Source organism: Cornus florida, unplaced genomic scaffold, assembly GCF_030987335.1.
Source record: "Cornus florida cultivar Cherokee Brave unplaced genomic scaffold, ASM3098733v1 CherokeeBrave_3.0.0_Hap2_Chr03, whole genome shotgun sequence".
Lineage (NCBI taxonomy): Eukaryota > Viridiplantae > Streptophyta > Magnoliopsida > Cornales > Cornaceae > Cornus > Cornus florida.
In genome coordinates this window covers 31,357,670-31,429,758 of record NW_026775573.1, presented here as the reverse complement: position 1 = coordinate 31,429,758, position 72,089 = coordinate 31,357,670, and the positions used below count along the sequence as shown (strand labels likewise).

Genomic DNA, 72,089 nt, shown 5'->3' with positions numbered 1-72,089 from the left:
GTGAATCCGCCTCCATCCCTATACATATGCTAGATTAGACCTAAATTGGGGGAAAAACAACATATGATGGTCAAGACTTACATAGCAACACATGGTTGCCATATAAGTAATCAAGAGGTACATTAGGTCTCAAACAAGTATAATCCATCAAAAGATAAACATGCTTAGACTACCTAACTAAGGTGTAGCTTATACACATTTACTTAAATGAGAGACTATCAAGTTCTTGACAAAATGATAAAGCACATGGAGTTAGAGATTAAGCATACACCATCAAAGGATTTCCTAAGCAATGGTCTATCAAAGTCACCTATCAACATGCCATGAAACCATTTCATAACCTTGCTTCCACTCTCACCATGAAAAACTCAAGCAATATGATTACTCTAAGACATCATCTAAGACAAGATAATCAACTTAAAGAAATCATCCATACATGTATCAACATTCATTACAACAAATGAGGTGCTCTTGGTTATGAAAAGACCATAAAATATACATGGCAAATCCCCAAAATAGACTATCCTAGGACATGCTTACAAGGGAGGGACTTCATCACCTCCCTAGAGAAAGAGTTAGTTACCCATTGCTAAGCTAGAAGAAGGAAGAAGCTCCATCCAAGACTCCATTTTCGTGCTCTTACTGTAGCACTCAAGAACACCCTCCTCCTTGCTCTCATCTCTCTCCTCTATCTTGCTAGAATATATCATATCAAATGTGTGGCCTTTGGTAGCCTTTTATTCTCCAACAAAACCCTCTCTCTCTCCTCCAAGGAACACCTCCAACCACTTCATAAAGAAGGAAGATGGCATTGAGGAAACCAATGTGCAAGTGGCTGAAATTGAGCCATTTTCGAGTGCAATCTGCCTGATTTTCGAGCACTCGAAAAGTGGTCTCAAGCACTCTAAATTAGTGTAATGTGCAACATGCTCTTCTTGCTCAGCGCTGACCTACTTTGGTAAAACTACTATAGTGCCCTGAATTCCGAATGCTGATCTGTTTGAAGATTTGGAGAGCTGATTCAGTGCTTTAAAAACTTCATGTTTTGATGAAGACCCAATTCTCAAGTTTGGTTGGTCGAAAATGGGGAGAAAGGCAGTACTTCAGTGCTGCCAGGCAGTTCTGCACACCTCTGTTAAGAAGATCATAACTCTCTGCTCCGAACTCCGAATAATGAACCGCTTGAAGATTTGGAAAGCTGATTCAGGGATCTAAATCTTTCATGTTATGATAGAAGTCCAGTTATTGAGTTTACTAGGTCGAAAATGGCGACAAAAGTAAGGATCACTGCTGCCAGAAATTCAGAAATGGCACCCTTTTTGTTCAAAATTCCACAAGGCATCATTTTTGCTTCCTTTTTGCACTTTAACCTGAAAATGCATAAAAACATGCAAATGGAGTTAATCTACATAATATAATCAATAAATGGACTTTGTTAATGTAATTTAGGGCGCTTGAATATACAGTATTCAGCGCTTATCACACCCCCAAACTTACATTTTGCTAGTCCCTTAGCAAAACCAAAATGCAAAGCTCAATGGAATGAAAACATGGGAATACTATTACAAAAATATTCACCATGGCAAAGATAAACATAAACATAGCTCAAATACAACTTGAAACAGATAAAGAGCTGGAGACAGGATCATTGGGAAGACTACCTTGCATATATGAAGCATTGATACAAAAATTGGGAACAACCATTTCAACATGCATGCATCAACATCATAGTCCATATAAATAATTCAATTGTCATCTCTTAAATGGAAATAACTCAAACTCCAGTGAAAGTGAATTGGATTCTCAACATGCGGCTTTTATTTTCTTTTCCAATTCCACAGCACAAGTTTTCAAATCATTGAATTCCCCTTTAAATGAGGTCCCTAAGGCATGATTTTATTTACAAGACAACTTTTGTTGCTTGTTGACAATTTATTGCAACCCATAAGCGACACATAGAATGGTTGTGCAATGCTGAAGTCCCTTAAGCTTTCTAATCAACCTATGTAGCAAGCGTTAGGCCAACAACTCCCAAACTAGATGGCTTTAGGGTGTTAAGGGTAGAGACACTCCTAGGGCTTAATAGCTCAAGTTGGAAAGGCTACGAACTCCAACGAACCATGTTTATTACAATTTTTTTTTTTTTTTTTTTTTGAATGACCGTGCAATGTTTAAGTCCCTTAAGCTTTCTAACCAACCCTTGTAGCAAGCGTTAGGCCAACAACTCCCAAACCAGACGGCTTTAGGGTGCTAAGTGTAGAGACACTCCTAGGGCTTAATAGCTCGAGTTGGAAAGGTTACAAACGTCAACTGGTCATTTTTATTTATTTATTTATTATTATTATTATTATTATTATTATTATTATTATATATATATATATATATATATTTTTTTTTTTTAATAGAAATATGCCAAAGGTATCCATCTATCAGGTTCATCAAATCAGATTAACTAGGCCAAGGTCAAGGTCAATCAAGTTGCATGCCTCACAGTTAAGTTTCCAATGTGCATCTGTGCATTGTGAAGCTTATAAGAGTGTAAATCCAGCAAGAATCTAATTGAGGCATTTATACAGACTACATTGTATTTGCATGATCACATCAAATTCAAAAATTCTTTATTTTCAAAAATTTCTCAATTGCTTCTATACACAAGGTATTAAACATATGCTTTGTCTTCGACAAGTTCCAAGTTACACTATCATTGCTTTACAAAAATATGATACCAAAACTATGCCAAGAATGCTTTGATGCACCCCCAAACTTAAACTACACAGTGTCCTCAATGTGGGACATGGATGTAAGTTAGAGACAAAAATGACAAAGAGTAAAAAAAAAAAAAGGAACAACAATACCCAGGGGGAGGAAACGGCATCTTGATACAAAAACCCCCAAACTTGAATTGGACTGCGCAACCTGGAGAGCATCATGAAGAACAAAAAGAAACAACCACAAACAGCATTAATAACACAAGCATAAATATAGAAAAAGAATGTACTGAAAGTTAACAGAACAGAAAGAATTTGCATTGCAAAAAGAGTTTACATGATTACAAAAAGAGCTGTACAGGGATCATGTCTACTAGAGCAACCTATACATAGCAAATTCTTACAGTTCAAAAGGAAAACAAAAGATACAAGAGAAATAGGTACATATGAAACAAAAAGATAAGGTCCACACTCACAACAAGCTACGGTCCAGAGGGTAAACGGGCGAGGATGGAATGGAGGAGAGATTGAGTCTTACGCCGTTCAGCGGAAGCCAAACGACGTTCCTCAGCGGCGACACGGCGGTCTTCAGCAGCAAAACGACGATCTTCTTCAGCACGTGAAGAAGTCTCACAGAGAGTCTGAGTGCACGCGGACAAAGAATTCTCAAAATGATCCATTCGCTCATGAATACCGGCAATGCTAGCCCGGATGAAAGCCTGGTCCTAGTGAGAGTCGACCGGAGGCTCTACCCTTGCAGCGGCTGCTGCGATGGAAACATCCTCAGAAGGAGGAGGAGGTGGAGCGTGGATGAACAGGGGGGCAGGAGGCTGAGGGGTACTAGAATGGCTAAGAACATTGATCCACCGGCGCTTGGTAAAAATTTTAATTTTTTCGCCTTCTGGTTCATGGGGAGGAACAACGAAACCCTTGTGCTGAAGGAGCCGAGTGATGAAAAACGGCAAAGGCAATTTCCGGTTTGCAACTCGCGGAACCCGTGCATTATGAGCATCATGCCAAAACTTCATAAATGTGGTCCAAATGAGCTCTGGGATGGAGAACCATTGGCCTTGGTCCATGGCATATAAGGCTTGCAAAAGGAGGCCCCGACGCTCGGTGCTATGCACCAAAGGGCAGACATTGTGCTTGAAGACAGTGTCAATGAACCAGAGGCGTTCCGGAAGATTGGTTTTGCGGATAAAAGACCGGGGCCTAGTAGGATCGTCAGCAGTGCAAATGGCAGCGGCAATCTGCTCCACAGTTAATGTATCCGGCTCCTCATATAAGGGAGACTCTCACGATTGACAATGTCATCGGGGCACTCAATGGGGCAACCAGAAACCTGAATGATGTCAGTCATAGTGAAAGCATAGGTGGTGCCATCAATGGATGTAGTGAGAGAAATGGGTGGCTCTTCAGGGCATTGGAGATTCTGATAGAAGAGGCGCACTACACGGGGGTAGGCAACCCTGGCAAGGGGCGCGCAAATGTGTTGCAGACGCCAGTTAGTCAATTCGGCTACAGCCCACGAAGTTGTGGGTAGAATGTCAAAGGCATCCGTGAGCGGAAATGAGAGTTCGTAGTTGAGTTGTTTGCGATCCTAAAGATCACGTGGTCGCTCACGATCGACAGCACGGGCACCCGAAAAGGGTCTAGGAGGGCGAGAAAAACCGGCACGAGACATTTAGAGAGGTGGACTTGGTTGAGGAATTTCAGCGAACACCTGGCGTGCACCATAAAAGAGAGAATGTGAAGAGGAGTGGGATGGAGTATCAAAACCCAAAAATTTTGTGCACAAACAAGGCTCTAGCATAGAGCAACATCAACAGCACCACAAAACCTCCTTAAAGGTATTTCCCATACTCCTCAATATGATCACAACAACTTAACTAAGAAAGTGAAAAGAAAAGATAGCATAGGCATACCTTGAGTGAGAGTGTAGCCTAGAGCAAGAAGGACTCTATCCTAGGTGGGGGGGGGGGGGGTGGTGGTGATGGTGGGTTAAGGTGGTGTGGGGTTTGTGGCCTAGGGTGGTGGAAGAGTTGGGGAAGGAGAGTGGGGGCTTGGTTTGGCTTGCAGCCGAGAGGGGGAAGGTGGTTGGGTGGGGATTGGTTTGTGGTTGGTGTGGGGTGGTTTTTAAAAGAGGGGGGGGGGGGGGGGGGCTTGGTTCGAGCACTCGAAGTTGGACTTCGAGTGCTCTAGAATGGGGCAGTGAGCTCGGTTGGTTTGGGTGAGAGAGCTCGGGCAATGGCCAGCACTCGAAGTTTGGCTTCGAGTGCTCTAGAAATCGGCAGAGATGGTTTGGTTTGGGTTGGTGTGGTGGGTTTGTTTTGTAGATAGTTTGCATGGGTTTGGATGTTGATGGTGGTTGATGGGTTTTGGTGGGTTAGTTTCGGCCGAGAGGGGGGTGAGGGTTGGCATAGGCTCGAGGGATATGAGGTGTGGTGGTAGATAGGGGTGTGTTGGTTGGTTGGAGAGAGAGAGGTCGAGAGATGGGACAATGGGAAGGTTTGAGATGGTTGTTGGGATGGTCAGTTGGGTTGTGAGGTGAAGAGATAGAGAGTTGGTGAGGGAAGTTTGAGGTTGCAAGCATGCATGGGGCTTGCATGCATGCATGGAGGTGTGGTTTGCATAGTTTGAGGGTGGTGTGGTGTGGCTCGGGTTCGTGAGGTTTATGGTTGGCATGATGTTGGCATGGTTGCTTGCTTGCATGGTGAAGCTTTGGTGGGTGAGATGCCGAGAGTTGGGAGCTTGGAGTGAGGAGAGAGAAAAGGTGGAGGAGGTGAAGTTGGGTTTGCATGGGGTGGTGAGCTTGGGGGTGGGGTTGTGCATGGGAGTGGGTTACATGGTTGAGGGGTGGTGGGCTTGTGGTTTGCATGGTTGATGGGGTTGAGGGTTGGAAGGTTGGGGTTTGATTTTGATGCAGACAAGGCTGCATGGTGTGTGGGTGGGTTTTGTGTGGTGTGTGAGGTTGGTGAGGTGGTGAGTGGGGGTAGGCATGGGGAGGGAGTTGTTTGGTTTTTGGAGTTGTTGTCGAGCACTCTAAGCATGGAAGTAGAGTGCTCGAATTGGGACCAGTAGCCTCAGCAGCTTTGTGGTTCAAAACTCAAGCAAGGTCGAGCACTCCAGATTGGAGGTTAGATTGCTCGAAATGAAGCCAGAGAGTTTGGGTTTGCTGGGATGAGGCTGCGAGCACTTGAAGCTTGGTGGTAGAGTGCTCTAAACTGGATCAGTAGGCTCAGCATTGTGGGTCGAAGAATTTGGAGCACTCAAATTGGAATTTGGAGTGCACGAAATTGGCTCAGTAGCTTGGAAATGAACTGGCATATGGAGATTGAATGTTTCAGCCAACTTGAATGCATGGATGATCTTGCATGGATGGATTGCATGGCTGCATTTTGAGTGCATGGATGAATGCATTTGATGGATTGCCATGCATGGTGCTTCCAACCATCCATCCATCATGTAAGATTGCAATGAAGAAATGCATGGAATGCATGCAACATAGAAATGCATGCAACATAAAAATGAATGGAATGCATGCAAGCAGGGTGTCTAGGCATGCAAAAATGCAATATGGAATGGATTGCCATGCATGGTTGCATGGATTTGGAACTCTCTATAAATTTTATTATTATTATTATTATTATTATTATTATCTCATGCATTGCATGACTGCATGCATTTTTCCTATACATGGATTGAAATTTAAGAACTTTGCATGGACGGAAAAGTTGAAATTTTTCATGGAAAATTTTTTTCATAGAAATTTTTTTTTTTTTCTTTAATGATGCATGGATGAATGAGTGTAAGAAAATTTTCAAACTTTTGCAACATAATGCAAAAGGGGTGGAATTTTTCAAAAATGAAATTTTTATGCATAGAGAATTTTTGAAAATTTTCATGTCAGTCCTAAATTCAAGCCATACATGGAAAATGTGAAACTTTGCACATTATTCCAATCCAATGCATGGATGATTTTGAGAAAAAGTTGGAAAACTTTTCGACTTCTTTCTAATGCATGGATGATTTTGAGAAACCATGATCCAACAATGCATTGAAGATAAGAGGCTATGCATGTGAGAGCCATGTCGAAAGTCCGAGAAAATTGCCTGATAGAGCCAAAAACTTCCGGGAATGAAAACAAGAATTAAGAAGGTCTAAGAAGCCAGTCTAAAAATGTGGAACACAACTTAAGATAGTTCCAGAGAAAGTTAAATTTTGGCATTTCTACACCGTTTCCCAGAAAATTTGCAAGGCACGAGCAATTTCAAAGAGAAGGAAGCTTGGAAATTGAAAGAATTGCTTCCCTTGCTTTGCTAAATTTACTGTCGATAGCTAGACAAAGCTAGAGCAGGCACTAATCCTCATAAATTGGATCCGTCAAGAGGACTTCCTCAACTTTTCGGGTTAGGATGGTGCCGTCAATGCAAGGCTTAAGCCTTTGGCCATTTACCTTGAAGAGTGATCCACTTGCAGGATCATGAAGTTCGATTGCTCCATGAGGAAAGACGGTAGTGACAATGTATGGACCATCCCATCTTGACCGGAGTTTACCGGGAAAGAGTTTCAAGCGGGAATTGAAAAGCCAAACCTTTTGTCCCGGGGCAAAAGACTTCTTGACGATGTGTTTGTCATGAAAAGCTTTAGTCTTTGCCTTGTAAATTTTTGCGCTTTCATACGCGTCATTACGCAATTCCTCAAGTTCATTTAATTGCAACACACGATTAAAGCCGGCTTGTTTGAGATCAAAATTGAACCTTTTTATGGCCCAATAAGCACGGTGCTCTAATTCTACCGGGAGATGACATGCTTTGCCAAAGACAAGTCGATATGGTGACATGCCAATGGGTGTCTTATAAGCTGTCCGGTAAGCCCAAAGCGCATCGTTTAGCCTTACTAACCAATCTTTGCGGTCCGGTCTAACCGTTTTTTCCAAAATGTGTTTAATCTCCCGGTTAGAAATCTCTACTTGACCACTCGTTTGAGGGTAGTAAGGTGTAGCAACCTTATGAATGACGGAATACCTAGCAAGGACGGATTTTAGATAACGATTTCGGAAATGAGATCCGCCATCACTAATGATTGCTCGGGGCGTACCAAAACGACTAAAGATGTGAGACTGAATGAAATGGATCACGACTTTATGATCATCGGTTTTGGTAGCCTCGGCTTCAACCCATTTAGACACATAATCCACCGCTACAAGGATGTACTCAAAGCCATAAGAAGATGGAAATGGTCCCATGAAGTCAATCCCCCACACATCAAAAATTTCAACAATTAAAATGTTGGTGAGGGGCATCATGTCTCTTCGGGACATGGATCCAAGTTTTTGACATCGTTCACACGATTTGCAAAAATTGTATGCATCCCGAAACAAGGTAGGCCAAAAGAATCCGCTTTGAAGAACTTTGTTAGCGGTCTTTTTGGCACTAAAATGGCCTCCACAAGCAAGAGTATGGCAAAAATTTAGAATGCTTGTGGCCTCGGTTTCAGGAATGCATCGCCGTATGATTTGGTCCGGGCAATACTTGAATAGTTCCGGATCTTCCCAAAAGAAATGCTTGACTTGGGAGAAAAACCGGTCCCTCTCTTGTTTGGACCAATGAGCTGGAATTTTGCCAACCGCAAGATAATTGACAATATCCACAAACCATGGAAGAGTAGAATGTGAAACTTGAAGAAGTTGCTCATCCGGAAAGGAATCACGGATGGCTGCGAATTCTGAAGATTTCTCAATAAGTAAGCGAGAGAGATGATCGGCGACAACATTGTCGATCCCTTTTTTGTCCCGGATGTCAATGTCAAACTCTTGAAGTAAGAGGATCCATCGAATTAAACGGGGTTTTGTCTCTTTTTTCGCTAACAAATGCCTAAGAGCGGCATGATCTGAAAAGACGATGACCTTGGAGCCAAGAAGATAAGAGCGAAATTTATCCAAGGCGTACACCACAGCTAGCAATTCTTTTTCAGTGGTGGTGTAGTTCAATTGGGCATCGCAGAGAGTTTTGCTAGCATAATAAATGACATGTGGAAGTTTATCCACACGTTGGCCCAAAACCGCCCCTAATGCATAGTCGGATGCATCACACATGATCTCAAAGGGAAGAGACCAATTAGGGGGTTTCATGATTGGGGCAGAGGAGAGGAGAATGCGAAGTTTGATGAAAGCTTCCATGCAAGCGTCATCAAAATTGAACAGAACATCCTTGGCTAAGAGATTACACAAGAGCCGTGAGATTTTGCTAAAATCTTTGATGAAGCGACGATAGAATCCGGCATGGCCAAGAAAAGAACGGATTTGACGGATGGAATTCGGAGGAGGAAGGTTAGAGATTAACTCAACTTTTGCCTTATCTACCTCGATTCCCCGCTTAGAAATGACATGTCCTAAAACAATGCCTTCTTGGACCATGAAGTGGCTTTTCTCCCAACTTAGAATGAGATTCGTCTCTTTGCATCTTTGGAGCACAAAAGATAAATTTTTGAGACACGAGTCAAAGGAGGAGCCAAATACGGAAAAATCGTCCATGAAAACTTCCAAGAACCTTTCAACCATATCGGAAAATATGGACATCATGCACCTTTGGAACGTTGCCGGTGCATTGCATAGACCAAAAGGCATGCGTCGATAGGCAAAAGTACCAAAGGGACATGTGAATGTTGTTTTCTCTTGATGATTGCCACTTGGTTATAACCGGAATAACCATCAAGAAAATAATAGAAGCTTTGGCCGGCTAACCTTTCTAGGATTTGATCAATAAATAGGAGTGGGAAATGATCCTTCCTAGTTGATGAATTGAGTTTCCGATAGTCAATGCACACACGCCACCCGGTAGTGGTTCGTTATGGCACGAGCTCACCCGCTGAATTTTCAACAACGGTGAGCCCGAATTTCTTGGGGACAACTTGTGTGGGGCTCACCCACTTGCTATCAGAGATAGGATAGATGATTCCCGCATCTAGCAATTTGATCACCTCTTTCATGACCACTTCCTTCATATTTGGATTTAACCGGCGCTGGACCTCTCTAGTAGGCTTTGCGTCATCCTCCATATGAATGCGGTGCATACAAATGGAGGGGTCAATTCCTTTCAAGTCTGCCACTGTCTAACCAATAGCTTCTTTATGCTCTTGGAGCACCGCTAAAAGGTTGGTCTCTTGGTCTTTTTGAAGATCCGAGGCAATAATGACTGGAAAGGTTTGCTTTGGACCAAGGAACACATACTTGAGATGGGCCGGGAGCGGCTTAAGCTCAAGTTGTGGCGGAGATAACAATGATGGGACCGGAGGAGTGGTGGAAAGTTGGGGAAGTGGTTCTTTTGGAATTTTCCAAGGAGGTACATCCATGATAGCATTAATATCAAGCAAGGAATTTACTTCTTGAATGGCTTGATCAACATCAAAGTTTGAGAAGTCAAAATGGGACATGCAAGTTTCAAGAGGATCTTTGCTTAGAATGAAAGGAAGAGATTCTTCGACCACTTCATCAATGACATCCACAAGAAAACAATCATCCTCATTGGAGGGATGTTGAGTTGCATGAAAGATGTGGAGTTTGACTTGCATGTTTCCAAAAGCAATGTCCATCACCCCGGTTCGGCAATTAATTGATGCATTAGCCGTGGCTAAAAATGGCCTACCAAGGATCACGGGAATGTACTTTTTTGGGTCATGGACCGGTTCCGTATCAAGAACCACAAAATCTACCGGGAAGTAGGATTTGTCCACTTTGATGATAACGTCCTCGAGAATACCTCGTGGATGCTTGACCGATCTATCGGCAAATTGCAAAACCACGGAAGTTGGCTTAAGATCTCCCAAACCAAGTTGTAGGTAGACTGAGTATGGAATTAAATTCACACTAGCTCCTAAGTCAAGGAGGGCCCTCTCGATTTTGCTGTCACCAATGACGCAAGAGATTGTGGGGGCACCCGGATCCTTATACTTCGGGGGAGTGCTGTGCTGAATGATAGCACTAACATTTTCAGTCAACCTCACTTTTTTTGGCAAATGATTTTTAGAAGTGCGCTTTTGAGTGCACAAATCTTTGAGAAATTTTGCATAGGGAGGAATTTGCTTGATAGCATCCAAGAGGGGCAAGTTAATCTTCACTTGCTTGAAAACTTCCCACATGTCTTGAATTTTACAATTCTTGTTCCCAAAATGTGTCGACTCTTGAAGACATTGAGGAAACGGAGCTTTTGGCTCATAAGTAGTTTCCACATTTGGGGTGACATGTGTGGGATTTCCGTGAATGGTATTTGGACAAGAATTTGGATTAGAAGAGCTTGAATTTGGATTTTTCAAAGGAGAAACTTCCTCACTTTTGTCTCCATCGACCTTGTTGTCAACCACTCTACCACTCCGAAGGGTGGTGATAGCTTGAACTTGTTCATGAGTCGGCCCACTCGGATGAGGGGTTTCATCAATCACATGCATTCCTCTAGGATTTTCAAAAGGTTGAGAGGGAAGCTTGCCCTTGTCCTTTTGAAGCAATTGATTCACCGAGTTAGCTATTTGGCCCACTTGATTTTCGAGATTAGCTATGGATTGAGTATGAGAGTGAACCATTTGGAGAGTAGGCTACAAGGATGTCAAGAGTTGCTTGTTGGCATCCATTATTTGCTTATTTAATGATTCCATCACTTGTTTGCTTGCAGCTACTATCTCGTCAGTTGGACACACAGGAGGTTGATTGGAGACATTTGGATTGTAAGGAAGACGGTAGCTTGAAGAGGCTTGGAAAGGTCTACCCTGATATTGAGAAGAGGGCTGATTTTGCCGCCCTTGGTTTTGGAATTGGGAATTTTGTGGGGCTTGTTGCCGCCACGAGAAATTCGGATGATCTCGCCAACCCGGATTGTAGGTGTTGGAATATGGATTGTTCCCGGGCCGCGAGAACATGGCATTAGCTTGCTCTTGGTTGGGATTGGGAAATTGCTCCGGTGTAGGGCAATCTTCCGAGAGATGGAATGGACTAGTACATGAAGCACAAACTGAGCTTGCCGAATTTTGAGATAATGAAGGAGGAAGATGTGGTGCCATCAATTGGTAGAATTTATGAGCGATGGCATCCACTTGAGATGATTCCTCCCTTATTGACTTTGGTTGACAAGGGTTGGTGTTGTTTGGAGTGGTTGCGGTCGGAGCCCTACGAGAATTGTGTTGAAGTGAATTTTCACTCAAATTCTCAAGTAAGGTCCAAGCCTCATCCGCATTCTTGGACATGAACATCCCACCACAAGAAGAATCAACCATGAATCTATGGGTTTCGGTCAAGCCAGCATAGAAAGCTTGCACTAATTGCCATTTTGGGATCAAATGATGAGGACATTTTCGAAGAAGATCTTGTAGCCTTTCCCAAGTCTCGTGGAGTTGTTCTCCATCAACTTGAGAAAAACTTAGAATGGAACGCCTCATTTGGTTGGTTTTACTCACCGAATAATACTTCTTAAGAAATTCTTGTTGCAATTAAGCCCAAGAAGTAATAGAGTTGGGAGCGAGGGAGTTCAACCAATATTTTGCCCTATCCTTTAGGGAGAATGGGAAAAGATGGAGATGAAGTGTATTGTCCGGAAAACCTCTCAACCGGATGGTCGAACAGATTTCAAGGAACTCATCAAGATGCTTATATGGATCTTCATTATCAAAGCCATGAAATGATGGAAGCATTTGAATGGTACTAGACTTGATCTCATATTGAGCTGCATCGATGTTTGGCATCACTATACAAGAAGGAGAAGCATAGGTGGTAGGAATGAAATGATCTCTAAGAGTCATTGGTTCTACATTAGGAATTTCAGCCCTTTCATTCCCCGGATTTCCTACGTTATCCCCCATTATATTGAATTCAGTTTCAAGATCCCTTGTAAGAGTGGGTTCCCTAAGGTTCCGTCTAAGAGTTCTTTCAAGTGAATTTATATCAATAGGCGAGTCAAGTGTGGGTAGAGAGAGTGACCTACGGCCAAACATCAACAATTCACAACAACATCATCACAACAAATCTTTATCATCAACTCCACATACGATGTTCCCTTTCTCCTCAATTATCAAGACAGAAAATAAATAGCCACGACAAGGACCGATGCTTGGAATTGAAACTACACAATTGAAATAGCCCCGACAAGGGCTTGCAATTTATCTACTTCTAAGCTTAACACATGCACGATATTCACAATTCGAAACTAGAAGTCACGAGACTTACCTGGGGTCCTCTAGACTTACAATTTGCTAGCAATCCCACGGCGAGCTTCGAGTCCCTAGAGTCTTACAACACGAAGATGATCAAAACACACAAGGAATATTCACAAGACACAATATGCACAATCAAACTAAAATTTAACCTTAAACTCTTGGTCGCTAAACCGTATGCAAGTCCCCGGCAACGGCGCCAAAAATTGATCGGTTGATCAACTAACATCAACCTTCGCAATAGCACGAATCATTGTAAAATAGGGCTATTGGTCGGGTAAGTCGAACCACTGGGACTGCGCTAGTCTAAGGCAACCTAAGTGTCTAGAGTCATTCTTAGGATGATGAAGGGGTGTTCATAGAGGTTTTGTTTGTTGTCACTTAAATTAGGAATTCAAAGTGCATAAAACACTAATTTGCAAGGAATTTAGGATGAAAAGATTAAGAAGATAAGACTAGGGAAGTGAATCCGCCTCCATCCCTATACATATGCTAGATTAGACCTAAATTGGGGGAAAAACAACATATGATGGTCAAGACTTACATAGCAACACATGGTTGCCATATAAGTAATCAAGAGGTACATTAGGTCTCAAACAAGTATAATCCATCAAAAGATAAACATGCTTAGACTACCTAACTAAGGTGTAGCTTATACACATTTACTTAAATGAGAGACTATCAAGTTCTTGACAAAATGATAAAGCACATGGAGTTAGAAATTAAGCATACACCATCAAAGGATTTCCTAAGCAATGGTCTATCAAAGTCTTCTTGACAAAATGATAAAGCACATGGAGTTAGAAATTAAGCATACACCATCAAAGGATTTCCTAAGCAATGGTCTATCAAAGTCACCTATCAACATGCCATGAAACCATTTCATAACCTTGCTTCCACTCTCACCATGAAAAACTCAAGCAATATGATTACTCTAAGACATCATCTAAGACAAGATAATCAATTTAAAGAAATCATCCATACATGTATCAACATTCATTACAACAAATGAGGTGCTCTTGGTTATGAAAAGACCATAAAATATACATGGCAAATCCCCAAAATAGACTATCCTAGGACATGCTTACAAGGGAGGGACTTCATCACCTCCCTAGAGAAAGAGTTAGTTACCCATTGCTAAGCTAGAAGAAGGAAGAAGCTCCATCCAAGACTCTATTTTCGTGCTCTTACTATAGCACTCAAGAACACCCTCCTCCTTGCTCTCCTCTCTCTCCTCTATCTTGCTAGAATATATCATATCAAATGTGTGGCCTTTGGTAGCCTTTTATTCTCCAACAAAACCCTCTCTCTCTCCTCCAAGGAACACCTCCAACCACTTCATAAAGAAGGAAGATGGCATTGAGGAAACCAATGTGCAAGTGGCTGAAATTGAGCCATTTCCGAGTGCAATCTGCCTGATTTTCGAGCACTCGAAAAGTGGTCTCGAGCACTCTAAATTAGTGTAATGTGCAACATGCTCTTCTTGCTCAACGCTGACCTACTTTGGTAAAACTGCTATAACTTTGTGCCCTGAACTCCGAATGCTAATCTGTTTGAAGATTTGGAGAGCTGATTCAGTGCTTTAAAAACTTCATGTTTTGATGAAGACCCAATTCTCAAGTCTGGTTGGTCGAAAATGGGGAGAAAGGCAGTACTTCAGTGCTGCCAGGCAGTTCTGCGCACCTCTGTTAAGAAGATCATAACTCTCTGCTCCGAATTCCGAATGATGAACCGCTTGAAGATTTGGAAAGCTGATTCAGAGATCTAAATCTTTCACGTTATGATAGAAGTCCAGTTCTTGAGTTTGTTAGGTCGAAAATGGCGACAAAAGTCAGGATCACCAGAAATTCAGAAATGGCACCCTTTTTGTTCAAAATTCCACGAGGCATCATTTTTGCTTTCTTTTTGCACTTTAACCTGAAAATGCATAAAAACATGCAAATAGAGTTAATCTACATAAAATAATCAATAAATGGACTTTGTTAATGTAATTTAGGGCGCTTGAATATACAGTATTCAGCGCTTATCATAACACTATATATATGTTAAAACATCAACTCCCTGTGAAAGGAGTTGGCTGATCTTGGATAAGGTAGAGGCCTCCTTGGTAGAAGAACTCTTCATTCTTCTCCTCTCTTCTTTTTCTTTGATCTCTTGCCGCAGCCTCTCTTCTTTTTCTATAAAAATTTGTTGCTGCAAGTTTTGCATTTTACCGTTCACTTCAGTCAGACTATCAGCAAAATTCTTTTTAATTTTATAATCTCTTATCTCCATACATACTATGGCTCCGCCAGGGACAATAGCATTATAATGTTTTAAAATTCTATTTAAAAATGTTCAAAATCAGTTGAATAATTGGAATGCTTAATTTGGCAGATAGATGGGCAATCAATTCCATGTAATAAACAATGTGTTTGGATAGTCAAGATACAATAATTAGATTGATCTCCACCTTTAACTTTACTTGGCATGAATGCGTGCATCCAAAAGACACTTTGATATGCTAGGTGCTTGGATTATCATCCTTCTGTCGCCCACTAGGTGCATTAGAAAAGAATCCTGACTTGAACTCCTATGGTGACTAACTAAGACTTTTATTTGTCTTCACATGTCGGCAAAATTATTTTGGGGAGGGACTCAATTTGTCTAACAAATTTACAATAAGAGCGTCCCAAAAATCTACCTTCTTGGTCCTGTTCTACATCCTCATCCGGATTCTGAGCTTGTCCAGCTAGACATAAAAATTGATTACCTTGGCTGGTTGCAGAGGTTGCTAAGATCATTGATGAATCATCTTGAAAAGAAGATGATACGGATGTGAATGAATTGATTCTTCATAAAATCCATGCATTATTACCAATTATGATTCAGTAATGTCCGAGTGATGTTGACGGATCATATTTTTAATGACATCAAAATGATTAAAATCCTGATTATGTTTAGTGGATGAAATTAATTTTTCCTTGGGTAAAAGCATCCTTATATGCTTGAGTTATGGCAAGAATTTCTTTAGTGACATCCTCAATTGGATGTTCTAAAACGGGTAGTTTTAAAGAATCATAATTACTTGGTAAATCACATTTTCATATCCAAGGAATTCTACAACACAGTTTTAAAGAGTCATAATTACTCTCTTCCATCCGGATTCCGAATTAAGTGATTCTTGAGTCTAACTTGATTGCTTTTTCACTGTCTTTCCAATGATGTGCCCGGTAGCACCCAGATCTTGCTAAAAATTACTATTTTACCAGTAGGGCTAAACTTGTTCGGTTTTCTTTTTTTAAAAAAAAAAAATTTCTTCTGCTATTCTTTATTAAGAGTTTCGTGACTTTATGGAAAGTCACGGATGTGTCTTGGCAATGTAAATCACATTTCCATATCCAAGGAATTCCAAATTATGTGAAGAATAATATGACTGATTTGCCTATATTTCCCTTTAATTGAGGATGAAACTGCTGTCATGGCAAAAATATTAGGACTGATTTGCCTATAGGATTTTTTTCCCTCTTAATTGAGGATGAACCTACTGCCATGGCAAGAATATTTGTTTGAGTTTCTCCGCTAATATATCCAAATCAGACCATATTCGTCTCCTTTTCTTTGAAATCACAAAGGGTGTTTTAATTTATAAAGATTGAATTTTTGAATAAAAATACCTTAATCAAGGTACATTTGAAGGTACATTTCAATATTAGGACTGATTTGCCTATAGGATTTTTTTCCCTCTTAATTGAGGATGAACCTACTGCCATGGCAAGAATATTTGTCTGAGTTTCTCCGCTAATATATCCAAATCAGACCATATTCGTCTCATTTTCTTTGAAATCACAAAGGGTGTTTTAATTTATAAAGATTGAATTTTTGAATGAAAATACCTTAATCAAGGTATATTTGAAGTCACTAGTGTGTTTTTAATATATAAAGATTGAATTTTTGAAAAAAAATAAATTAATCAAGATACTAAAGTCACTAGAATGTTTTAATATCCAACTTGTCTTAATATTTTATCCTTCATTTTCTCAGCAACCAAACAAAATTCCTTGTAACAATGAAAAAATCAGAGGTAAAAATCTAAAGTGGTGGACAACCTGTGGATCTACATTTCTAAGGAGACAACAAATCATGACCAAAATAAATAAATGGGTAAAACCTAAATTGAGATCAAATCACAGCTAATAATCAAAGAATTGAATGATCTAAGTAAAATGTAATTGAATAAACGACCAATTCATCATCAAAGCAGAGCTCAAATTTTGAAGGGACGTGAACAAAACTTAAAACACGAATAAAGAAACAAAATACAGAATTAAAGTAATGAAAAAAACAGGATCTGACAACCGAGATCACAACCAGTAACGATTGAAGGTAAGTTAGCAAACCTGGGAGCCTCAATCTTCTGGTAGAGCTCGTCTTCTCCATCTCCCTCTTTTGACAATCTGACGTTACTCCTCCATTTGTGTGTGTGTGTGAGAGAGAGAGAGAGAGAGAGAGTTTGGAAGTGAGAGAGTTTTAGGAAGAGAGTGCGTGCGACAGTGTGCGTTTTTTTGTGTTTGAGTGTCTCGTGGGTCGTTAATTTTACATACTCCCACTGGTTTGTGACCGTTTCAAATTGTCTCGTCAAACACAAACTAGCCGTTAGCTGATGAGTTGGATCCCTGACGTGGGTGACATTGATTCGGTGCGCCACATATTTGACAGTCAGAGATAGGCTTGGCCCCACCACTAACTCACACTCACCTATTGGCAAAGATTTGAATTGTGAAATAAGTGCGAAGGCGACGAGAACGCCACCATAATATAAGTGATACAGAATAAGAATGAAAACGAGAGCACGCAAATAAATTGATAAAGGGTTTATTGGAGTGGTTTCATTGTTCAAATAACCGTTTCATTGTTATGTGGTTGAATGTATGTTATTATGTATTGATAAATTCAGGGGACTTAATATATATTTTTTTCTTTATATATGAAAAAAATTCATATAATGTCTCTTAAAATTTTTATTTTTTAAAATTAACTTTTAACTTTAAATTTTTCTTTTCTTTTCTCTTTTTAGTCTTTAAATTGGTTTAATTTCCGTAAAACAAGTTACATTTTCCTTTTTGAAATCAACTCTAATTATCTTTTTTTTTTTTTTTTTTCCTTTCAAAGTTCTCTCTCTTTTTTTTTTTTTTTTTGTCAACTATTTATCTTTCTTATACTATATATTATTTTGCAACTAATTTTTTCCTATTTATATTTATTGTCATGTTTATTGAATTTTTTTTTTTACACTGTGCCTCCCTAGATTTAATTTCTTTGGTGATTAATGATAAAGGAAATATTGAACACTTTCAATTTTTGTTTTCTTTAATAATTTAATAAACCATTTCTTAGATTCAGAAGTTATTCCAGACAATTACTTGAATAATAATATCATTCTGAATTATTTTTATTTTTTATTTTTTATTAAATTCTGTAATTTTATTTTTTTCATATTAAATTCTTTTTGAACTTTCTATTATTTCAATGCCAAATAATTATCAGGAAAATTTTAAGCTTCTTCTACATTATCTGCCGTGTGAGAGACACTGCGTATGGCTGGGACTTGAAATGGGTCGATTTGACCCATGATCCAATATGATTTGAAGTCCGATTTATCGGGTTAATATTTTAATTTTGAATTCAAATTGAAAATGGATTGTATATCTACATATATCATCCTATTTAAATTATATCGATTCCATATGAATCATATTGGATCCATTCATTTTAGAATTTGAATATGTACCCTCACGTTAAAATATGAATCTAAGAAGGCTAAAGTGCCAAAAAAAATAAAATAAATAAATAAATAAATATAATAATAATAATAAAGAACTGTTATATAAAAAATTTGCAAGAAGCACCCACTTTTTATAAGATGTATATAAATTCTAGTATTTTAAAAACTCTTCAATTGTGACCAATTTTTTTTTAATAAAAAATTCTAAAATACCCTTAAAGTAATTTTAGTTATTTTTTAAAAATAAAAATAAATCAATAATAATAAATTTAGTATTTTTATAAAAATTTTGAAAAATGCTCTTAATTTTTATTATTTATTTATTTGTATATTTGTTTTTTATTTTTTATTTTATTTATTTTATCTTAAGGGCATTTTGGATATTTCAGTCTTCAAATTGAAGAATTGTCCTTATTTTACTCAATTTAAAAAATGTAAGGAGTTTTGAACACGGAGGATATTTGCACATTATATATATATATATATATATTTTGCACTTTACCCATCTATAAATTCGCATGGTCTGAATTATGAGAGGAAAGTGTAAATACTTTAAACTCAACCTACATTTAAAAACAATCGAATAAAACTAATATGGGAAATGATTCTTGCACCGACTAGTTGCAAGGAATTGCTAGACATACTTTTTTATGGCCAATTATGCAAAAAATAAGAATATGTAACTCTCCACTTAGTTGTATTTGATATAAATAGTCAATTAAAAATTATTCGGATAGACAATTGACTCTAAGTATTCAGTGTTAGTATCACTATTCAACTAACATATTTGTTTACTATTTTAGTTTCTTTAATTTAGGAAATGCACTCCAAATATTTTAGTTACACATTAATATTGCATTGAGTATGTCTTCTTTTTTTTTTTTTTAATTGGCAAAAACACACATTTTGTCGCAACTAGGCTTGAATCCTTCCTTTTGTTTTGAGAATGGAGAGATTATATCATTGAATATGTCTTAAATGTTATACAAAATATTTTACAAGCTAATTCTGGTCGAAATAATAATAAATACAGTAATAAATTAATAAAATGAAAAACTAGTGATATGTTTTTAGGCAAGAACACATCTGCCTAGATAAATATGGTCTAGAGGCCAAAAGTTCTACTCATTTAATGGAAGGCCTGGGCCCAATCGGAGATACAACTAACAATCCTGAGTTAAGCATTTGATTGGGCCTAGGCTTGGGCCCAATCGCAGATACAATGAAATGGGTTTATTGCGATCACGAATTTTTTTCGACGTCACGAGTGTAAAATAAACTGCAATATCTTTACAAAATAATTGAATAAAAAATATTTTTTAGTAATTTTTATTGAGTTTTTGAATATTATTTAACATAAATAATGATCTATTCATGATTTATAAGTTATTGACCTTATTAAAAAAAAAAACTAATTATATTATTTTATGAACTAATTATATTAAAAAAAACTAATGATCAATTTTTATTATGCTTGTCCACAATATTGAGTTTATAATTAACTAATGGTATTGAATAAAAAAATTAGCACTAATAATAGAATCTTATAGATGAGTGGATTTATTTATTTATTTATCAAAGATTCAAACTTGAGGGTCAATTTTAGCTCAAGTGTAAAATTGTTTCGTGTAGCGATGACAGAAGCCATGTAAATTGAAACCATGCTAATTATATTGCACAGTAATAAAGTTTGAATAAAAATTTAAGAACTAAATACAATCATTATCGAATTCAATACATGTGAAAGGGAATTATTGGACAGTACTCTAAAATTGTTAGACAGAATTTAGAAAATGCCAAATATTTTCAGTACGCTATCACCTTTCACTCTTGCGACTTGACACTTTTGAGCATTAGTGTATTGGGGACCACTGGTAACAACCAATGGTTTTGTTAAAGCAAAAATAATGCAACACCACCTATTGTCAACAATTTATTAAATTTATTAAATGGACAACATTTTCGGTTTGTAATATGGGGTGAGTTTCAAAGGTGCTGTTCAGGAGAGTTTCGGTGCTAATTAAAAATAAATAAATAAATAAATAATTTATTGTTTGAAAATTTTGCCAAGAGGACTTTGGCTGTTTTCCGTATTGAACAATACTAGGGTCCAATTCAGGTTCATCTAACTTGTTAATTAATGTGGTTCAATAAAATTACTATAAGTGTCAAAATTAAATAGGGTATTACTTAACTTTTGTTTTTAGATATGTGTTTTAAATACTAATTTTTACTTTTGGACATTTATATTAGATTTATTGGGCCACATCAACAAACCTGGGTTGGACCCAAGTATTGTCGTTCCAGGTTTACTTCGTTTTGAATAGGAAGCGTGGCAAAGTTTTGGCCTTCTCTCTGTGTTCTAAAAGTGTGTTGTTCTCATGTTAAAATTAATAGATGACATTCTCAAGCTTTCGCTTTTGTTTTCCCTCTATATGGCTTAAATTTTGTCGTTTTCACACTCTCACTCTCGAATTCACTCTTGATACCGCTATGAATGACTTACGTCTGAATTGTAGGTTATATCTAATATCGCTGTGATACCCTAAGAAAAATATATGTAATTCCTTGCTTCTTACCCATTTTAGGTCGAAACTATCACGATGGAATCCAATTGCTTTACTATTTAACTGTATTTTTTGTTGGATGTGATGTGGCAGGCTTTGGATTTCAACTATGAGTGGTTTCAACCCAATCAGAGTGCATTTTAAGGTACCTTTTTTTTGGTCTTGGCTTCTATGATTGAGTGGTGCACCCGTCCATCTTCTTGCTCTCCCTTGTATGTTCGCGCATGGGCACTGCGAACTTGTGCACTCGTGTTGCTCATGTGTTATTGGAAAACAGATCCTTTGGCTCCATGAAGATCCATTGAGATATGATTTGCTGCTCATGTTGATCTCAAAAATAATTCCTATTTAATTTTGTCTACGAGAATTTTTTTTGTTATGTTTGGGAGTAACAATTTTGCGGTTTAGTTTGAAATTGAAAGATCCCAAATTCAAAATACTGACCCTATACTTTCAAGCACAACATCAATGAAATCAACATAGTTTTGCACTGGAAAGAAACCTCAATGAAATCAACTTGTTTAGTATTGTTTTTGAAAATTGATTTATGTTTTTGGTAAATAATTATAATAAAAAAAATGTAAATAACACCAAGGATAGTGTAGTGCTCAAGAGATTGAAATTGTATGTCTATTAAACTCTTTAAATTGGTCCACTCTTCCTACCATGGCAGTTGCTAACATAGTCAATGATATTGCCTTTCTCTCAATCCAGCGGGGTTGGCTTAGCGGGTTAGAACTCGGATTCTGATGTCTTATGAAGTATGAGATCTCAGGTTTAAGATTCTGAGTAAATAATTTTCATGGGATGCTTATACGGGAAGCGTCGGCCCTAAACTTTTGGGAGTTATGCGAAAAATAAATTAGGACCTACTTAGCATAGTCTCTCTCACTCTCACATAAAAATATAAAAATAAAAATAAAAATTATTGTGATTAAATTAATGTCATAAAGTAAGTTTTATAATTGAAATTTATCAAGTGCTTACAAAATTCACTAGTCACTTGAACCAACAGAATAAAAAGTATCAAAAAACCATTCTCATCGTAACTTGTTGTTTATCCTATTTTTTATTTGAAGAGTTGAAACTACTACCAGACCGTTTACCAAAAGAAAAAAAGACAAGGAATACAATATTAAACTCTGAAAATTTATCTTCTTGCATTCTTAGATGCAAAATCTTCAATTAAACTTTCAAAATCAAGCTTTGCTAAAAATTCATTTTCAATTGAAATCAAATCTAGTCCATTTAATCTTTCTTGTGACATGGTTGATCGCAAGTAAGATTTTAATAACATCAAATTTGTGCCTAAGTTTATCTTCATTTAAAGTAGTATATCATATTCTCCACCACTCAAATTGGGCCTAAGTTAAAAAATAATAATAATAAAAAATAAATAAATAAAAAATAAGAAGTTTACAAGTGGGATGACTCGATTGGCAGTATGGGCTGCATTAAAAAGAAGCCAGATGTATTCTTCTCCCCGGGTCTAAGTTTATAAAAAATAATAATAATAAGTTACAAGTGGGTTGTATTAAAAAGAAACTGTATTTACATGGCCCTTCACCAATTGAGTTGCAATTCGTTTTATAAATATAATATTTTTCACACTATATATACTATATATGTGAGCTCACAAAAAAATTTGGGGGTCTTGTGATGTGGCACCACTCACATCACCCAAGGGTAGACTAGAGGTCAAATTATAATCAAACTGAGTTCTGAACCTGTCCAATCTTACACGATATATGCCTTTATATGCCTTTATTTCCTCGTCAAGCAAACAAGGCAACTTGGCATTTCATTTGATTATTGATAAATTTATTGACGAGGGCATTGCGAATCTCCCCTTAGTAAGGTTAGAGGTTCTTTGATGGTAACTCTTAATAAGTTTAATGAAAAAGGGTAAATAAATAAATAAATAAAAACTTTAAACTAAGGTGGCTAATTAACGGATATAACACCTTAAATCCATTTAACGTTTAAAATGTATTAAAAAAAAATTATAATTAGTCCATTAAATTATTCGTACTATTCCATCAAAATAATTAGCAAGTATTTATTTATTTATATATTTTAGTAAAGTGTTTTAAATTAAGATTTATATAAAATAAATAAATAAAAAAGGAATATTCACAGCGAGGATTGTGGTGCATGTAAGACCGATGTCATTGAACAAAATAACTCGTAAATTGACAATGAAATGAAATTGTTGTACTATACAAATATGATGTCCCACTAAACTCTTGGGAGGACTTACATGCCCATACCTGATAACCGTAAGAGATGTTGCATTCTTAGGTCAAGGTCAAATTTCAGCGGCTGCCAACCATCTTAGCAACCAATTTTGTCCACATTTATGACTTTGCACCGCCAATAATACAAACATTTCTATATGTCAATGACAACAACCTCTTAAATGTCACTAACAAGAACCATTAATTAGCAATAGAAAAATGTTAGAGGTCTCCAAGAAGATATTCGGTGAGCCAGAAGTACGATATTATTAGTACGTTCATTTAGTGGAAAAATACCATTTATATATAAGATCGACTAATTTCATTGAATGATGTAATTTTTATTGAGTGAAGATATTTCCGATTCCAATATCGACTATGACCGCTAGAGAAGAGGGCACCTCAATGAAAAATTACCATTTATATATAAGATCGACTAATTTAATTGAATGACCTAATTTTTATTGAGTGAAGATATTTTCGATTCTAATATCTACAATGACTGCTTGAGAAGAGGGCACCCCTCTCGCGGTCTGAGTCTGGACTTATAGCATACAACGTACTCTTAACAATAACCACTCAAAAGCATAGACTACATAGTCAAAGAAAGGCATTATCCTTGTTCTTGCTTAAAACTATTTTCAGTCTTTACCAACTTATGTCCTATGTTCTTTAAAAGTCTTGCTTACCCTTTTGTTTTTTTTCCAAGTGTGAGTGAACATAATCGATCACATTATTGACAAGTTGACTATTTAGGAATAAGGCTCACATTCCATTTTGTTTGCACACTATAGTATGAACTTGACTATGGAACAAAAAAAAAAAATTCCAACACAAAAATATCATTTGTACCATTTCCCACACACCTTACAAGAATGGCATATGGAGGAGGGTTGCGTAAAGAAATACTATCACATTTAATATTTAATAGAAAATTCAAGCGTCTATACTTAGTTTAGGCTTATTTTAGTTTAAATGGTAGATGAAATGATCACCTCAAAAACATATATGGCTGTTATCTTTTAAGAGTAAAGAAATGGATTAACAAGATATTTTTTGGTTTGGTTAGATGCAAATTGAGAGTGGAAAACTAAGTCACGTAAAGCAGGAGTCGGAGCAGAAGCGAGAGCGAATTTGAGAGAGAGGGAGCGAGAAAACGACAAAATTAAATCACAAACAGTAAGAATAAGAGTAAGAGTAAGAGCAAGAGTAAGAGTAATACCCATTAAAAAGGATTGTGTTACTTAAGTGGAAAGTGAGAGTAGAAGAAAGTAAAGCAAATGAAAAGAAAAGAAAATTTCTATCATGTATTTGCTTGGCAAGAAAAGTTTTCAAATTACTATTTTATGAAACTTGCCATAAAAGAAATGGCATTATTGTAAATTCATAAAACTTTCTCAAGAAATCAAAAAAATTATGTTCTTTTGTTGGAAATTTTAGGAAAGTTATGGAAATTAATTTTTCTTCAAAATTTTCCTTAAACAAACTTCTAAATTATTAAAAAAAAATTAATTTGCTCTGATTCTTTGGTGCGTCATGTGTGTGTATATATTGGCCTAGAATTTAGAGGGGAGGGGATAGGCTTTGGTTGTAAATTGCTAAGACACACATAAAATGAATAAAATTAACAACCCTACTCTTCACTTAATCATCTTCACCTAACCATTGCTTGAAGTAAACGAATCTTGCAAGTTTCTGTTTTCAACAACTCCCTGATTTCGCTTTCACACCATGAGTGCACACACGCATTGAATTATGGGGAGTAAAGATTTTCTTGACAAGCATATCTTATATATTATATTGAAATGGTTTGTAGAATCTGTGTGTTACACGAGACATTTATTTAGACCAATATATATATAAGATTATAAAAGTCAAAATAGGGCAGCATGACCAAGTTCTTTTTCTTTTCTTAATTCTAAATAAAAATATTTTTCATACTGAAACTAAAGTGTCAAAACTATATATATGTTCAAATAATATATATATATATATATATATATATATATATATATATGAGTGGTGATATTCTGAAAACTACTCCAAAAGCATCTCACACAGCTGGATGTTTTCAAAAAATGATTCGATCTATTTTGGAGGATCAATCATTTTTGTATATATAGTAATTATAATACTCTATTTTTTTTTTAATAGTAGTAAGAAATAAGGACAACAAACTGTTTGAAAATTGCTAGTCAAAATCTAAATATTTTTGCCATGTAAAAAGAGAAAAGATAGATTGAGATTATTGATACCTAATGATGTGAAATGACGTAACTTAAAGTCCACCGTTAAGGTCGCAATACATCATAATCAAATTCAATTCATGAAAACCATATTACGTGTTTCCAATTTCAATCACTCTCTCCCTATATATATATATTTATATATATATAGCTGTGTGTGTGTGTATCTATATATATATATATATATATATATATATATATGACAGCACTTTTAAGTTTCAATTGATGAAGAGCATTTCCGTGGTTCCAACTTCAACCACAGCAATAAAAGAGTGTCAACAACTACCACTTTAATTAGATTTTTGCTTACAATTGTAATAAACTTTTCTTGAAGGGGTGGGAAAAAAAACGTGGAGGAAAGTTTCGCTCCAATTTCGTTTATGGGGATTTGGCTTGGCATAAAACTACACTACACATGTACAATGTGCATCCATTTTAGTAATATTCCAACAATTTTCACACAAAAAAAAAATAATAATAATAATAAAATAAATTCACAAGCCATTTGGATCTATTGATCTAAAGTCATAATCTCGTTTAAATCATGTTTTATCTTTTTTAACTTTCTCAACTCATGTTAGTTTACTACATGCCCATTTAAGGATATTGTTTTTTTATACATGATAATATCAACTCAGACTCACATAAATTAGTTTAAATTATCTGACTTTCAAATTTCAAATCATTATCTATGAAGTGCTAGCGGTGCAGACTGCCACTTTTTAATTTGTGAGGCAAACTTAATTATATAGTGTGTCTATTTTTGTAATTTCAATGCAATTTTTTTATAATTTTTAAAAATTTAAAGTATAAAATGCCAAAAAAATAATAATTTAGTAGGACAAATTATAATTTTAGCGGGGCATCTTCATGTATTCTCAAAAATTTAAAGTGCTAAAAAAAAAAAAAATCCTAGGTCGGTGACCAACTGCTTTTATCCTTTGAATACTTCTTGAAGTTATCAATTAGGAATTTTTTTTTTTTTTTGGGTAAAATATTTAGTAAAAAAACAAATTCCTTTTTTTTTTTCTTTCAATCTCTATATTAGCTAAATCATAATTTTGGAATTTGACAAGAAGTTTTGACTGATTTATTGAATTGGGATTCAGGTAGACATCTTAGATCTATGAGACGTAGCTTGTTTTAGTGTTTTTATCTAAATATTGAATTGTCAAAATTGTCATCGATATATAAAAATTACAATTGTGCATGGAGTGAACTGTGAAACACATTGATTTATGCAGTCCTAAAATACTAATTAATATGAGTTGACCTTCTCATTTATTTATATAATTAATTAATTAAAACCTAAATATTTGATAAAAAATGATAAAATTAATCTCAGTGGCAACAACTCAAACCTTGTATTACGTGACAGTCTGTATTAAACTGTTGACTTGACCCATCTTTTTACTTCGTCTTTACTTCATGTCAAATTGTCAATAGTTTAATCTAGTATGCTAATTATTTTATATTTGTTTACTACTTAATCAGATTTAGAGAATATTTTCTTTTACTTTGATTTTAATTTTGTGTTTTTAAGTTAATGTAGTGGTAATTGTTTATGATATTCTGTTTGCATTATAACATCTAAGACCTTGAATTTTGTTTAACATTTTATCTGAATTGTTTTTAGTCCCCACAATTGACCAAACTAAGCCTTGCCCAACAACCCATTCTTGCAATGAGAAATTTTCTAGTGCAACACTTTGACTAACGTCTCTTCACTCTCTATTTTATTTCTTGCCCCATGATGGAGAAACATCATAGATCATGATAGCCAATTTGATGGTAGATAAGCATTCAATAATCTTAGGCGGGCTTGGTTTGTCTTCAGATAATTGAAAATTTCTATTTGATTCAATTTTTTAATAATTATTTTTTAAAAACTATAAAAAAAAAATCTATTTTTAAATAACTATCTTGTATAGTTCCCTAAAATTGTTCTCTATTTTATTAATTTCTGAGAACGATTTCCAAAACTACAAATCAATTAAGCAGACTTGTTACTTTCTTAAAAAATAAATAAATAAATAACTACTTTCCTTTTTACCGAACTCATTATTACTATTATTATTATTAAATAATATCGTTTGCTTTTGTTTTTGTTACTTCCATCCAACCAAACACACCCTTAACTAATAAATCTAAGAAATAAGAGTCATAATATTCAGACCAATTAGTTAGGCGTATTTGTCAAAATATAACAATTAAGGTCATTAATGGCTTAAGGTACCCAAAGAGTCGAACCTAAGACATGATACTTCTCGAAACACCAGAACCCAAATTCTCAAACCCCGGGGTTTTAGGTCAATGTCCATATTATTTTTCTTTGACGAATAGGACTAACTAATAGGCTCGAATATCATTTTTCATAAAATAATATCAATAGTTAAATATGTCTTTAAGGCACAAATAGAACATGAGATCTAAAACTTCTTTGAGACACCAGAACCTAAGTTCTTACCCTCTGGGCCAACCTCTCAGGGTTTCAGGCCATTAATGTACATAATTATTTTACTTTGACATATAGAGCTAACTAATAGGCTTAAATATCATTTTTCATAAAATAATATCAATATTTAAATATGTCTTTAATTAAGAAACAAATAATTATTCTTGAAAGAAGAAGAAAAAAAAATGAGTAAAATGATAGGAGTTCGACATTCGGATACATCCAACTAATATTATGTGAGTAAGGACTAATCGAAATTATGTAACTTTCAGACTACAAATCATTATTTAAAAAACATTATATTACGAGGTTTGAGTCATATATAGATCTCCTAACATTACATCCTAACATTAATAGTTTGGAGACCAAAAAGAAAGAAAAAATGATATTTATCTTTAGAAAATGTAATAAGAAATTTGTATAATTCTTTTTAACTATTTAAGTGAAGGTTATTATTATTATTGTTGTTATTATTATTTTGATTATGTAAATACTTATATATTTATACTATACAGAGTTTAAACTGCACACTTCTTTTTGAAAATGGAAAAGTTATACTGACCGAGCTAATAATTTTAATTCGGAAACAACCACATAAATTCAGTCTCACCATATATAAGCAATTAAATTTTGTTTTTTTTGGTTGTTAAATTAAATTCTTTTTAAATAATTTACCAAAATGAAAAATTATAATACCACGTGTCCATGTTTGGCGAGTCTTAACTCTTACTTTGTACAGCGTTACACTGCTTTGTTACTTTGTATAGCGTTAGACCCAAACACGACCCCTCATTTTTAATAATAAAAAATTGTGGTAGGCGCATTCACGCCTTTATTATGGAACGATATTGATTTGCCTATAAAGGGCGCCATGACAGTTGTAAACCTTCGTTCCAACGTTCAAACACGTAGAAGCAAGAAGCATTCTAGAGAGAGAAAGCTTTAGAGCGAGAAACAAAACCGATCATCCTCCTCCTCCTCCTCCTCGCATTCTCTCCATGGAATTGAAGATGGTGATGATTGATGAGTACTTTCTGGGAGGAATTGTTGCTTCTCTGTTAGGGTTTGTTCTTCTGTACACTACTTCAAGAAGGAAATTGATGAAAAGCAGAGTTTCAATGGAGATCCGAAAAGATGATCAATGTGTTAAGAGTTCTGAAAATGGTGGACGCCCGCCGCAGACTGCCGCCGGAAGTAATGACGTCATCATCGTCGGTGCCGGTGTCGCCGGTTCTGCCCTTGCTTACACTCTCGGAAAAGTAATTTTCTCTCTCTACCTACCTAGCGTGTGTATATAACTATTATCTACCTACCTAGCGTGTGTATATATATATATATATATATATATGTGAATATATATAGCACCCATAACGAGGATCATAGTGTTCCTTTTGGGGATGAATTTTTTTATTTTATTTTAAATAGTCTAGGAGAATTTTGGGGACGGTTTGATTCAGTTTTTTTGGAACAATTTTATGTTTTTAAATCAGAATTGTATAAAAATGTGTTTGATTAACAAATTCTGAAGAATTAACTAATAAAATGTTTGAACAATTTTCTATTTTTCAAATTAGAACTGTTTTTAGAAAACTAACAAAACAGACCATTTCATTATGCAGATATCTAAATGTTTTTGGTTTGAATTTTTAATTTGATGAAACTATTCATAGATTGTTGTTTTATTAATATTTTATTATATATCTTTTTGGTTGATCGAGTTAGTGCAGGCATTTAGATTTTGTTTCGACAAAGTGTTCTAATTTATATGTTATTTTTTTGGTAGTTGTTGATAAGTTTATTCAACTTGTTAAAGGCTAAAGCCTTTTTGTATGTCCTCCTCTTTCGGGTTCCAAATACAATATTGCTATGTTTGGAACACGGAATCCGTGCTATAGAATTAAAATCGGAGGAAATTTAATTAAAAACGCAATAATAAACTATCTGTTCCGGTAGTCTAGAATTCATTTAGTCATCATCCTAATTTTTTAATAGAGGGGAAATTGAAATTATGACTCAATATTCTTTTTGATAATTAATTTCAATTCTATCTTGCTAAAAAGTAAAACTGAATTTTTGATTGGATAGTCCTCTTTGTTGTGGATAATATTCTGAAAGCTTTAGCATTTGTCTGATGTGACAAAAGAGTGAAATAATTTGTAAGGTAGAAATTAGTGATCATACGTTACGTTTACTGTTTTTGGATTTTGTATTTTCCAATTTCTACGGTTTTTATCAAAGAAATGATAATACTTCAGCATAATATCACCAGGACTACGACTGTATTAGACTTTAAATCCAGAGGATAAGAGAAATCTGACCTTGAATAAGCATCATGATGATGACATATTTTGTTTGTTTTATTTATTTTTTAAAAAAATTTGGTAATATTTCGGTTTTGAGTCTAATCAGCGACCTTTCTTCTACTATTGGTTGCAGGATGGACGCAACGTACATGTTATCGAAAGAGATTTGAGTGAACCAGACAGAATTGTTGGTGAGCTTCTTCAGCCCGGAGGCTATCTCAAATTAATTGAGTTAGGTCTTGAGGGTAAGTAATTGAGTAACTAAAATTGAAAACTTTGTACTGTTGCACTCAAAACTTGTTACTATGATTTCTTTTTTTGTTTAGAAATTAATGGTTTTTACTTTTATTGCTTACTTTACTTTTACAATTGGATGTGCTTTGTGACAAATATTTTATATGTTTGTCTGCAGATTGTGTGAATGAGATTGATGCTCAAAGAGTGTTTGGATATGCTCTCTATAAGGATGGGAAAGATACTACACTGTCTTATCCCTTGGAGAAATTCCACTCCGACGTTGCCGGAAGAAGCTTTCACAACGGGCGTTTCATACAACGAATGCGGGAGAAAGCTTCAACTCTTCCAAAGTACTGTTTCTGTCTTTAACCTTTTACCGCGTTTGTTCTATTCTCATAGTCCAATTATTTGTTACAATCTTGATAAGACTTTCCACATCATGATTAAGAAAGCTGGACAACCTTGCAAGCTTGTGTATCTCTATATATAGCTAAAATCCACCCAATTAAGTAGAAAGAAAAGAACTATTGTTGAATTTTGTCCTAATTTGATTTTTCTGGTGTTTTAATAAGAATAAAATAAAAGAAATTCCCTTTCTGTAGTGCTCTGCTTGGTACGATTGACTTAGTTCATCAGCGTATGAAGTTAATTCTATATTCTGTTTGATTTTTGAGCCTTAATGTACTACAGTTGATTTATCTGAAATTCTATCTTTCCGCAATTTCTTATTCATGTCGCTTCATTAATTCTCTATTCAGTGTAAGACTGGAGCAAGGAACAGTAACATCTCTGTTTGAAGAAAAAGGAACCATCAAAGGGGTGCAATATAAGACCAAGGATGGCCAAGAAATGACAGCATACGCTCCTCTCACAATTGTTTGTGATGGTTGTTTTTCAAATTTGCGACGCACTCTCTGCAATCCTAAGGTGAATATGCTGTCTTACTCATTTTACAACGATGCTATGTTATTACAAATATATTCACCATTTCAAGTTGTAGATTACTGATTAAGCTTATAATCTGTAGTTCCGATCTTACTTGTAGCAGACGGTCAAGTTTGAATGCATGGATTATGTGTTCAGAATTTGATTTTTGGTACTAACTCTTCCACATTGTTATAATATTCTATAGGTGGAAGTGCCTTCCTGTTTCGTTGGTTTGGTCCTAGAAAATTGTCAGCTTCCTCATGTAAATCATGGGCATGTTATACTAGCAGACCCTTCGCCCATCTTGTTCTATCAAATCAGCACCACCGAGACTCGCTGTTTGGTTGATGTGCCTGGACAGAAGGTGCCTTCCGTTTCTAATGGTGAAATGGCACAATATCTGAAGACTGCGGTGGCTCCTCAGGTATCAATTTTATAGCGATCAATACGATCACCTCTCATTTGTTTTCACTTTTTACGCTCTGCTACGTAATTCACTGAATTTTGTATTGACTAAAACTCGTGTGCTTCAGATTCCCCCCGAGCTATATAATGCCTTCATAGCAGCAATTGACAAAGGAAATATAAGAACAATGCCGAATAGAAGCATGCCAGCTGATCCCCATCCCACTCCGGGTGCACTTTTAATGGGGGACGCATTCAACATGCGACATCCGTTAACAGGAGGAGGAATGACGGTAGCTCTATCAGATATTGTTGTACTTCGAGATCTTCTTAGACCTCTCCATGATCTGAATGATGCGCCTACCCTATGCAAATATCTCGAGTCCTTCTACACCCTGCGTAAAGTGAGTTGCTGCATTATTTCCAAGCTCATAACATAGTAACCAATTATTTTTCTAGATTTTGTTGCATGATTACCAAATTCATAACATTGTAACCAATTGTTTTTCTAGATTTTGTAGCAATTTTCAAGGAAAAAAAAAAAAAAAATTCAACACAAAATTATTAATTCTGTGTGAAATCATAATGGATCTTAGTTTTAAGCAAGATTTAGGGCTATTAGCTAATGAAATGGCATTTTGATTTTTGCAGCCGGTTGCATCTACTATAAATACATTGGCGGGTGCCTTGTACAAAGTTTTTTGTGCATCACCTGACCCAGCGAGGAAAGCAATGCGCGAAGCATGTTTCAATTATCTGAGCCTCGGAGGCATTTGTTCAAATGGACCGGTGGCTCTACTTTCCGGTCTGAACCCCCGCCCATTGAGCTTGGTTCTCCATTTCTTCGCTGTGGCTGTCTATGGCGTTGGCCGCTTATTCATTCCATTTCCTTCACCAAAACGAGTGTGGCTAGGAGCCAGATTGATTTCGGTAGGTATCTCCATCTTTTTGCAGCAAATTAACATAATTCATTCCTTTAATGCTAATAAAATTTTCTCCTTAGAAATAAAATATCATTTTTTTTTTTTTTTTTTTTTTTGACTTGTATCTCATTTCAGGGTGCATCTGGTATCATTTTCCCCATTATAAGGGCCGAAGGAGTGAGACAAATGTTCTTCCCCGGGACTGTTCCAGCATATTACAGAGCACCTCCTGTTTATTGAGTTAGTAAAATATACTAGTAATCAAGAAAGAAATAGTTTATACAGTATTTGGTCCTCCATTTTAAAAAAAAATTGTTAAGGTGGAGATCCAGCTTCACTAAGGATGGGATGTTGTCGCGCATCGGCTGTATTTTAGATTCATAAGTTTGTTCTTTAACTTGGAATATGTTTTCCTATTGAATTTGAACTGTATATTTCTTCAAGGAAAATAAAATTTTAATGTATTCCATTATAACTTTCTCCATGTACAAAGTACTTGCAATGCTTTGAATTGTGTTTTTTTACCCTAGCGCGGAATTGCGCAGTGGCGGAGATTTGAACTCATGTTCAAGTACAGAGAATTGAACCCACACCCAAGTTTGGATACGATTTGCCCACGACTTGAAGACTTGTATTTTGGTTACTAAATTTATTTCATTGGGTGACTGGTTAGTAAAGTGTGCCATAATGTGAATAACTAAGAGATTTTAGCAATTCTGCTCCAATGATGTATTTTATGTAAAATGCTATTTTTTTTACACAACCACTATATTTTTTTCAACTACCATTCCCACCATTCATATTTGGATAAGTAAATGTTAATATTAGACACATTCCAAGTCAAGTTGTAGACATTAAAAGGAAACTAAAATTAAACTTAATTAAAAAGAATCAAAAATCTAAAATATCTGGTCAAAAAAGGACCCAAATATATATATATATATATATATATATATATATAGGGCAAATCATTTCAGCCTCCTCGTCATATATATTTTTAGCGCAAATCATTTCAGCCTCCCCAATCGCCTCCATCTTTATTCTCGTTCAACCCTCCCGTCCCTCGCCCGGGAACTGCAAACTATAACAAGAATCAGAAGTTCAAAACCCATATCTTTCAGTTTCCATCGCTCGCCGTTCTAGTTCGGGATCGCCATTCGCAAGCTTCAGCCTCTGTCTCTCAACTCTCAAGCTTACCCCCCCTCTCTCTCTCTCTGCAACTACTAACTTGCACGTGTGGGTTTTGTTTTAATTTTTTTCTAAATCAACTAAAATCAAGGTATGTAATTCTTGTTTTGCAAATTAAATCCTCTTTCGTGAAATTTTTTATGATCTTTTTAAAATATATATGGCCTCTGAACCCCGCCTATCTCTCTCTCTCTGAAATGACAATAGCTATTTCTTGTGCTACAATTGGCAAAACTTTTGACAAAGTTAAAAATTTAGCATTGCATTGAAGAACTCCTTTTGAAGTCCCCTTGTTATATTTTAGAAATGACAGCCCTTTTAACATTGGATTGGAGATGCTCTTAGAGCATCGCCAACCCACCTGCTATATGGGCTGCCAATTCAAAATATAGCAGGTGGGTTAAAATTAAGTCCTCCAATGAGCTGCTATTTCACCTGCCAAAAATTGCTTTTGCTATTTTTGGTGCCAAATCTAGCAAAACTTATAGCAACAGCTATTTTTATATCTCTCAATTCTATCCGTCTCTCTTTCTCTTCCCCTCTCATCCTCATGTGTGTGTGTGTGTGTGTGTGTGTGTGTGTATATCTTTTTCTTCTCAGATCGATTTTGAAAAAGATCATAAAAAATTTCACCAAATAGGATTTAGTTTGCAAAACAAGAATTAAAGGCATTGATTAGTTGATTTAGAAAAAATAAATAAAACAAAACCCATACGTACAAGTTAGCAGTTGCAGAGAGAGAGGGAAGGGGGGGGGGGGGGGACAAGCTTGAAAGTTGAGAGACAGCTGGAACAACGGGCGATGGAAACTGAAATATATGGGTTTTGAACTTTTGATTCTTGTTGATTTTGTAGTTTGCAGTTGCACAGAGAGGGGAGAGAGAGAGAGGGGGGGGGGGGGGGGGGGGGCGGGGGGGGAGTTGAGAACAAGAATAGAGATGGAGGCCATTGGGGAGGCTAAAATGATTTACCCTAAAACTATATATGGCGATTTGGGAGGCTGAAATGATTTGCCCTAAATATATATATATATTTTTAATAATAATATAATCAAATATATATAATATACATACATACATATATATATATAATATAATATAAATTTCTGAAAAAGAAAAAAAAATTATATAAAATTTTTTTATATAATCAAATATATATATATATATTGATTATATATATATATATATATATATATATATATTTGTGAGTCCTTTTTTGACCAGATATTTTAGATTTTTGATTCTTTTTAATTAAGTTTAACTTTAGTTTCATTCTAATGTCTACAACTTGACTTGAAATGTGCCTAATATTAACATTACTGATGCAAATATGAATGATGGGAATGGCAGTTGAAAAAGAATAGTAATTATGTCAAAAAATAGCATTTTGCATAAAATGCATCATTGGAGCAAAATTGCTAAAATGTAGTATTTTGACATTGTAACACTGTCAAAATATATATTTGGCATCCGAATTTAGCATTTTACTATTGGAGATGTTCTAAAGGTTTTTTTTATTTTTTTTTTTTATTCTATTTTATTTTTTATGATTTTTTGGGTGAGATGCCTGTACAGTTGGAAGTTGAAACAACTTCTTGAGGGGAGGTCCCAGTTAATGTCCACAGATAAGACAGTTGCATTTCATAATCAAATTGAATGATTCACGTGTGTGTGTGTGTGTATATATATATATGTATACTTTAAAATTTGAAATAGTTCTATACTCATCCAGAGATAATTTTGTATTGGATACGGTTTTTGGTGGTGTAGCGTTTTGTAGATGCGGACAACACACTAAATTGAGACGTGACATGTTTGATTTTTATTTTTATTTTTTTCAAAGCCTTAATTTTCCTGTAGGCTCCCAAATGGAATCAAACAAAAGAATTTGACAGACATTTGGATTAATTTAGTGTCAAGAGAGAGAGAGAGAATGGTTTGCATTTGATTGTGATTCCCATGTCCACCTTCGCTTGATCAAAGACATTATGATATATGTATAAATATAAGGCTGGAGCACAGCTGTAACATGCATTAGTACCAAGTTGTCACATTAATGAAGCCATCTATGTTGTTGGGTTAAAAAAATGAGAGAACTGAGTGAATGAAGATAAGGCATTGAAGTCCTGTTACTAGCATTTGTGTGCTCTTCCCAAGTGAATGGCCAAGACTCATTAAAAATGTTGTCTGATAGAGATTGGACTCATACCAGCGGAGTAGGTTTAAGGTGTGCCGAACATATGCCCAACTAATCACAATAGACAATTTAAATAAATTGGAGTTAGTTGTTGACGGTTTTCATAAATTGATGGGATCAATTTTCTTAAATTGTGCATTGTGATTGGTTGGACTTACAAATGACTTAAAAAATTATTAGATGGTCTTGAATCATTAACACTTGGTAGACTAGTTAAATACAGACTCTTGAATGAGAAAATGACCCCACAAGAGTGTATTAATAAATTACAAAGTTTATAATCGAAGGATTTTCATTGAATTAGTCTACCAAGTGTCAAATAGATCAAGATCATCTAATAATTTTTCCAAATAACTTAATATACACGGCACACCCTAAACCTTCTAGGTATTGTGGTGGTTTTGCTGCACCGCGTGTTCCGGCCCTACCGGCGAGAACACCAGAAATAAGCACGGTTGCATCTTGAAAATTTCATAAGCACGGTGCAACATGCTTGAAAATTTTATACTGTGTGGGAAAAAAAGATGGGGCCTGAGTAGCGGGCTGGGCCGTGGGAACCAAGCACAAGGCTACGAACCCTATCCACCCTCTCTTGAGGCCCATCCCGTCCTGGTCCGTTAACGGGCTCTAATCGGGTTAAAGCCCGGCGTATTCGGGCTGAGCTTCAAGCCCCAAGCTTTTTTTGGGGTCATAAATCCGTATATCAGCAAACTTTCAAGTATCGCCGATTGCTATGTACACGTGTCCGACTGCTTTAGATCTCAACCGTTCACGTAAAAAGGCAAACTTTATAATGACTTAAACACCCCCACTATGTACACGTATTTACAACAATAACCGACATTGTGACCTAATCAACCCTAATCTTTCGTCAGAATACCCAAAAGGTTCACTCTTCTGGTCTCGCCCAATCTCTCCCCGCAAGTGCACACCGATCTCTCTCCCTAAAAATCTCTCTCTGTATCTAATCGCAGACTCCGACGGTTTCTTTTGAGGTCAGTTCATGATCTAAATTTACTCCCAATATATGTATATATGTGTGTGTAACTGTGTGCGCGAAGATGTGGATGTATGCTAGTACTTTAGATCATGCAAAACTTCTTATTTTGCTTTTTGTAATCGAACTTCTGTTATACATATAAACTCTTCAATTATACATTTCAAACATATATGTGTATGGTATATGTATCTGTGTGGTTGTGTTGACAAATAGTATGTATATTTCACTGTTATGTTGCACTAAATTATGTGTCAAATTCTATTTTGATCTTCACTTCTAATTGTTTCTTGTTTGTCTTTTGATTAGTCTGTTTTATGATTTTGTATGAATTTTGAAAACATTCATAGTTTCTTGAGCAAAATATTGTTTTTTCATGGTTGACCTTAGAGGGCTTATTTAAAGTGACTTTTAACTAAAATTCAGCAATGAAAGGCATTTAAGAACAATAATTGTCTCCTTACCTATAAGGAGGAAGCTGCTATGGGTCATGATACTATTTTACTCTTGTCCTTTTATAATCTTAGAAAAAAATAAAAAATAATCTAGTTTTTTAGGTGCGTCAAATCGATACGTAATCTACTAATATAGTCCAGTCATATTACGCTTTGTCAGTTGCAAGGAGGAAGCTCCTCCTCTAGGTAAAGGAAGGAAGTATTGTCTGGCATTTAAATATGTTACGAATTGGTAGTGCCAGTGTAGCTTAGTGGTAAGAGCATTTGTAGAGGTGATGAGGGGTTTTAGGTTCATTTGCTATAGCTGATTAGGTTTAGAAGTGCAGCATTTTGTTCTACCCACCCACCCATGATGTCTACGGGCTATGTACTGTTGTAATGAATATTATAGCTTTTTTCTCTGTAATTAGTATCGGGTCCGTCATGGAACTTAGATGGTGCATTGTACAACAGATGATCATTTGATGATCCTTATTTATATGTGGACAATTTGTTGTTCCTTGACTGCCAAAAAAATGTTACATGTTAGATAGAAATATTTAGCTAAGGCCTTCTGGAGCAAGATGCTTTTTGATATGCTTTTTGCTATAAACACACAGATGCACATGTGTGTTCTATATGAGGTTGGGATAATTCAGGTGGTCACAACTTAGAAATTACTTCATGCAAATATGCATGCGTGGGTACTTACATGAATAGAGATAATATATATATATATATATATATATATATATATATATATATGTATGTATGTATTTCTTTCCTCAGTTCTATCACGTTTTGGCAAGGGCTATTTTATTCATATTAGTTAAGGTTAACCTGACCTGGTAGTGATGAGATAAGTGCGTGATTTTATTTTTATTGTTCTTTTTTCAGATAGATCTATTTTTTTTGCTGTCTGAGAATTTAAATTTTTATTGTTTACTTGCTTATTTCAGTGTATTGCGGAAATCATCATTTCTTACTCCTCAGTCAGTTCATTTGCAAGGTTCAGTTGAGTTGCATATAGATTTGAGGGAGTTTCTCTTTGTAGCATTATTACCATCAAAGGCTGACTATAGCAGTGATAAGGTGGAGCTTTTAACCAGTGTGTATGGAGGATCACAATTTCGATGTTGGTCAAGAATTTCCTGATGTCAAGGCCTTCCGGAATGCAATTAAAGAAGCTGCAATTGCACAACACTTCGAGCTTCGTATTATAAAAAGTGACCTGATTCGCTATTTTGCAAAGTGTGCCACAGAAGGTTGTCCATGGCGCATTCGTGCTGTTAAGCTTCCTAATGCCCCTACATTCACAATAAGAAGCCTTGAAAAGACGCATACTTGTGGGAAAAATGCACAAAATGGGCATCACCAGGCTTCTGTGGACTGGATTGTGAATTTTATTGAAGAACGTCTGCGAGATAACATAAACTATAAACCTAAAGATATTTTGCATGACATCCAGCAACAATATGGGATTACTATACCATATAAGCAAGCTTGGCGAGCCAAGGAAAGAGGGCTTGCAGCAATTTATGGCTCTTCTGAAGAAGGATACTGCCTCCTTCCTGGATACTGTGAGCAAATAAAAAGAACCAATCCAGGAAGTATTGCAGAGGTGTTCACTGCTGGTGCAGATTCTCGATTTCAGCGGCTCTTTGTTTCCTTTTATGCTTCTATATACGGATTCCTGAATGGTTGCTTACCCATTGTTGGGCTTGGTGGAATTCAGCTTAAAAGCAAATACCTTGGCACCTTACTTTCAGCGACTTCTTTTGATGCTGATGGTGGGTTGTTTCCGCTTGCTTTTGGTATTGTTGATGTAGAAAATGATGAGAGCTGGATGTGGTTCCTGTCAGAATTACATAAGGCACTTGAGATAAACACAGAAAAGATCCCACACCTTACATTTTTATCAGATGGACAAAAAGGCATTGTAGATGTGGTGAAAAGGAAATTCCCTAGTTCTTCTCATGCATTTTGCATGCGGTACTTGAGTGAAAGCATTGGCAAAGAATTTAAGAATTCAAGGCTTGTCCATCTTTTGTGGAAAGCTGCACATTCCACTACTTCCACTGGTTTTAAAGAAAAGTTGGCAGAAATTGAGGAGGTTTCTTCTGAAGCGGCAAACTGGCTTCAACAATTTCCACCTTGCTGTTGGGCATTGGTATATTTTGAAGGTACACGCTATGGTCATCTCTCTTCAAATATTGATGAGTTCAATAGATGGATTCTTGAAGCACGGGAGCTGCCTATAATTCAGGTGATTGAGCGGATTCACAGTAAATTGATGACTGAGTTTGAGGAACGGCGTTCAAAGTGTAATTCCTGGTTTTCTGTGCTTGCCCCATCTGCTGAGCTTCGTATGATGGAAGCAATTAATCGTTCTTCGATATATCAAGTCCTAAGATCAGATGATGTGGAATTCGAGGTTCTATCAGCAGAGCGATCAGACATTGTGAACATTGGGACGCATTGTTGCTCTTGCCGTGATTGGCAATTGTATGGAATACCATGCTCCCATGCTGTTGCAGCCCTCATCTCATCTAGAAAAGATGTGTATGCTTTCACAGAAAAGTGTTTTACTGTGGCTAGTTATCGGGAGACATATATAGAAGAGATACACCCCATCCCCAGTAAAATTGAATGGAATAAAGAAGACGAGGCCCCTATGGATGATGAAAAGCAAGTAGTGCGGCCGCCGAAGTTTCGTCGACCACCAGGACGACCGGAAAAGAAGCGAATTTGTGTAGAGGACCTTAATCGTGAAAAGCATACAGTGCATTGTAGTCGATGCAACCAAACAGGACACTATAAGACAACTTGCAAAGCAGAAACTATAAAGAGTATAGAACAGTTTTAGATGTTAGTTTTGTGCTTGTAGAAATTACTTGGACAATTAGTTCTTACAACTTTGAGCTGAGTTGTGTTGACTTGTTTAGGCGACACTAGCCATGCAGGTGTTGTAAAATAGTGTATCTGCATTGTAATTATTATGTATTTGTCTTGGTGAGTTTTAGGAATGGAAGGATTTTGTTTGCTGCTGTATACGTAAAAACATATTTGTTATGCCAGTATGTCGGTTCATCTTTGTGATTGTTCTCACTCTATAGCTGTGTCTTACAGGCAGACAGGGAGGGACATCTCAAGCTCTCCTAATAGGACACTGATATTGGGATCTTGTCTTTTGAACTAGCCTTTCTTTCCTTCCTGCTCTTGATCTGCCCTGGCACTTGGAGACCTGTAAGATTTTTCAACTCATTTTTCAGTTTTATGTTGATTTTCTGAATGTTGATATTTGAACAGGGGTGGCAATTATAACTTGAATTTTTGGGTAACCATCCCCCTCCTACTTTTGTGTTCGAGTAGGGATTAAATGGGGTAGGGTAGACGCCGATTTCTCTAATTCGAGTTAAGGTTGGGTTCAGGCTTCAGGGTTTTCGCCACGCCCCAGTTGTGTGTATTTCATTTCATTGCCCTCTGTTCGAAGGACTAGAAATCTGGAAACCAACATAAGTAGTATGTTATTATTATCAGTTTGATGTAGTTTTTCTTACTTTTTCTGTTCATTTCTGTTTGTCTCAATGGTTTCGTAGCGGAAAATTGTCAAGATTCAATTCATATTAAATATTTCTCAATATTTTCTTTGAAATAATGGTCTGGTCACTATTTCTTGTGCATGCTTAGTTGTAGAAGAGGCTGTGTATGATGCAGGTTGATTTATTTTATTTTATTTTATTTATATACATTTTTTGTTTTTATTTTTTGAGAATATAAATGGGACCAGGTTTGATATAAATGTGGAAAACACCTCCCAAAGATGGGGTGGAATTTTTCGATAGCCATGAAGGGTTTAATATGTTGCTCGGTTGTTGATTGTATGGAGAAATGTAAAGCTGAAATATATATATTAACTATATCAACCTTGTTAATCAATGTGTCCTATACTCCTATTGCCTTCTCAGTTAACAAACCAAGTGAAGAAAAATCATATGAACTGTAGGTATGAATGTTGCAAATTTACTTGCAATTCATTAAATTGTTTACAGATCACTGCATTTATATAATAGTTATGATTCTCTGTATAAGATCTGGCCAGCTAAAACAATTCTTCAGAAACCAACTTTTTTTTTTTCCAGATTCAGCAAGCAGAGACTTACGCAACGTTGATTAATCTTTAATAATTAAGGTCGGGATGTTTTTTGTTTTATTGTATTAAAACCGTGCAAAGGAATGCTGCCCCTTGGACAGAAGATTTTCTTATTTATTATTTTTCAGATTTTGAAATTACAGACTATTTGTGCATTTGTGATTGGACCACATGAGCGGACAATAGAGATGACCTACTCACGAGTGAGTAGGCAAGTTTTGTCCAAAAACATTCAATCAAGATCAATGCTGAGGTATTGAGAGCTCCAGCAACTGCGGTCAAACTTTACTTTCCACGGGCAGCATTACACAAGGGCAAGCCAAATAACCCGCAAGCATCATAAAGTACGAACCACCATCAATTTACCACATCATCCAGATCAAAAGCAATCTCCAGAGTATTGAATGAGATGTAAAACAGAGCTATTTGAGACCACAAACTCATCAGCGTATAAATTCAACCGAACCAAATCAGGTTAAGGTCATTCAACCAACAACCAAGAGTTGTAGTTTAGAAGTATCTCCTCCCGAGTGAGAGGTGAGGGTTCAAGTCTCCATACAAAGTGTAATGGACACTATCCCCCCCAGAATCTGAATGTCAAGAATGGACCATAAAGTTTTAATGGCTTTACTTTCTAGAACCCTAAAACAAAAAAATTAAAAATTAAAGCGCAAACACACCCACAATACATTACCCCTAATATGGCTCGAACACACAGTAGAGTAATGCCCATTGGTCCATAAAGGATTTCTTACTGTTATAGGCTTTATAATAGTTGCCATTACTATGCCTTTTCATTCTAATTAGTGGCAAAATTCATAACATGAGTTTTGTTAAATAAAAGTGAAAAACTACACACATCAATTTATTACGGAATATATAAATCTGATAAAATCTGGCTTTCTATTATTATTACTCTCACTGCTAGAATGTTTTAAACATACATGAAAATAGAACAAGAAGAAGAATGCAGAAGGATAAATATCTAGGGAACCTAATGCCAAGATCCTACAATCAAAGAAAGCCAGATATGGCTGAGGCAAGTGAAATCATCATCTCACTTGTACAACTGCTTGAATCTTCTACAGGCCTCTAACACATTGTCCCTGTGTCCGAAGGCGCTAACCCTAATGAAACCTTCACCACCAGGTCCGAAACCACTGCCGGGAGTTGTAACAACATGGGTCTTCTCAAGAATTTCACCGAATACATCCCATGAACTCCGACCAGGAAAGTGGACCCACACATAAGGTGCATCTCTCCCTCCATAGACATTAAAGCCGAGTGAATTAAAAGTCTCCATTATAATATTAGTGTTCTCTTTATAGAAGCCAATCACCTCATTCATAGCCTGCACAGAGCAAAATCGATGGATCATAGGAGCTCAAATATGTAACACAATGCTTCAATCTAGTTGCCAAGAAAATGAGAAAAACAAAATGAAATTTGGGATTTTATAAAAACCATTTGAAGGATGGGATTTATTTTGTCCCTCCATCTTGGAAATAAATCAAGAACCTGAAACCACTGAACTGACCTTGAGACCTTCTGGCGAAAGGCATGCAAGAGCACCAGCTTGGGCAATGTTGGATGCACCATTGAAGCTAGTACAAACAATGCGGTTGAAATCTTTGGCAACAGGAAACCCATCTGAAAAGAGAAGCTGTTTTGGAATTGCAGTCCAACCCAGACGAACTCCAGTGAAACCGGCGTACTTGGAAAATGACGAAGTCTCAATTGCAACCTGCAATTTCCACAGATCAACTTTAAATTTATATTAGATATAACAGGAGTAATTCTCCCTAAAGGAGAATTAAAGATATGAAGTCGAAATCCCCTAGATGTAGCATACAATATGCCCATTCCAACCATAGACTCGACAGATACACTAGACCAGAAGTTCTACTAAATTTAGATCATATTATCACATTTAATGCTATCTATTTGACGAGAGAAATTCTGAAACTTTGTCCAGGAAGGGCTAAAATAAAAAAGGAGTATCATAATTGTAGATTTTTCACAAGACTACTTGTCTCCAACAAACCAAATTTCATACTGACAATGGCCATATTACTCATGGTACCGGAAGCAGATAAAAAGATGGAACATGATTTCAGCATAAAGGCATTTTTTGCAAGCATAGCTTTCTTGTGCAGGTTTGGTACCACATTTATTACACAAAAAACCCTGGAAACGAAACCTATATTCATACTTACAGAATTGAAAATTTAACAAAACAAAGATGACACATTGCAGAAGGCATCAACAAATGGGGAGAACAAAAAGTTAAGCAAAATGCACCCATAAGTTTAAAATACCAAAAAAGGGATGAAATAATTCCATTAGATCAACTGAAGTCACCGGACCACAACCTATAAACATTTTATATCAAGGTATACACAATTCTGCAATTGAGATGAAATAAGAGATTCTCATGGCCTGATAAAGCAGCAAATTATCCATAAAATAAAGTGTCTTTACCATAAAGATTCCTGTTAGAGGAATTAAATAGTTAAGTTACAAACTCTCTAACAGCTTAAGCATTTAGACAAGACGGTGGTTAACTGGGTATCAATGCAGGCAAGGTCCTGAGTACCTCACTGTCAGCCACATTATTGTAATTGATACACGTGCAGGACCGAAACCCAACCACATGTGAGGGGTCATGCTAGAGTACTTAAGTTACACACTCTCTAACTGCTTAAGCTTTTGCAAAAAAAAAAAAGTGGTCAATATCCAAAAAGGAAATCAGAAAATTAGGAAAAAAAAATGGTTAGAATGAATATGGCATGATTCCACCCAGCTGCACTGAAGGGAAGGTTGTAGTTCTCATCATCAATCAAGGGGGTGAAAATTATCAAGAGAGCAGGAATAAAGAACAGAAACCAAAACTTGTTAGGAAGCTAAAATACCATTATTTTCAAACTACCTCTTCGGTCAAGGGGGTGAAAACTAACAAGTAAATATAGCAGGAATAAAGAACAGAAACCAACACCTGTTAGGAAGAGAAAAAACCATTATTTTAACTACCTCTTTGGCTCCAGGAATTTCAAAGATGGACTGTGGTTTGTCATCTGACATGTACATGGCATACGCGGAATCATAAATTATAATTGAACCATTATCCTTAGCAAACTGAACCAACTGAGTAAGTTGCTTTCTTGATGCAGCAGAACCAGTTGGATTATTAGGTGAACAGAAAAAAATGATATCTGTTCGAGATACGGCGGATAAATCGGGAAAGAAACCATTCTCTGGAGTACATTTCATGTATTCAATTTTTCCATACTTCTCGACATCCTTCTGGAACAGGCCAGTCTGACCCATGATCACACTTGAATCTACATAGGCCTGTCATATAAAACAAAGAACCAACAACATTATAGACAATTTAATTGGAGTAACAAAAGAAGGCCAAGCTTTGCAGAGTGAGTAGTTTCTTCATTTTCCCCGTCTTTCTTTCATTTATTCAGGTTTTTTTTTAACCACCTTGTTCTAAATTTCTAACTAGTTGATGAGGAACAGTTTTATGAAATTTGGTGTGTACAAAATCACCCCATCCAACATAAAATGCATGTAGAAGGTCACGCCTGATAAACAAGCCCAAATAAGAAGTTGTTTCGTCACACCCGCAAGTAGTTGACACCATGTAATGTGTTCAAACTTTCTGCTTGAATAACCATACTCTCCGACATACATGTCAGTTATCAAATCAGTAAGGAAATCAGTTGTAACACCATCAAACATGGTACACCAAGTAGGTTTTAAAACCCAAAATCAGCCAATTAGGTGAACCCACCATCAGATGTAGGAACCTTTTTCTGAGGCCAGAAATTAAATTATTTGAACAAATCATTGTATCGACTTTTTAACCAAACTAAAAATTTCCAAGTGAAACCACTAAAATTACTGTACCTACATGCAATACTGCCAAGAGGAAAGGAGAAAATAACAAGGGATGAACAGAATACTCATCATGTGCCTTAAATATTGAATCCAATAGTTACAAGTTCTATGAAATTTAACAAGAAGTTAAAACATGCTGTGAATTGTTCCATGTGTTGCAAATAATAATGAGCTTCAACACTTAATAATTAAATCAAGGAACCAGTTTTGATTTCCTAAACAGAGATGTAAAACAAAACTGAAGAGAACAGCCTAACAAAAGATGATGAGAGCAGCTCAAACTTGTAAGTCGAGAAGTGGTAAAGAACAAGAACAAGGATACAAAAAAGATAAAACTACTAACAATACAATTTTCTATTATTGTTTAGATTGCAAAAGCATGAAATACCTACCGGATATGAAGGGTCTTGTACCGCCATTGTAACACCAGACCCGAAAAGGACCTGCCATAAAGGAAGAACAAAAGTCAGGTAACCCCGATAGCATCAATTACTATGCAAGGGTAATGAACTAAGGTACTCATAAGTTTCATATAAGAGACATCAAGTGACCAAGGAATGCACCTAGTGTGATTAACATAAGAAACAAACAAACAAAAAGGTGGAGACTAAGTGAGAATTTAAAAACATATGAGAAACCAAATCAAACCTGAAGGCGGGATATGTCACATTTTGCGCCATCAGAGACGAATATATCATCATCCTCTATGTCAAGATTTGAGTAAAAGGTGGAAGCAATAGCAGCTCTCAAAAGCTGAACACATCAACAATTTCTGTTACTTCAGTAATCTCAAGGTTTCACATAGACAAGGCAAAGTGGGAAACTTATTTGACAAGACATGTTTAGAATGAAATAATTATGAAAAAAAAAAAAAAAAAAATGTTTAGAATGAAATTATTAAAATTTTACTAAGCTGTAGCAATTCTGTACAGCCTAAATTTATATATATTCTTATGTTTGATCATCACAGTCCTAGTCCCAGGAAAGGAAGCTAAATAGCCAACACATAAATTCTAGTGAGCCTTTATGTGCATAAATCCTGAATTTTTTTGAAAAATGAGATCCAAAATGATCAACTCATTTACCATAATGGTGTTTCAATTTCATTTAATATATGACACCATTAGATCCCTCTGAAACTAATTTATTGTTATAAATGTTGAAACTTATATTTAAAAACTAATTTTATAATTGAATGGGGAATATAAAAAAAAAAAAAAAAAAAAAAAAAAAATTAATGACAATTCTCATAAAGAAACCCATACAATTGAATAAAAAACAATACTATACTTCATACACGCCAGCTAATATAATAGGCAAGCAAGAAAATATCAGGGTTAACCATCATGCAGAAGTTCCAACAATATGAAGATAACAACAAAGTTATAGAAAGTGAGTTTGTATGTAATAATATATGAAATTTAAGATATATTGGACAAGACAATGATACACAATTTAGAGGCGTAGTATTGCACAATGCAAAGTGCTAATATATATGACATTCATCATTCCACATGCATACAAACTTAACTATTATAAATAGTACAGAGCAACTAAATGTAAGACATAGAGCACAATAAGGGAGTAAATAGGAATGTTTATAGATAAATAATAAAAATTGAAAACTCAAAATAATAAAAACAAAAGCAGGCAGTCTCTTTTGTTTTAGTTTGCTGTGGGCATTGAGAAGGAAACACGTGTCAGGTGTGAAGATCACTCAGTCGCAACGCATAATTTCCTACCTTTTGCACGACAACCAATGCTCAAAAATTAGGGTTTAACCCTCAATTAACCCCATCTTTTTTGGGTTTGCTTTTGCCCTAGGGCATTTTTAGCTAAGAGTGGCATGCTTTTTTTGGTTTTTTTTTTTTTCCCTATCATATCGAATTGCAAGGACTTTTTATATGTTATTATGCTTTTACTTATCAAAAAAAATTATGCTTTTTGAGGGATATCATTTGACAGTGGGCTTCAGTTGCACTTGCAGTTTACTACGATATCTCTTTAAATTATTTGAGTTTTTACAATAAAATATTTACTTACCCGAGAAAAAAAACAAAAGTGGCAAGAAAAAGGGGGGAAAGGTTAAATAAACATTTTTTTCTTAACGTTTAAGTACCTTGAAAGCACAATGGAGACCTTGCACCTCCCCTTTAAACCTCGCTAGGGCCAAATATACAAAGGAATCACTTTCTTTTATAAATAAAAAGGCCAAAATTAAGCACTTTGCACATATTGTAAGCATCATACCTACAGGTTAAAGTACTATCTGATGTATCATATAATTCATATCACCGATCAAAAAATAATATGCAGTACATATGACCTACAATATATTACACATTGAATAATGTATTGTATGGCACAGTTCTATAGATAACAATGATTAGAACATATATTGAATAATGTATGACAAGATACAGTCTTAGAAAAAAACATTATTAGATCATTTCTTGATTACTGTATGTATGTATATATAAATACAAAGAGGGGGAGATGAAAACGTGCAACTCTATGTCATTGTAGAAATCATTATTATTTGAGACTACAAACATGTAAGCAGTCAGTAGCAAATAAAGAACATCACCTACTTTTTCACCTTGTTCAGCTCCATAACCGCTGTAACCTTCTATAGTCGATAGCTCATTTGCTCTCTGAGAAAAGTTAAACAAGTAAGAAACTAGTAGAGCAACACAATTTACTAAACCAATTGAAATATAAATTATCAAAAAATAGCTTTCATGAGATATATTCAAATAAACATGTCCACAGTATGTGTCAATGGAAAATAAATTCCTGTGTTTAGGTTTGTTGTGTAGGCTACAGAACACAACCTGTACTCTTAAAGGGTCACAATTAGCTAGAAAGACAATGCATCTAATATCAACCTTTTCTTCTTTCTATTTAAAATTTCTGTTAATCTTTTGGCAGAATTTATTTAGTCAATAAATTAATTTTTAAGTGAAACAGGAAAAACAACTAAATCATCAATGCATAGATTGAACAAAGAATTAAAAAAAATTCAAATATAAATCATAATTACCAAAAATCAAAATAAAAAGTAATACAAACAATTGAATATCTTGAATATGAATATCATAGGAGTGATTTTAGCCTCTAATATTCTCCAACAAATGTCAGTCAAAATAATGCCATAATCCACAAAATTTATGCCATTTATGACATTTAAAAATATAAATTGTTTTAAAAGAAATAGAAGACATTTCAATCAATATAGTAAAGGAAGTACCTTCGCCATTGCAGAAGTTATAACTTCTGGGATAGGCTCAGTAGTATCACCAATACCAAGGCTTATAATTTGTGCATCAGGGTTCTTCAACAAGTGTGCATTCCTTCTTCTAGCAACCTAATTTCCCAAAGAGAAAATTTGTCAACATTCATGCTTATACAAACAGTGAAGAGAGACAAACATTAATCACTTAATAAATCTTGATTTAAAGCAGAATCTATTGGCTATAACAATTAGTTTACATACATGAACAAACTGACCAATCTCAAAGCAGAATTGCAGATGTTGCATAAAATTTTCTACATTTTTCTAATTCTTAGTCATCTTCGAAATGGCCGTGATGCAATGAACCGTTCAATACTAATCCTTTTTTTCCCCTCAATAGGTAAGGCAAATTTTCTGTTTTGCAGCATAGATGTTATAACTTATAAGCACACCACCTTATTTTTTCCCACTAGACTTGGTGTTATCCTATTAGTTAATTGATAAGCTAACTTTACCCATTTACTTACAAAACTTTTGCTTCCACATACAAAGGATAATTTTGACAAATTTATAGAGATCTAAGCCTCAGGTTAATACAGGTAGGTCTTGTTGCAAGTTTTCAGGGAAGGCATACAGAAAACAAATTTTAGAACACGAATTCAACTACGTGAAGTAAATTCCACTACAATACAAAATGCTAGTAGTGTGAATGATGTTTTCAATATTGACGGAAGCACATTGCATCATAACAAAAATATAGCAAGCTCCGTAAACAAACCTCTGGGAAAAGGTAGCCAGCTTGAAGTTTAGCCATGTTTGAGTTACGAGAGACCTTTGTCTTGTAATCTTCACAAAGTCGCAGTAAACGTTGTCAGCTTGTTGAGTCCAATAACAAAAAAATACATGTTTCTTACAAGTATTGCTTTCCTAGGCAAGTCCCTTTAAATGCCAAGTCAATGCTTCATAATATCTTCTTATTCCACTCGTTTTGCTTCCAGTTTTCAAATAAATAGATGACTATAAAATATTCACACAACATATATATAATAATACAAATCACTAATACAATTTTTCAATAACCTAGTAGTAACCACTACACTCTAATAAACTCATCCATCGCTTAAGAGAAACGAAAACTCCGAATCTTTTCCTCTATTTTCTCAGCAATTAAACTGGAAAATGTTCAAATTATGATGCAGATAAAAAGTACCAATCATTTCGGCTGGAGGAGTTGAAACGCATCTACAAATCCCATTGTGTTTCACCGGATGGAAAACAATTCCATTGTGTTTCACTGGATGGAAAACAACCCCATTGTATTTCACGGGTTTGAAAACAATCTGAATACTGCATTAATAAAACAAATGTAATAAAATGAATATTGGTAAAAATGAAAAGGATACCTAAAATTCCAAGATTCTCATAACTATTTTTCTTTTAAGCAGCAATCAAACAGGGGGTGGATAGTGATACCTCTTATTGGTATTGTTTTGGAATAATACTGTGGAGGAACTAAGCAGAGACATTTTTGGGAGAAACTAGGGAGACCACGTTACCCTGACAAGTTTATATTTAAACCCCTCCAAACTTGAACAGTCGTTGATATAGTTTTCCTGCAATGCTACATGTTAATAGGAGTAGACCCCAAAAAAACAAAATACTCAATATGAATTAATATCAAGAAATAATTCAAATAAAAAGATGAACAAAAATAACTTATCAAAAATATATATATTAAGGAAAAAAATGTATATAATTGGAATTTGCAAAGGACTTTCATACCGATGCACAAAACTATGCCATTTTTTTTAGAACTATTTTTCAATGATAAGATTAAAATTAGTGTTATTAAAAAATATTTAAATGAATTATATTTGTATAAAAAATAAAATATATATATTAGATGCGTCTATAAGAAAATGAAAATAGGTTGGAACAATTTTCTTAAATTTCTATTTTTTAAAAATTAAAAAGGAAAAGAAAATCTAAAATGAAAAGCATTTTAAGGAAAACCTAAATTTTCTTAAATTTATATTAAGGGGCATTTTTTGCCATTATAACATCACATAATGCTGAGTAATTTTAAAATTTTCTTAAATTCCTATTTTTTGGAAATTAAAAAGAACAGTAAACCGTGCAAACAGTTACCACCGAAATACTAAAAGAAGTTTCTCTAAAGAGGAAAAATCAACACATTATTTGGAAAATCAGAAACCAAAATATCAAAACAAACTCAACCAAGTAAGTAATCCCATGCACCTACACCAAAGACCAACAATAATCCAAAAACAAATCGAACCCAATCTAGAAAATATTTTAAAAATCAAGCTCTAGAAAACCAAACAGAGCAATTTGCAGCAACAATACTAAAACCCAGTTGACAAATGTTTTCCCATCCAACCTCTAACATGCAACTATGCAAGTACAGGAAATAAAAAATACCGAAAACAATAAAAAATAAAAATAAAAAAGCAAATGAAAAAAAAAAAAAAAATTCAAAAGGTTATCAGACCATACTTACTAAAAACCTAAACTTGCTGCTGCTGAAACAAAGAGTGACAGTGCCAATCCGTTAGAGATGCGAGGCAGCAAATAGTGAGTTCCCGAAAATGGCGTCTCGGTCTATGAAGTCGATGAAGCAGAGAGAGAAGACAGAGACGTGAGAGATTGCCAGATGGGAGAGAGGCTCAGAGCAGAGACCAGAGAGACAAGGCGGCGGAAATTCTCCAATTCCATCGGGGCTTTTATTGGATACAAACACCTAAGGGCATTTTTGTAATAAATTAATTTATAAGGGCGAAAATGATAATTTTATAAGTCATCCTCTTATTTTCCAAATAATTAGATCATCTCCAATCCAATGCTACATTGACTGCTATTTCAATAATATAGCAGAAGATTTTCTATAATATAACAGAAGATGGTAAAAATGAGTTCTCCAATGCAATGTTATATGGCCGCCAAATTTCAACTTTGTCAAAACTTATGCCAATTACGGAACAAGAAATGACTATTGCTGTTTCAGAAAAAGAGAACAGCAGACAGAGAGAGAAAGACGGGGCGATGGAAACTGAAAGATATGGGTTTTGATTTTTTGAACAATATGAAATGATATGCCGATATGGATTCATATATATATATATATATATAAAAGATCATAAAAAATTTCACCAAATAGGATTGCAAAACAATTTGATTAGTTGATTTAGAAAAAAAAAAAATTAAAACAAAACCCATATGTACAAGTTAGCGTGATCTCCTTCCAATAACACTTCCAAGCACGCGACACTGATCTGATCATAGTCACTGTCCCCAAATCAGGCCCCACTTGGTCCAAGGTCCTTGTCTTCGCCATCGATCATGAACCGCACTCTTTATGGTCCAACTGACAACCCTTTGCTCACTGTCAATCGTCATGACCTCGTACCCTTCATCGATTTGAATCTCTATTTTGACAAAACCAACCTCCTGAAACTTGGCCTAATTATATGGGTTTTGAACTTCTCATTCTTATTGATTTTGTAGTTTGCAATTGCACAGAGAGAGACACGGGGCAATTTCAGAGTTGAGAACGAGAATGGAGAAAGAGGCGATTGGGGAGACTGAAATGATTTGCCCTAAAAATATATATGGTCGAATGGGGAGGCTAAAATGATTTGCCCTAAAATTATATATATTTTTAATAATAATATAATCAAATATATATAATATACATATATATAAATTTCTGAAAAAGAAAAAAAAATATAATAATATAATCAAATATATAAATTTATACACATATATATGTGTGTGTATTTTTGAATATTTTTTGATAAGATATTTTTGATTTTTGATTTTTTTTAATTAAGTTTAATTTTAATTTCCTTTTAATGTTTACAACTTGACTTGGAGTGTGCCTAATATTAACATCAAATATGAATTTATATAAAATGCATCATTAAAGTAAAATTGTTAAAATATAACATTTTGACGTTATAAAACTATCAAAATATAGATTTGACATCAAAATTTAATATTTTACAATTGGAGATGCTCTTACCTGTCGTTCTCAGAATCGATTTTGATTCAACAAACGTCAGTCAGTTACCGCTCTTATGTCTTTGACTCAAATTTCCACTATCAGTTAATTCTGCCGGCTGTTTTTTTTTCGAATTCGCTTGCGTTCCACAAGGCACAAATCGCTCTTATACTTGACACATGCTTTGGATCCTATTATACCTTAAATAATGAAAATAGATGATGAGTACCGAATATTGCTTCATACTCCGTATATAACTAGTTCGCCGAGACGGTCGGTTTCAATAAAAATTTTACAATTGAACCGGCCGGTTTGTGAAGAATTGTCCCCAATAAAAAATGCCCGTTTGGAGAGGGATCTAGCAAAAAATTCTTAAGACTCAGAAGCTTTCCTCGTGCGCTCCTCTCTGGTGTAGATCAGAAAAGTTGATAAGAATGGCACCGGAAATCTTCTCGTCGCCGTTAGAAGATATGGTTTTTTTGTCCTTTCGATTTTTCGTCAAGACGCTGAAGAATCAGGTCGCCGATGAAGAGTATGTTCCTTTTCTATTTGTATATTGTGATTCCTTGTTTTGCGATTTTTTTATTTTTATTTTTCCTTTCTTTTGACTGCCAAATCTTATATAATTATAAAATCTTGACGGATGTTTTTCTTTTAATTTACTACTCTTTTACTTAATTTAATTTTTTTATTACTTTACTCACACTAATTTCGCACAGCTTTCAATACTTTGTCTCAAATTTTAGAAATTAGAAAATTAAACATTTACAACTTCAATCCATTCTCCTATATAAAGTACTAGTAGAAGGACACGACGGGGAAAAATGAAATTATAATCTTATTAAGCTATGAGAGTAATAATAAGCAAATAAAATTAATGTTCTAACAACTCTTATATTCTTTAAGCAAAATTTATAATTATTTGTTGCGTTTCTTTTTAAAATTATTAACATGTTAATAAATAGTTAAGTAATTGTTATGTGATATAGTGAAAAAAAAAATTGTTATGCGATATATATGTATACCCAAAATGGATACGTCTTCAATAGCAAATCTAAACCAAAACAGTTCATTTAATTGAATAAAGATTCATAATATTTAGGTCCAGTAATTAGGCTTATCTATCAAATTGAAACAATAAAGACCACTAATGGCCTGAAATGGGGCCTAAAGGTAAGTCATAATTGTTTTACTTTCACAAATACTCCTAATTAGTAGGCCTAAATATTATTTTCCTTGAATAATTGAAATTAGGAGCAAAAACAAATATCTAGCAGAGAGATACCTATTAGTACTAGGCGCTACTGCATTATGAAGTGGTGATGATGCCCTTGGAGTCTCGGACCTTAAAGAAGTCATCGACGCATCACACAGATTTGAAAAATTAATTCCAAAACATTACAATTAACAAAGTAGCTGAAATAAGATATTTCCCAAATGAAGGAAACTACCTTACTTAATTTTCAAAAATCAAACAGTAAAAAAAAAAACATAACTTCCAACTCATTTCTGATAAGCAATACTTTTATATAAAAATTTAAATATATGTTTAAAAATATAAACCAGGCTCAATAGTGATATGTCTTAAAGGTTTTTTTGTAATTTATTTATTTATTTTTCCTGTATTTGGTTTAAGAGTTGCATACAAAATATGATGGGGCTAAAATTGTAATTTTCTCCCATACAGCCACATCCAGGGAAAAAAGAGACCTTGTGCCTTATTTTCAATTTGTTGGACCCATACAAAGCTAAATGACTTCCACACAATTTCAAGTGGACTTGTGTTACAAGTGGATGATTATCCATTTACTCAAAAACTTAAACTATTAGGTGGGATTAACACATAATTTATATATACCACTCATTCACTTTTTTTCATCCGGATCCGATGTGGGACAAGCTCCCCCTTGTTACATTCTCCCCCACCCGAACTCATAGCGCCCTCGTTGTGGTTCGGGTTTCCCTGTTGACCCGGGGTGCAGACCCGGACGCCGTTCGGGTCAGGCGCTTGGCGTGATACCGGATCAAGTACTAAGTCTGCCTTTGATACTGACTGTTGCGGGTGGATGCTTGCCCATTTATTCAAAAACTTAAATTATTAGATAGGATTAACACCAAACCCATATATACCCATTCACTTTTCCATCCGAATCCGATGTGGGACAAGTTCCCCCTTATTACAACTTGTGTTAGAGGTATCCCACACCAGATCTGAATAGGAAATTAAAATGGATATAAATGAGTGAGTATGCAGCATTACCCAATAACTTAAGTTTTAGGGTCATCGGGTAAGCGTCTACCTGTTACAACTAAGGCTGTAAGTTAGGTTGGCCCAACCCAGCCCAGTCCCAACCCAACCTCAACCCGAATCGGGTTGGGTTGGGCCAACCCGAATTATATTCAACATGGGTTATGATTATAACCCAACCCGAATATTTTTGGACGGTTGGGTCGGGTTGACGGGTTGAAAACTTTTTATAAATTTTTTTTTTTTTGTTTTTGGAAATTTATATATATATATATATTATTTAATATATATATATATATTAAAAACAAATTATATATATATATATATATTTTATTTAAAGCAAATCATTTTAGCCTTCCCCAATCGCCTCTGTTGCCTCTCTCTGAACTTGCCTCCCCCCCCCCTCTCTCTCTCTCTCTCTCTCTCTTTCTCTGCAACAACTGCAAACTACAAAAACTTCAAAGCTCATATATTTCATTTTCATCTATCTGTAACAATCAAAAGTTCAAAACCCATATTGGCATATCATTTCAGATTGTTCAAAAAATAAAAAACCAGATCTTTCAGTTTCCATCGCCCACTGTTCCAAATCGGGTTCGCCGTTCGCCGTCGGCAAAGCTTCAACCACTGTCTCTCAACTCTCAACCATTTCAGATCGTTCAAAAAATCAAAACCCAGATCTTTCAGTTTTCATCGCTCGCTGTTCCAGTTCGCCGTTCGTCGTTCGCCGTTCGCAAGCTTCAACCACTGTCTCTCTCTGCAACTGTTACCTTGAATGGATTGGGACGGTAAACAGAGAAAGAGAAAGAGGGAGAGAAAGGAGAGAGAGAGAGAGAGAGAGAGAGAGAGGGGAGAGAGAGAATGGAGGAAAAAAAAGAAAAAAAAATATATTTATTTTTTTTATTTTTTGGTTTTGGGTTGGGTTCGGGTTGAACCCGAGCCCAACCCGAATATGTCTGGGTTTTGACAAAACTCAACCCGAACATGAACCCGATTTGTAAACTTAAAGTCCAAATTTCAAATTCTCGGGTTGGGCTTGGGTTGGGCTGGGTTAGCCCGCCCAAGTTGCAGCCCTAGTTACAACTGGAGACTTAAGAACCGCTTTAACACCTGAAAAAATCAATATATAATAATAAATTTTGAAAAATACCCAAATACGCCTAGAGAGAGAGAGAGACAAATATTTTTCTAAAACCATTGAAAAAATAATAATGCATGCACAGCGAGGTTTTCTAAGAATGTATCACATTCAAATTAAACAATAATTATAGATTTTAGGGTAAAGTACAACGACACCTCCTAAAGTTTGGCATAAGGACAACCACATACAAGTTGACCTATTTTTGAACAATGACACCCCCTTATCAGAAATTGAATCCAAACACCCCCTTAAATTTTGTAAAAAGTCAAGATTGCCTTTTAATATTTTATTAATTTAAATTATAAAATATCAAAACTCTTAAATGATGCTTTTACCCTTATAAACTCATTACACCTCTATATATATAAATATATATTATATTTATATTTATATGCATATGTATATATCTATATGTTTATGTATATTGTAAACCCTAAAACAATATATCACACCCAGACCCCAAAGTTCCACCCACGACATCCACCTTCACACCTTCTAACCACCACTCGACGAGCAGCTTACCATCTCCTCCGTTCACATGTCGGTTCCTCCCTTCACTGGCACCTTCATCCTCCAAGAACCCCTCAAGCAGCTTCTCCTCAACTGCCGCCTCGACTGTTTCGTCACCGACACGTTCCACTGATGGGTCCCTGACACTGTCGACACCATCGGTGTCCCTAAAGTCATCTTCAACGGCAATCGATGTTTCGCTCACTGTGGGGCTCTGTTGTGGTCGATCCGTGTGTGCAAATTTGATCAGCCTCCATTTTTTGGGGGGCTCTGTTGCGGCTCCCACTTCGTCGTGAAGAATCCGTTGTCGTCTTGAAGCCACCATCTCACATCGCCATCGTCGTGGGTTAGATTAACATCAGGCTCCAATTTTGATTGTCGTCGTGGTTTAGATCAAGATCGGGCTCCAATTTTGATCGCCGTCGTGGGTTAGATCAAGATAGGGCTCCATTGACGTCGAGAGAATGAACCGAGCGGTGAGAGCACTCACCACCGCCGTTAACCCCAACGCGTGGTACTTTTACAAGACTTGTGTACTCCGGCGTTGGGTAAGCTCACCAAACTAGGTCTCTCTTTGTCGTTGATAGTTTGCTCCGGTCTGTTCTTCATTGTCTTCATTGCAAGTTCTTCACCATTGACAAAATTTTAAATCGATTTGTTGAAGTTGAAGAACTTTGGTTCCGTTGCGAGCTCGCCGGTCCATTTTTGGCAGTTCCATCTTCCTTGCTCATCATCGTGGTTCATTTGATGATGATGATGGGGTGGTGGTTGTGGAGGTTGAGGTATGATGATGATGATGCTGCGGTGGCGATATATGTAGTGGGGGTGATTGGTGGTGGTGGTGATATATATGTGTGTATGCTCACGTGTCTAGATATATATATATATATATAGAGAGAGAGAGAGAGAGAGGGAGGGGGTGGAGGAGGAAAAGCTTTGTTATCGAGCTTATTCCTTTTAATTTTTCCAATTATTAGGCTCTCCCTTCGATATCTTACGTATATGAGCTTCGATTTTTCCTTTCACTCTGTTAGGCTTGTTTGGGTTAGAGTTTGAGAGGGGAAAGAGGAGAAGAGAGTGAGGAGAGAGAAATTTTGGGGCTTTCAAATGCATTGTACCCAATAACCCATTTAAACTTATTTAATCCAAGGGTATTTAAGTCAATAAAAAATGATTGTATTTGTCAATTTTATATCAAAGGGTAATAAAGTCAATTCATCCATTTCGGGGTGCCTTTGTCAAAATTTTCAAATTTGAGGGAGTGTCATTGTCCAAAATTAACCAACTTAGACTGTCTTTATACCAAACTTAAACCTCATAAGGTGTCATTGTACTTTACCCTAAATTTTATTCACAAAAAGAGTCAAAAGAATAAATCATTCGAGCTTTAAACGTCTCACTCTCTCATAAATTTTTTTTCCTTTCGGTCTCTCCATCACAAACTACTCCCTCTCTCTTGTAGTCATATAAACTAGATAATAAGATTGGAATACCTAGCTATTACTCATCTTATTCTATTATATTATAACATAAATCAATTAACCATTAGTAATTTAATTCTAAAAGACTTCTTAACATATATTTTGTTAGTTAAAATACAATAGAATTTATAATAAAATAATTTTAAAAGATGTTTAGAAAATCTAAAAACAAAGATATAAAAAATATATAAGACTTTAGATCTTATCTTATCATATTATAATTTTTTTTTTTTAATCATTGGAATTGAAGTGTTTTGGTCAAAATTTGTAAGTATCATTATTCTATCATAATGAGTCATGTATTAGTTTTTTTTTTGTTTTGTATATCAAAATATTAATGGATCAAAGTGGTACGAAGATCTTTTCAATTACCAACAATTCAATTTTCCAAAGCCCTAAGAAAACACAAAGCACAATTCCAAATGAAATTATCTCCTCAAACACCCTCACACACAAAAAGCAATAAACTATGTAAATCAATCTTAAGCATGCACTTAGTTTCTAATGATTCAAAAATTGTTATTTTAAGTTGGACAATAATGTGCCAAAAAAATAATTACAACATCGGTGGTATTCGTGATAGAATGAACAAAAAGAAGTTAAAACTAATAATATCACTATTTGTATAACAGGGGTATAAATGACATTTTTTGCTTTCCACTTCCACTTAGATATCTGCTTCGAGAGACTGCAAAAAAATAAAAAGCGAAATCATTATTAAACACCTTAACATGCAAATCTGGGCATACTATACCATACTTATTTTATGCACTCACTAACAAGCCATGTACGTTCATATGTTTTATTGTTTGGTTGCTAATAAAATAAAAGATCAGATGAAATTCAAAGAGTAAAGTTTAAATTATTAAGAATAATATTAAAACAAGAAAAGATGTTGTTTAATTTAAGATTGATTATATAATTTATATAACTGTTGTTGACATGTGTCGTTGAAAAGCCAAGTTTATTTAATTGATCGAAGAAGGGAAACAATTTAAATTTAATTTGATTAGAAAACAATGATTTATCAAGTATATTTTATATAAATATTATAAGTTACAAAAATGTGCATAGAATATTTTTTTTCCAAAACATATATAAAGTATCTAGTACTATAATAGTAACTGTAGATATTATTTTTATCATTATTGATAACAAGTTAACAACATTATTATTATATATGTTGTGTGTCATTGTTCCCCAAAAGAAAGATTAAAAGAGACTTAGAATTAAGCATGACACTACCTCACAGGGACAAACCAGATCAACGGGAAAAGATGAAAAAAAATAATAACAAGCAAATAATAATGGAGGGCATTATCCAGTTCCTAGTTGGTAGGGCACGCTTTCCGAATAAGTATGTCCGTGTTTGAGTCCCCCTTCTCCTAATTTGTTATGATGAAAAAAAAAATGCAATTAATAATGTAGATTTTTACCTGTGACGGAAGGAAAATTCTAGAATACATGGGAGTAGCGTCCCTTCTGTGTCTCCCAGCTGTTTGTTGGATGACTTCTCATGACTGAGATAAGGCAACTCTTCCTCAAAATTACCGCCATTCTTCTTTGAAAAGAGAAAAGAAAGATTAAAAGAGACTTAGCATTAAGCATGACACTACTTCACAGGGACAAGAAGTTCTATAGGTACCCCGGGATCTCTTAGCCGTTAGATTATCCATCAGGTAGGTCCTACCATTACATCCAACGTCTGAGAGATTGGGTACGGTACCCCATAATATTATAAAATTTTCGGGAAAAAACAATAACGAGTAGTTAATAATGGAGATTTTTACCTGTGACTGAGATAAGGCAACTCTTCCTCACAATTACCACCATTCTTCTTTGAAAAGAGGAGAGAAAACAGATTGAGTTTCTTCATTTTCCCACTCCAACTTATCCCACCACCCTCTTCCACACTGAATTGTTCGAAGAGTGTCTTTGCCGCTATTGCAGTCAAAAGGAAGTTTCTTAAGCCTCGGACAGTCATGCACTTTAATGTGGATTAGAGAGGGGAAGGACAATGAATGGCTGTAGATGCTCTTCAACTTTGGCAGTTCATCTAGAAACAATTTTTGTAGCCTCACGAACACACCCAAACTTCCTTCCCTACCAATATCATCATCTTTTATTACTTGGTCCATTGCACAACAGTAAGAAATTCCCAACTCTTGAAGGTTTGGCGCGCAAATTAGCCATGTTAGATCACTCAAAAGCGTGCAGTGTGTGATCCAGATTATCCCGAGGTTATGGAAGCTTCTGCTTCCATCTATCATATCCCAGCTCATTGACAACAACTCTAAATCATAACAAAATTTAATTTCTAAAAATTCGAGTCTCTTAATATTTTTCTGTAGAGAAGACAGTTGCAGTGAACGTGAGCATTGGCAATGTTCAATGCCTAAACCAAACGTGCAACTTCGTTAACTTCTGCGAACTTAGTAATTTTTGGAGTGCCAGTTCAGTTTTTACAGACAAACTTAAATATTGCAGGTGATACAAGCTTACCAATTCATCCAATAACAATTCATTGCCACCATAAAAAATGCTACCTTCATCAAATCCCCTTGAAACACCACTAGCTTTCATCTCCACTCTTTGCAACATGGAAAGACTTGATATGACTTATGGTGGGATCCTATCAAGTTTATGCATTTCATTCATATACAAATATTTCAACTTTACCAACGACTTAAACTCAATTGGCAACTCTGTTATGCCTGTCAATGAGAGATCAAGATGTTGTAAAGAAAACAACCTGAAAAAGCTTGACCGTAACTTTGTTAAATATTCATTTCCTGACAGGTCTAGAACTTTGAGAACCGGCATAAACTGGAAGAAGTTATCAGAAATGGTTATTAGACGACTATTAGTAAGAAAACCAGACAAGTGATCGGAACAACTAAGATTTAAAGTCAAGAGATTGGGACATCTAGGAGTTCCACTTAAGTCTTCAATGGAATTCCTCAACAAAAATACTCGTTCAGCCATCTCCCATTTAGAAATAGGAGGTGCTTTGGTCAAATTAAGATTTCCTTGCACAAAATATTTCATCTCCCTCCTTCCATTCTCTGAAACTATCCAAAATGCCATGTCCCGAATCATGTCATGCATGTTCACAAAAGAATCACTTTCTTTGCTCTCCAACAACAAGCATGTACACTTCAACCTACCAATAATTTCATATGCCATTGTACAAGCCTCATTGATGTTATCACATTCATCATCCAAAAACCCCTCACCTATAAACAATTTTATGAGATCGGGAACGTAGATATCCCAATCTTCTGGGTAGAGAGCACAATATAGGAAGCAAATCTTAGTTGTTTCATCAGATAAGTTATCATAACTAAATTTTAAAAGAGGAAACACTTGCTCTCCCATACCTGAAAATTTGAATGTTGATTTCTTCAACACATTTACTGCATAATCCCATTCATGGGGGGTTCTCTTGCTAGCCATGGCTCGTCCAATTGTAATCAATGTCAGTGGCAAACCAGAGCATTCTTTGCAAACATCTTGTGCTAGCTTTCTTATTTCAGGGTCAGAATTAAGGGTTTCTTCTCCCACCTTATCTTTAAACAAATCCCAGGCTTGTTCCCATACCAAACATTCCGCTTTAATCTTCTGCTTGGCTTCCATAAGACCACACACCTCCTCAGATCTGGTGGTGAATATTACCTTGGCCTTGTATGAAAGTACTGGAACTCCCACTTCGAGAAGATCAATCCGCTTCCATATGTCATCCAGAAGTAGCACAAATTTCTTCCCCCGCAAGAACCTAAAGATGTCTTGTTTCTTCTCATCTTGGCTTTTATTACTCCGCCACGTGCCTGGAAATCCTAGCTTCTTCCCAATTTTATCTTGAACGCTTTCGACGCTATTTACATCTCTGGACATAACAACCCATATCACCTCATCGAACTCTCCACTGAACCGCGTTGCAAGCTCATTGTTGAGTTTCTTCAATAGAGTCGTCTTTCCAACTCCAGCCATTCCGTATATCCCGATGGTTCCCACTCCATTACCATCATCTCTAAGAAGCCTCAAGACCTTGTCAAAATTCGAATCCAAGCCCACTGTCCTGTCCAGAGGAATTTCTTCGGCATGTGGCGGGGCCAATGTTACAGCCACTGTGCTGAAACCCCCTTCACTGTTCAGACCAGCCACAACTCGTAGCTTTTTAGATATTTTCTTCCCGAGCTTGTGTCTAGACAAGCAACTTCCGGGGCAAATCTTGAGACATCTTCTCTGGATCTCTTCATCACCAATCTGGTCCACTTCCCTCTCCAGCTGGTTTACTCTACGAAGCCAGCCATCTACTTGTTCTGTTCGTTGCATTTGTTGCCTCTCAGCACTTTCAACTTGTCTCTTCACATCGTTTCTTCGCTCGATCAATTTTTCCTTTTCGATTCTCAAAGAGTTGAGATTATGTTGGAGATGATGAATATAGTTGGTAGTGTTTGCGATGCAACCACATAATCGGCATGTAACATCCACTATTGGGCTCACAAAGTCCATTGCTAGCTCTGAACAGCCTACTCGAGGAAACGGGAGACAGAGTAGTGGGAAGAACAGAAAAGATGTGGAGTATTGCTAGTGTAATTTACATGCATATGGGCTCTGCTTAATTGTTAGTATTGATTTTATTTGTTGGCATGTACAAAAAGTCTTGAGCCCTAAGAATATAAAAGGCGTTACCAGGTCCATGAACTTAGTGATAAGGTTGTTGACTTGACTTTGGAATTATTCCATATTTTACTTCTCTAGGTAGATTTTTATTTTGGAGTTGTTTGGCAATTACCTTTATTTGGTGTTTTTGCTTTGATTCAAATCAAAAGTAATGTTTCTGTTTTAAAGTGTGTTCAACATTATTTCAAAACTTGTTTGATAATGTTTTGTTGCAAATTTTTTGGACGCAAAAAACATGATAGCATGTTTGGTAAAAAGTGTTGCAAGTTTGAAAAAAATTGAATGACTAGTTAAAAATGTCATTTTAGAAAGAAAATAAATAAATAAATAAATTTGAACAGTACTTTATCACAGTGTGGAAACAAACAAAAGTATTATTTTTATATTTTCGATTTTTGTCTCAATTTTAAAAGCGTTCTATAAAAAAATAAAAATATTATTTTTATGTTCTCGATTTTGGTATTAATTTTAAAAGCACTTTAATATCGTTCAAATGATAACAAACATTTAGTAGTTTTACTTTGCTCTAATGTAATTTACATGCATGTGGGCTCCGCTTAATTGTTATAAATTTTATTTGTTGGCACGTACAAAAAGTCTTGAGCCCTAAGAATAAGGTAGTCTTTAGTGATGAAGTTGTTGACTTGACTTTGAAATTGTGTCCACATTCTGCTTAATTGTTATCAATTTTATTTGTTGGCATGCACAAAAAGTCTTGAGCCCTAAGAGAATAAGGTAGTCTTTAGTGATAAGGTTGTTGACTTGACTTTGACACCAATGTCACTACTATGGTAAGATTTTTATTTAGGAGTTGTTTACTACGGGGCTCTTAATTTGGGCAATTACTTGTGCTTCTTATTTTTACTTTAATTCAAAATAAAAGTAATATTTTTGTTTTAAAGTTTGTTTAGTAGTATTTCAAAACTTATTTAATAATGTAAATTTATTGTATGATTTTTGAAAACAAAAACATGAAAATATGTTTGTTAAAAGTGTTTCAAGTTTGAAAAAATTGAACGACTAGTTAGAGGTGTCATTTTAAAAAGAAAAAAAAATATTGAACAGTATTTTATTACAGTACGAAAGTAAATAAAAATATTATTTATACGCTTTTGATTTTGGCCTTAATGTTATAAGCGCTTTGGTGCTATTTAAATGACAACAAACATTACTAAACGTGTTTCGTGTTTTTGCTTCGCTACAATACGCTAGCAAAAGCAAAAAATATGAAGCAAAAATATTAACCAAACAGGCCTTATATATAAAACCCTGCTCGAGTATTTAACACTAGAAAATCATATAGATTTGATTGATCTTGTTCCTCTCATCTGCAGATTCTAGCCAGGTTTTGGCTTTTTTTTTTTTTTTAATTACTTATATTTGGTTGTGTTGGCTGACGACCTCACTTGTCGAGATTTGAATGCTCTATCAATTAGTCAATTAAGTAACTAAATAATGTCCAACGACTACAACTTTCACAAGAAAATAATTATAGTTAATTTCCCTAATGCTATGTTCGGTATGAAAGAAAGAAGAGATGTGGAAGGAAGATAGAAAGGAAGGTTTAAATTTTATTTGTTCGGTGGAGATGACATGTTGTGGAAATTACGCATATTTTATAAAATAACACAAATATAATAAATCAACTCAACATTACACAATAAAATAAAATAATAAATAATTCATTACCGAATAAGTTTGAATAATACATTAATAACACTTTGCAATTCTTTTAATAAAATGAATACAGCAATATGAACAATATGAATATAATGATGAATAAGGATTTAATGATATAATAATTCTGCAATAGGAAACTAATGTAATAATAGAAATTATGAAATGAAAACAATATTAAAATAGATAAGAAAGTATTGGCTTGATTATTGAGGTATGTGTAAACACATTGACCTAAAGCTAATAGTCCTCCCTTCGTTCGAGTATTGGCAAAACTAGACAGTTCCAAGATACAACTCAATCAGCTCACAGCGGCGCCTCCTCCATGTGCACGACCACTGGAAGATTAGGTCCAAGTCTATATAAGTTTAGTTGCTCATAAACTTAATTTGTAAAAGTATAGGCTCACAGCCTTATACACCAAAGCATACTCTACAACATATCCCTCTCCAGCATATCACTCTACCACACATTACTCTACTCCATTACCATACACATATGAGAGATATATATAGAGAGTAAATATGTAATGTCTAAAGTAATATAATGGTAGAAATAATAATTGAAATAATATATCCCATAAATATTATTTAATTCATGTAATAATGATTAATATAAATAAAGTAAGGGATAACTTTAATGGTAAAAATAACTTAAAAATTTATCTTTCCTTTTATCCTACTAATCAAATTAAATTGTCAATTTTTCCATTATCTTTTATCCAACCGAACAAAAAGAAGGAAACGTTTAATTTCTTCCTTAGAGATGTCTCAATCATCATTTCTTCTTTCTTTTCCATTCAATTTTTTCCTTTCTACCGAACGGAGCATAAAGGGGGAATAGTTTCGCTTCTCTACATTATTTGTATATATATTTTAAATTAATTTGGAAACTCAATAATTTTTGAGTTTTTCTCTACATTATATGTATATATAGTTTAAATTAATTTCCAAATTCAATAATTTGGAAACTCAACAACCCAGGCTGGTGCTGGTCAGCTTCTATCACGTGGGAGGAGTACAATCGAAAGATATCTAACTTCATTATTTTCAATTGACAACAAAAAAACCTATACGCACCAACAAATTTCAATTATTGAGTCCACTTGACAAAGGTTAATGCCACAAAGAACCATGGGTTCAATTATTGTTGTCACTAACAGATGTATTCTATTTTATACTGTGTTTGGAGTACTAAATTGATAGCTTTTGGATTTGAAATCCACACAAATTTAGTTAGAAGTTTTAACAAAATTCTTTTCAATTTCAAATTCAAACAATTTATGTGATACTCTTAAACATAAATTTAGGGTATTTATCTCAATGGTTGAGGCATTAGTCGCTAATAAAATTGGATTGATACTTAAATAAAATGAAAAAATATATGAAGGGACTAGGTTTGATCTCAATGATTGGGACATCAGTGCTAACAAAAATTGACTGACTACGAAATGGAATGGATCTAGCATGAAATTGGATCCAAACAAAAATCATTGGTCGAAATTTTAATTTTTTAATTCAATATTTAAAAAAAAAAAAACAAAGATAAGTAGTTAGAAAGTCATACATCTCATTGATTTATGTAAGTGGGGATGACATCATCATAACGTCATGAAATATGATGATGTCATCATGACGTCATTTCATACTCACATAAATTCAGTGAGATGTGTCCAACTGTTGGCCTCCCTATCATTTCCCAAAAAAAAAAAATAGATAATTACACATGCATGGAGTTTTAGTGGGCAACTTTCAAATTCATAGAATCAAATTCAACACTTTTCAAATTCATATATTTTTCTTGAATGTATATGGAACAAATATACCTTCTTCTTCTTCTTTCTTTAATATATATGTATATATATATATGAGAGCCGTGTCCTCTAGCATGTTGTCGATGAGTCTTTGGAGTGTCCGTTCTTCGTTTTTAGGGAAAAATTAGGAAACGAATTTAAGATGTCGAACATGTCCAAGCGTCGGACACGCATGTTCGTGTCAAGCATGTATCTGACACTGACACATTGGGGGTAACCAACGTGACGGTGCTTCATAGCTACTTATATATATATTATGTAATTATTACTCGGAGGAAAGCTACTACATGTGATGACATTAGAGAGCTACCTTTAGCAAGTGAAGTTTTAAGAATTATTACAAGAAGCCACCTAACTTTTTAAATATTTGGAATGACAAGTGCTAGGATATCATACACACAATTGACAAATAAAATAGATAAAAGCACATACAAGCAAAACGAGATTTACGTGGTGTGATACCCCCGATTCTAGAGCCATGGATAATTAAGTCCGAGCACAGATTCGAGGGATACCAAACAATTAATATGTAAACAAGTAGAAAATAAAAACTGAATTAAGAATAAATTAATAATACGCTGAAAGAAATCTAAAAATAAGAATCCTTAAACTTGAAATAATAAATTAAGTATAATTTAAAACCGTACAACTCGGGAATCCACCTAGTGGACCCCTAATCCCAAATCCTTGAATAAATTTACAGAATTAAAATCCAAAATTAAAATAGAAAGGAAATCCTATGTAATCGGAAGAGTGAGTGTCTGTATCTGTATCAACACGATCAAGCTCTAAGTCTGGTACTGTCGAACACCTGAAAAATAATAAAGTGGGTCAGGCCCATATGCAAGTCTTGATCTACTACGATCCAAACAAGAATCCGGTATGCAAAACATCTTAGATAGACTCAACAATATCTAGAGTAGTCCATATATGTATATATTACACACTATAGGACACTTACTAGTCCAATAAGTATGTCTCAGCCTGAGTAGAGATACTATGCAAATCGTACGTAATGTGGTCATGTGTATCTAGACCTACCAGGGAACAAAACCACTGTCCAGTTATCCATCCTAGGCGATATACGCACCCTAACCATAGTCTTGAGACTCCAGCTCATACCATGGCACCATAACATAAATATATAACGTCCGTTCAAGGTGTGTCATTCAAATAATTTATTGACCTGACACATAGTTAAAAGTAGGACTTAACTTTTGTAGTTAATCCATCTTATTTCAATATAGGTAGGACTTAGTGTTTGAACTAATCTATCCCCAATATAGGTAGGTCTCAGTGTTTTGAACTGAGCCGTCTCTAATATGCCACCGTCTCATACCGGTGCATAGACATCCATATAAGTAGGACTTAACCTTTTATAGTTAATCCAACTCATTCCAAAGTAGGTAGGATTTAGTGTTTTACTAATCCATCCTTAGTATGCCACCGTCCCATACCGGTATACACAATCCTCCAAACAACATAATTGTAAAGACCATAATTGTTATCTATCAACCATTATCCAGGATATGCATAAATACAGTTTAGTATATGTAACATGACATTAGGCATTCATTACAGAACCTAAACATCACATTCCAACCATTTAAATTACTAATATGAGTCATAGCATTTAAATCCTCCCTTTATCATAGTTGACCAAAAATAGTATAAATAGTTATCAGTTATATTCCAAAATAAGCACAAATATAATTTCACATGTGTAAAACTAAATCATGCATCCACTAACAGAGTTAGAATCCAAATCACAGTCCTTTAAATTTGTAAACTAAGATTACACCATCTACCTCTCCAAACAATACCATACTGATGCAATATATAACAGATTTAAACACCAGTTAATTCCATTTAGGCATACACATATTTAAATTACTATATGCTTAAAACACAGCTGAAAATATGATTCTCAATTTAAGATTTTTCAGAGACATCAAAAGTTCAAAAACAGTAAGTAACAGAAGCATTTACATCCTCCAACTAGTCCCTAAACTGATGCAGTTGATTAATCATATGAATATTAATTTAGTCCAACACAAGCATGTCTAAATTCAAGTACTCCATGTTACTTATAATCCTATTTAAACATGATTAATCAAAATTAAATCACATATAAACAATCCTCCAAGTGCCAGAGACTACACTGACCAACATTCAAAACACAACCTATAAGTTCTTTCCCTAACTGTACACTGCCTCCTCCTTAATCCCTTTATGAATTTTTGTTTAAACATGTTCTTACAGGTCTAAAAGAATACCATGCATCATTTAAAACCATTTAAACAAGACATCAAAACTCTCTACAGCCCCAAACACAGCCTAAAAACAAGAAAAGGACATTCTGGGTGAAAGCAGGCTCTCTCAAAATTGAGAGCCTGCTCTTTTAATGTGAGAGCCGGCTCCCTAAACTAGGGAGCCTGCTCTTTGTTGCATGGAGCCGGCTCCATGCTCCTTGGAGCCGGCTCCTTGATGAGGGAGCCTTGTCCCTCTCACTCCGAGGCTCTCTGCAATTTTCCTACTCCATCCTCCTCACATCAGGTGATACCCAGGTCTCTATAGTTTTTTTTTTTAATACCTATTCTAAGGCTCAATTTATGTTCCAGATTGTTTGTGTGACAGGAATATACAAGCAAAACCTAAGTTGCAACACAATTTGTTAAGCATCCGTAGTAAGTTTAAAACTGAACTTGTAACCAACTAAAGAACAGTTTAATTCACTGATTTTAAACACAGATTAAACATGCATAAACGTTGTATTTAAAACTTAATTTAATCCCTAGAGGCTATCTAAGCATGCACAGAACACAAATTCCTGGGAAAGAGAAGATCAGAAACTTGCCTTTGAAACTCAAACTTGCAAAGCTAATTCCACGTCTCTGAGTGTTAAACCACCCTTGTTGCTCCTACTGCAGTCCAGTAACACACACCAAACTTCCCTCCTTGATTCTGTTTTGTGAACCACCCAAACTCCCACTCCGGTTCTCTCTGTATCTCTCTAGTTTTTACTACCAATTTAGGGCTCTGTTTGTGGTTTACAGAACGTACATTTATTCTGTTCTCCAAACCCTAAACCATGTATTGCTTTATATTTATAGGTGTATATTAATACCCTAGTCCACGAATAATCAGAGACTAAGCCCTAATCCCCATCCTAATCGGCCCATGAAACTATCTCAGTTCTAACCTACGGCGGCTCACCTATACGTGAATTATAAGTCAAAAATTATAACTGTAACCCTAAGTTACCATACAGAAAATAAATACACATTACATTAACTAAATAAAACAATTAAATAAGTATAGTAGTTAAACAGGTAATAAATCCAAGTTACATATTACTAAGGTAATTAATTTAAATAAATTCAAATAATATAATTAAAACAATTTCAATTAACATGTAAATTAAATACACACAAATATTAATTAAATCAATTAAGCAAACACAATTAATCACTTAAGAAAAAAACAAAACAACTAAGTCACATAACTAAATCAATTAATCAATGAAAAATAAAATAAAATTTCTAATTCTATCCTTTTGAAAACTAGGGGCATTACACGTGGTTCGGCGAATTGCCTATGTCTATAGGCAAAGAACGACTATCTTCACTGCAAAATTTGATTACACAATCTTTCTTTTCTCACAAACTCTACATCTTTAGCCAAACCCATCTCTATTTATGAAATATTTAAAACTCAATTCCTTGTTGGAGAAGAATTTCACAGCTTGACTACAAGAGAAGCATCCCAAACGGAAAAAGAAACTAATTTTAAATTCGAGCCACAAACCCAACAATCTCCACCTTGGCTCGAAATTCATCTTCATATGCTCCTCCATAGCTCCACATCGGCCTAAGACTCTCCACTTTGAACCTAACATCTTCATTCTTATCGCTCTTTCCGCCACACTCATTTATTCTTACCAAATTCCAAGTTCAAATAATTAAACCTAAAATCAATTTTGCATCACTAAACTCTTCTTGCTTCTGGAATAAAGGTAGGTTCTCCTGTAATTGCTATGACTTTTTCCTTCTTTTAACACTTTTGATCCTCCAATCTAGTAGATTTCGAAACAGACTTCCATTATGTGTTTGCAATTATTCCTCCTAGCATAGTATTGCCCAAAAAAATAGCAACCGTTGCATATGCTAAATGCAACTGTGATCCCTACAAAAATGGCGTTATCTTTTTATTATTTTTAGTTAGTTGGTTGTTGCATTTGTTTTGTTTTCTTTGCTCATTACTAAGGGGCTAGCAATATTTAAGTTTGGGGTGAGATAAGTGCTGAAATATGCACATTTCATCCATTAACCTTGCATAGGTTAGCACTTTAATCTATCTTTATTTTTTCGTTTTAATCTTAATTTATTGTATTTCCAATTTCAGGTTCATAGGGCTTAAACGAGCTAAATCCAATGCCTTAAAGCCCTTAGGAAGGTTAAATGGAGTCTTGGCGAGGAATGGGAGCAAAAGAAGGTTGAAGTGCAGAATTCACTATTCAACACGATTGATCGAGTCAGTTCGAGTTACCGTTCGAGCTTGATCGATCGAGTTTTAACTTGATTGATCGAGATAAAACTCGATTAATCGAGTCCGCTACTGATGCTATGCAAAATCATAGTTGAAGCTATTTTTGAACCAACTCCCGCTATGCATGAATTGTATGATCCTTGGGCTGAGTTCTGACCATCCTAGAGGCAAAAATCGAGCATATATGGAAGATTAAGCATCGTTTGGATTAGGATGTGGATTAGAGTTGATGAGAAGCCAAGCTTTGAAGACTTTGACTCTCTAGAAACCCTCTCTCAACCATTGAAAATCTTTGGCTATGTTTGGAGATGGAGACTAGAGTAGCAATGTTCGTCTTCGTCATCTCTGTGGCTAACTATTTCTTCTCATAAGGGTTGGATGAAGCCCTAAGCCAAGTATTAAATTATTTGTTTTCAATTTGCAATTTAATTTTGTAGATTGTTTAACCTTGCGAATTATACTTAGTAGTACCAAGATTAGTTGTATGTTTAATTCTTCCATTAATCTTCTTATGATCCTTACATTGTCTAATGCATTTATTGAGGTTAATTGATCTCAACATTGTAATGGCCCAAGTTGTACAAATCCGGTGCATCAGTGATGACCCGAAAGTTGACCCATTAACGGATCCCGAAATGCGGAAGTGAAATAAAATAAACAAAGCCTCTAGAGATGTACATCATCGCTAAGACACAAAAGTGACTTCCCAATGAGTCCTGAGACACAACAGAATCAAAACGGAAACAAGGGTTTCAAAACCCTACAAGGAATGAACCAAGGTTAAAATAGTCATTTCACCCAGAAACGGGTGCTACCGTGCACACCATTGGAAGGACAATAAAGTTAGACGCAAGAATCGTTTGATTCGGAGTTCAGATGAAGGAGAA

The 72,089-nt window shown here is 35.3% G+C and overlaps 4 protein-coding genes across 5 annotated transcripts; 2 read left to right on the top strand and 2 right to left on the bottom strand.

The window, feature by feature from the left end:
- Positions 1–29,049: 29,049 nt before the first annotated feature.
- Positions 29,050–33,444, top strand: LOC132300157 (squalene monooxygenase SE1-like). Its single transcript, XM_059797134.1, has 8 exons — positions 29,050–29,433; positions 30,611–30,722; positions 30,890–31,064; positions 31,473–31,641; positions 31,847–32,065; positions 32,175–32,450; positions 32,698–32,976; positions 33,105–33,444. The coding sequence occupies exons 1-8, from the start codon at positions 29,173–29,175 to the stop codon at positions 33,207–33,209; spliced, it is 1,596 nt and encodes a 531-aa protein (XP_059653117.1). The 5' UTR covers positions 29,050–29,172; the 3' UTR covers positions 33,210–33,444.
- Positions 33,445–37,203: 3,759 nt separating this feature from the next.
- LOC132300156 (uncharacterized) lies at positions 37,204–40,855 on the top strand. Its single transcript, XM_059797133.1, has 2 exons — positions 37,204–37,347; positions 38,743–40,855. The coding sequence occupies exon 2, from the start codon at positions 38,898–38,900 to the stop codon at positions 40,647–40,649; it is 1,752 nt and encodes a 583-aa protein (XP_059653116.1). The 5' UTR covers positions 37,204–37,347; positions 38,743–38,897; the 3' UTR covers positions 40,650–40,855.
- A 1,967-nt stretch (positions 40,856–42,822) lies between these two features.
- On the bottom strand, positions 42,823–51,817 carry LOC132300155 (LL-diaminopimelate aminotransferase, chloroplastic-like). 2 transcript variants are annotated; one of them, XM_059797132.1, is made up of 11 exons: positions 51,595–51,817; positions 50,551–50,690; positions 50,288–50,424; positions 49,856–49,923; positions 49,093–49,209; positions 48,434–48,496; positions 46,491–46,595; positions 46,235–46,285; positions 44,967–45,287; positions 43,474–43,680; positions 42,823–43,287 (listed from the first exon to the last, which is right to left on the bottom strand). In XM_059797132.1, exons 2-11 carry the CDS (start codon positions 50,601–50,603, stop codon positions 42,994–42,996), a joined length of 1,416 nt encoding a protein of 471 aa, XP_059653115.1. In that variant the 5' UTR covers positions 50,604–50,690; positions 51,595–51,817; the 3' UTR covers positions 42,823–42,993. The 2 variants fall into 2 exon arrangements, with proteins under 2 accessions (XP_059653115.1, XP_059653114.1); XM_059797131.1 differs by having other exon boundaries at positions 51,599–51,817.
- A 7,119-nt stretch (positions 51,818–58,936) lies between these two features.
- On the bottom strand, positions 58,937–63,117 carry LOC132301382 (probable disease resistance protein At5g63020). Its single transcript, XM_059798640.1, has 3 exons — positions 61,099–63,117; positions 59,915–60,890; positions 58,937–59,166 (listed from the first exon to the last, which is right to left on the bottom strand). The coding sequence occupies exons 1-2, from the start codon at positions 62,991–62,993 to the stop codon at positions 60,302–60,304; spliced, it is 2,484 nt and encodes an 827-aa protein (XP_059654623.1). The 5' UTR covers positions 62,994–63,117; the 3' UTR covers positions 58,937–59,166; positions 59,915–60,301.
- Positions 63,118–72,089: the final 8,972 nt, after the last annotated feature.

Excerpts from the sequence above, each read along its gene's own strand:
- LOC132301382 (XM_059798640.1), bottom strand. The coding sequence starts at position 62,993 with ATGGACTTTGTGAGCCCAATAGTGGATGTTACATGCCGATTATGTGGT. Across the intron at positions 60,891-61,098 it reads CTTGATAGGATCCCACCATA|TTGCACGTTTGGTTTAGGCA; the intron begins AGTCATATCAAG and ends AAGTTAACGAAG.
- LOC132300157 (XM_059797134.1), top strand. The coding sequence starts at position 29,173 with ATGGAATTGAAGATGGTGATGATTGATGAGTACTTTCTGGGAGGAATT. Across the intron at positions 30,723-30,889 it reads AATTGAGTTAGGTCTTGAGG|ATTGTGTGAATGAGATTGAT; the intron begins GTAAGTAATTGA and ends GTTTGTCTGCAG. Across the intron at positions 31,642-31,846 it reads GCACTCTCTGCAATCCTAAG|GTGGAAGTGCCTTCCTGTTT; the intron begins GTGAATATGCTG and ends AATATTCTATAG.
- LOC132300156 (XM_059797133.1), top strand. The coding sequence starts at position 38,898 with ATGGAGGATCACAATTTCGATGTTGGTCAAGAATTTCCTGATGTCAAG.
- LOC132300155 (XM_059797132.1), bottom strand. The coding sequence starts at position 50,603 with ATGTCTCTGCTTAGTTCCTCCACAGTATTATTCCAAAACAATACCAAT. Across the intron at positions 49,210-49,855 it reads CTGGCTACCTTTTCCCAGAG|GTTGCTAGAAGAAGGAATGC; the intron begins GTTTGTTTACGG and ends TTGGGAAATTAG. Across the intron at positions 43,288-43,473 it reads TTTCGCCAGAAGGTCTCAAG|GCTATGAATGAGGTGATTGG; the intron begins GTCAGTTCAGTG and ends TGCTCTGTGCAG.